Genomic DNA, 70605 nt, shown 5'->3' with positions numbered 1-70605 from the left:
GGTTTGGGCCATAAAAAGGCAGTTCTGACCTCTAGAATCAAAGCTGTGGACTCTAAAAATGAAGCTTTGAGCCCCAAAAGCGGGGTTGGACCCTATAAATGAGGGTTTGGAAACTCAGTATATGGCTTGGACCCTAAAAACAACTGGCTGGATCCTAAAACTGAGCCTTTGGAGCCTGAAAATCAGTCTTCAGAAACTAAAAATGCAGCTTTGGACTCTAAAAATGAGACTTCGTAAACTGAAATGGAGCCTTTGGACCTTAAAAATGAGGGTTTGGACCATAAAAAGGCAATTCTGAAGTCTAGAATCCAAGCTGTGGACCCTGAAAATGAAGCTTGGAGCCCCAAAAGAGGGGATTACACCCTAAAAATGAGGGTTTGGACCATAAAAAGGCAATTCTGAAGTCTAGAATCCAAGCTGTGGACCCTGAAAATGAAGCTTGGAGCCCCAAAAGAGGGGTTTGGACGCTAAAAATGAGGGTTTGGGCCATAAAAAGGCAATTCTGAACTCTAGAATCCAAGCTGTGGACCCTAAAAATGAAGCTTTGAGCCGCAAAAGATGGGTTTGGACCCTAAAAATGAGGGTTTCGGTCATAAAAAGGCATTTCTGAACTCCAGACTCAAAGCTGTGGACCCTAGAAGTGGAGCTTTGAGCCCCAAAAGAGGGGTTTACACCACAAATATGACGGTTTTGGCCGTAAAAAGGCAGATTTGAACTCTAAAATCAAAGGTGTGTACCCTAAAAATAAAGCTTTGAGCCCCGAAAGAAGGGTTTACACCCTCAAAATGAGGGTTTGGGCCATAAAAAGGCAGTTCTGAACTCTAGACTCAAAGCTATGGACCCTAAAAATGAAGCTTGGAGCCCCAAAAGAGGGGTTTACACCGTAAAAATGAGGGTTTAGAAACTCAGTATATGGCTTGGACCCTAAAAACGACTGGCTGGATCCTAAAACTGAGCCTTTGGAGCCTGAAAATCAGACTTCAGAAACTAAAAATGCAGCTTAGGACTCTAAACTGAGACTTTGTAAACTGAAATGGAGCCTTTGGACCATAAAAATGAGTGTTTGGGCCATAAAAAGGCAATTCTGAAGTCTAGAATCAAAGCTGTGGACCCTGAAAATGAAGCTTGGAGCCCCAAAAGAGGGGATTACACCCTAAAAATGAGGGTTTGGGCCATAAAAAGGCAATTCTGAACTCTAGAATCCAAGCTGTGGACCCTAAAAATGCAGCTTGGAGCCCTAAAAGAGGGGTTTACACCATAAAAATGAGGGTTTGGGCCATAAAAAGGCAGTTCTGAAGTCTAGAATCAAAGCTGTGGACCCTAAAAATGAAGCTTGGAGCCCTAAAAGAGGGGTTTACACTATAAAAATGAGGGTTTGGGCCATAAAAAGGCAATTCTGAACTCTAGAATCAAAGCTGTGGACCCTAAAAATGAGGGTTTGGAAACTCAGTATATCGCTTGGACCCTAAAAACGACTGGCTGGATCCTAAAACTGAGCCTTTGGAGCCTGAAAATCAGACTTCAGAAACTAAAAATGCAGCTTTGGACTCTAAACTGAGACTTTGTAAACTGAAATGGAGCCTTTGGACCTTAAAAATGAGGGTTTGGACCATAAAAAGGCAATTCTGAAGTCTAGAATCAAAGCTGTGGACCCTAAAAATGAAGCTTTGAGCCCCAAAAGAGGGGTTTGGACCCTAAAAATGAGGGTTTGGAAACTCAGTATATGGCTTGGACCCTAAAAACAACTGGCTGGATCCTAAAACTGAGCCTTTGGAGCCTGAAAATCAGACTTCAGAAACTAAAAATGCAGCTTTGGACTCTAAAAATGAGACTTTGTAAACTGAAATGGAGCCTTTGGACCTTAAAAATGAGGGTTTGGACCATAAAAAGGCAATTCTGAAGTCTAGAATCCAAGCTGTGGACCCTGAAAATGAAGCTTGGAGCCCCAAAAGAGGGGATTACACCCTAAAAATGAGGGTTTGGGCCATAAAAAGGCAATTCTGAACTCTAGAATCAAAGCTGTGGACCATAAAAATGAAGCTTTGAGCCCCAAAAGATGGGTTTGGACCCTAAAAATGAGGGTTTCGGTCATAAAAAGGCAATTCTGAACTCCAGACTCAAAGCTGTGGACCCTAGAAGTGGAGCTTTGAGCCCCAAAAGAGGGGTTTACACCACAAATATGACGGTTTTGGCCGTAAAAAGGCAGATTTGAACTCTAAAATCAAAGGTGTGTACCTTAAAAATGAAGCTTTGAGCCCCGAAAGAAGGGTTTACACCCTCAAAATGAGGGTTTGGGCCATAAAAAGGCAGTTCTGAACTCTAGACTCAAAGCTGTGGACCCTAAAAATGAAGCTTGGAGCCCCAAAAGAGGGGTTTACACCGTAAAAATGAGGGTTTAGAAACTCAGTATATGGCTTGGACCCTAAAAACGACTGGCTGGATCCTAAAACTGAGCCTTTGGAGCCTGAAAATCAGACTTCAGAAACTAAAAATGCAGCTTAGGACTCTAAACTGAGACTTTGTAAACTGAAATGGAGCCTTTGGACCATAAAAATGAGTGTTTGGGCCATAAAAAGGCAATTCTGAAGTCTAGAATCCAAGCTGTGGACCCTGAAAATGAAGCTTGGAGCCCCAAAAGAGGGGATTACACCCTAAAAATGAGGGTTTGGACCATAAAAAGGCAATTCTGAAGTCTAGAATCCAAGCTGTGGACCCTGAAAATGAAGCTTGGAGCCCCAAAAGAGGGGTTTGGACGCTAAAAATGAGGGTTTGGGCCATAAAAAGGCAATTCTGAACTCTAGAATCAAAGCTGTGGACCATAAAAATGAAGCTTTGAGCCCCAAAAGATGTGTTTGGACCCTAAAAATGAGGGTTTCGGTCATAAAAAGGCATTTCTGAACTCCAGACTCAAAGCTGTGGACCCTAGAAGTGGAGCTTTGAGCCCCAAAAGAGGGGTTTACACCACAAATATGACGGTTTTGGCCGTAAAAAGGCAGATTTGAACTCTAAAATCAAAGGTGTGTACCCTAAAAATAAAGCTTTGAGCCCCGAAAGAAGGGTTTACACCCTCAAAATGAGGGTTTGGGCCATAAAAAGGCAGTTCTGAACTCTAGACTCAAAGCTATGGACCCTAAAAATGAAGCTTGGAGCCCCAAAAGAGGGGTTTACACCGTAAAAATGAGGGTTTAGAAACTCAGTATATGGCTTGGACCCTAAAAACGACTGGCTGGATCCTAAAACTGAGCCTTTGGAGCCTGAAAATCAGACTTCAGAAACTAAAAATGCAGCTTAGGACTCTAAACTGAGACTTTGTAAACTGAAATGGAGCCTTTGGACCATAAAAATGAGTGTTTGGGCCATAAAAAGGCAATTCTGAAGTCTAGAATCAAAGCTGTGGACCCTGAAAATGAAGCTTGGAGCCCCAAAAGAGGGGATTACACCCTAAAAATGAGGGTTTGGGCCATAAAAAGGCAATTCTGAACTCTAGAATCCAAGCTGTGGACCCTAAAAATGCAGCTTGGAGCCCTAAAAGAGGGGTTTACACCATAAAAATGAGGGTTTGGGCCATAAAAAGGCAGTTCTGAAGTCTAGAATCAAAGCTGTGGACCCTAAAAATGAAGCTTGGAGCCCTAAAAGAGGGGTTTACACTATAAAAATGAGGGTTTGGGCCATAAAAAGGCAATTCTGAACTCTAGAATCAAAGCTGTGGACCCTAAAAATGAGGGTTTGGAAACTCAGTATATCGCTTGGACCCTAAAAACGACTGGCTGGATCCTAAAACTGAGCCTTTGGAGCCTGAAAATCAGACTTCAGAAACTAAAAATGCAGCTTTGGACTCTAAACTGAGACTTTGTAAACTGAAATGGAGCCTTTGGACCTTAAAAATGAGGGTTTGGACCATAAAAAGGCAATTCTGAAGTCTAGAATCAAAGCTGTGGACCCTAAAAATGAAGCTTTGAGCCCCAAAAGAGGGGTTTGGACCCTAAAAATGAGGGTTTGGAAACTCAGTATATGGCTTGGACCCTAAAAACAACTGGCTGGATCCTAAAACTGAGCCTTTGGAGCCTGAAAATCAGACTTCAGAAACTAAAAATGCAGCTTTGGACTCTAAAAATGAGACTTTGTAAACTGAAATGGAGCCTTTGGACCTTAAAAATGAGGGTTTGGACCATAAAAAGGCAATTCTGAAGTCTAGAATCCAAGCTGTGGACCCTGAAAATGAAGCTTGGAGCCCCAAAAGAGGGGATTACACCCTAAAAATGAGGGTTTGGGCCATAAAAAGGCAATTCTGAACTCTAGAATCAAAGCTGTGGACCATAAAAATGAAGCTTTGAGCCCCAAAAGATGGGTTTGGACCCTAAAAATGAGGGTTTCGGTCATAAAAAGGCAATTCTGAACTCCAGACTCAAAGCTGTGGACCCTAGAAGTGGAGCTTTGAGCCCCAAAAGAGGGGTTTACACCACAAATATGACGGTTTTGGCCGTAAAAAGGCAGATTTGAACTCTAAAATCAAAGGTGTGTACCTTAAAAATGAAGCTTTGAGCCCCGAAAGAAGGGTTTACACCCTCAAAATGAGGGTTTGGGCCATAAAAAGGCAGTTCTGAACTCTAGACTCAAAGCTGTGGACCCTAAAAATGAAGCTTGGAGCCCCAAAAGAGGGGTTTACACCGTAAAAATGAGGGTTTAGAAACTCAGTATATGGCTTGGACCCTAAAAACGACTGGCTGGATCCTAAAACTGAGCCTTTGGAGCCTGAAAATCAGACTTCAGAAACTAAAAATGCAGCTTAGGACTCTAAACTGAGACTTTGTAAACTGAAATGGAGCCTTTGGACCATAAAAATGAGTGTTTGGGCCATAAAAAGGCAATTCTGAAGTCTAGAATCAAAGCTGTGGACCCTGAAAATGAAGCTTGGAGCCCCAAAAGAGGGGATTACACCCTAAAAATGAGGGTTTGGGCCATAAAAAGGCAATTCTGAACTCTAGAATCAAAGCTGTAGACCCTAAAAATGAAGCTTTGAGCCGCAAAAGAGGGGTTGACACCACAAAAATGAGGGTTTGGGCCATAAAAAGGCAATTCTGAACTCTAGAATCCAAGTTGTGGACCCTAAAAATGCAGCTTGGAGCCCTAAAAGAGGGGTTTACACCATAAAAATGAGGGTTTGGGCCATAAAATGCAATTCTGAACTCTAGAATCCACGCTGTGGACCCTAAAAATGAGGGTTTGGAAACACAGTATATGGCTTGGACCCTAAAAACGACTGGCTGGATCCTAAAGCTGAGCCTTTGGAGCCTGAAAATCAGACTTCAGAAACTAAAAATGCAGCTTTGGACTCTAAAAATGAGATTTGTAAACTGAAATGGAGCCTTTGGACCCTAAAAATGAGGGTTTGGGCCATAAAAAGGCAATTCTGAAATCTAGACTCAGAGCTGTGGACCCTAAAAATGAAGCTTGGAGCCCCAAAAGAGGGGTTTGGACCCCAAAAATGAGTGTTTGGAAACTCAATATATGGCTTGGACCCTAAAAACGACTAGCTTTATCCTAAAACTGAGCCTTTGGAGCCTGAAAATCAGACTTCAGAAACTAAAAATGCAGCTTTGGACTCTAAAAATGAGACTTTGTAAACTGAAATGGAGCCTTTGGACCTTAAAAATGAGGGTTTGGACCATAAAAAGGCAATTCTGAAGTCTAGAATCAAAGCTGTGGACCCTAAAAATGAAGCTTTGAGCCCCAAAAGAGGGGTTTGGACCCTAAAAATGAGGGTTTGGAAACTCAGTATATGGCTTGGACCCTAAAAACAACTGGCTGGATCCTAAAACTGAGCCTTTGGAGCCTGAAAATCAGACTTCAGAAACTAAAAATGCAGCTTTGGACTCTAAAAATGAGACTTTGTAAACTGAAATGGAGCCTTTGGACCTTAAAAATGAGGGTTTGGACCATAAAAAGGCAATTCTGAAGTCTAGAATCCAAGCTGTGGACCCTGAAAATGAAGCTTGGAGCCCCAAAAGAGGGGATTACACCCTAAAAATGAGGGTTTGGACCATAAAAAGGCAATTCTGAAGTCTAGAATCCAAGCTGTGGACCCTGAAAATGAAGCTTGGAGCCCCAAAAGAGGGGTTTGGACGCTAAAAATGAGGGTTTGGGCCATAAAAAGGCAATTCTGAACTCTAGAATCAAAGCTGTGGACCATAAAAATGAAGCTTTGAGCCCCAAAAGATGGGTTTGGACCCTAAAAATGAGGGTTTCGGTCATAAAAAGGCAATTCTGAACTCCAGACTCAAAGCTGTGGACCCTAGAAGTGGAGCTTTGAGCCCCAAAAGAGGGGTTTACACCACAAATATGACGGTTTTGGCCGTAAAAAGGCAGATTTGAACTCTAAAATCAAAGGTGTGTACCTTAAAAATGAAGCTTTGAGCCCCGAAAGAAGGGTTTACACCCTCAAAATGAGGGTTTGGGCCATAAAAAGGCAGTTCTGAACTCTAGACTCAAAGCTGTGGACCCTAAAAATGAAGCTTGGAGCCCCAAAAGAGGGGTTTACACCGTAAAAATGAGGGTTTAGAAACTCAGTATATGGCTTGGACCCTAAAAACGACTGGCTGGATCCTAAAACTGAGCCTTTGGAGCCTGAAAATCAGACTTCAGAAACTAAAAATGCAGCTTAGGACTCTAAACTGAGACTTTGTAAACTGAAATGGAGCCTTTGGACCATAAAAATGAGGGTTTGGGCCATAAAAAGGCAATTCTGAAGTCTAGAATCAAAGCTGTGGACCCTGAAAATGAAGCTTGGAGCCCCAAAAGAGGGGATTACACCCTAAAAATGAGGGTTTGGGCCATAAAAAGGCAATTCTGAACTCTAGAATCAAAGCTGTGGACCCTAAAAATGAAGCTTTGAGCCGCAAAAGAGGGGTTTACACCCTAAAAATGAGGGTTTGGGCCATAAAAAGGCAATTCTGAACTCTAGAATCCAAGTTGTGGACCCTAAAAATGCAGCTTGGAGCCCTAAAAGAGGGGTTTACACCATAAAAATGAGGGTTTGGGCCATAAAATGCAATTCTGAACTCTAGAATCCACGCTGTGGACCCTAAAAATGAGGGTTTGGAAACACAGTATATGGCTTGGACCCTAAAAACGACTGGCTGGATCCTAAAGCTGAGCCTTTGGAGCCTGAAAATCAGACTTCAGAAACTAAAAATGCAGCTTTGGACTCTAAAAATGAGATTTGTAAACTGAAATGGAGCCTTTGGACCCTAAAAATGAGGGTTTGGGCCATAAAAAGGCAATTCTGAAATCTAGACTCAGAGCTGTGGACCCTAAAAATGAAGCTTGGAGCCCCAAAAGAGGGGTTTGGACCCCAAAAATGAGTGTTTGGAAACTCAATATATGGCTTGGACCCTAAAAACGACTAGCTTTATCCTAAAACTGAGCCTTTGGAGCCTGAAAATCAGACTTCAGAAACTAAAAATGCAGCTTTGGACTCTAAAAATGAGACTTTGTAAACTGAAATGGAGCCTTTGGACCTTAAAAATGAGGGTTTGGACCATAAAAAGGCAATTCTGAAGTCTAGAATCAAAGCTGTGGACCCTAAAAATGAAGCTTTGAGCCCCAAAAGAGGGGTTTGGACCCTAAAAATGAGGGTTTGGAAACTCAGTATATGGCTTGGACCCTAAAAACAACTGGCTGGATCCTAAAACTGAGCCTTTGGAGCCTGAAAATCAGACTTCAGAAACTAAAAATGCAGCTTTGGACTCTAAAAATGAGACTTTGTAAACTGAAATGGAGCCTTTGGACCTTAAAAATGAGGGTTTGGACCATAAAAAGGCAATTCTGAAGTCTAGAATCCAAGCTGTGGACCCTGAAAATGAAGCTTGGAGCCCCAAAAGAGGGGATTACACCCTAAAAATGAGGGTTTGGACCATAAAAAGGCAATTCTGAAGTCTAGAATCCAAGCTGTGGACCCTGAAAATGAAGCTTGGAGCCCCAAAAGAGGGGTTTGGACGCTAAAAATGAGGGTTTGGGCCATAAAAAGGCAATTCTGAACTCTAGAATCAAAGCTGTGGACCATAAAAATGAAGCTTTGAGCCCCAAAAGATGGGTTTGGACCCTAAAAATGAGGGTTTCGGTCATAAAAAGGCAATTCTGAACTCCAGACTCAAAGCTGTGGACCCTAGAAGTGGAGCTTTGAGCCCCAAAAGAGGGGTTTACACCACAAATATGACGGTTTTGGCCGTAAAAAGGCAGATTTGAACTCTAAAATCAAAGGTGTGTACCCTAAAAATGAAGCTTTGAGCCCCGAAAGAAGGGTTTACACCCTCAAAATGAGGGTTTGGGCCATAAAAAGGCAGTTCTGAACTCTAGACTCAAAGCTGTGGACCCTAAAAATGAAGCTTGGAGCCCCAAAAGAGGGGTTTACACCGTAAAAATGAGGGTTTAGAAACTCAGTATATGGCTTGGACCCTAAAAACGACTGGCTGGATCCTAAAACTGGAGCCTGAAAATCAGACTTCAGAAACTAAAAATGCAGCTTAGGACTCTAAACTGAGACTTTGTAAACTGAAATGGAGCCTTTGGACCATAAAAATGAGGGTTTGGGCCATAAAAAGGCAATTCTGAAGTCTAGAATCAAAGCTGTGGACCCTGAAAATGAAGCTTGGAGCCCCAAAAGAGGGGATTACACCCTAAAAATGAGGGTTTGGGCCATAAAAAGGCAATTCTGAACTCTAGAATCAAAGCTGTGGACCCTAAAAATGAAGCTTTGAGCCGCAAAAGAGGGGTTTACACCCTAAAAATGAGGGTTTGGGCCATAAAAAGGCAATTCTGAACTCTAGAATCCAAGTTGTGGACCCTAAAAATGCAGCTTGGAGCCCTAAAAGAGGGGTTTACACCATAAAAATGAGGTTTGGGCCATAAAATGCAATTCTGAACTCTAGAATCCACGCTGTGGACCCTAAAAATGAGGGTTTGGAAACACAGTATATGGCTTGGACCCTAAAAACGACTGGCTGGATCCTAAAGCTGAGCCTTTGGAGCCTGAAAATCAGACTTCAGAAACAAAAAATTCAGCTTTGGACTCTAAAAATGAGATTTGTAAACTGAAATGGAGCCTTTGGACCCTAAAAATGAGGGTTTGGGCCATAAAAAGGCAATTCTGAAATCTAGACTCAGAGCTGTGGACCCTAAAAATGAAGCTTGGAGCCCCAAAAGAGGGGTTTGGACCCTAAAAATGAGGGTTTGGAAACTCAATATATGGCTTGGACCCTAAAAACGACTGGCTTTATCCTAAAACTGAGCCTTTGGAGCCTGAAAATCAGACTTCAGAAACTAAAAATGCAGCTTTGGACTCTAAAAATGAGACTTTGTAAACTGAAATGGAGCCTTTGGACCCTAAAAATGAGGGTTTGGAGCATAAAACGGCAATTCTGAAGTCTAGAATCCAAGCTGTGGACCCTGAAAATGAAGCTTGGAGCCCCAAAAGAGGGGTTTACACCCTAAAAATGAGGGTTTGGGCCATAAAAAGGCAATTCTGAACTCTAGAATCAAAGCTGTGGACCCTAAAAATGAAGCTTTGAGCCCCAAAAGAGGGGTTTGGACACTAAAAATGAGGGTTTGGGCCATAAAAAGGCAATTCTGAACTCTAGACTCAAAGCTGTGGACCCTAAAAATGAAGCTTTGAGCCCCAAAAGAGGGGTTTGGACCCTAAAAATGAGGGTTTGGGCCATAAAAAGGCAATTCTGAAGTCTAGAATCAAAGCTGTGGACCCTGAAAATGAAGCTTGGAGCCCCAAAAGAGGGGATTACACCCTAAAAATGAAGGTTTGGGGCCATAAATAGGCAATTCTGAACTCCAGAATCAAAGCTGTGGACCCTAAAAGTGGAGCTTTGAGCCTCAAAAGAGGGCTTTACACCACAAAAATGAGAGTTTTGGCCGTGAAAAGGCAGTTTTGAACTCTAAAATCAAAGCTGTGTACCCTAAAAAAGAAGCTTTGAGCCCCGAAAGAGGGGTTTACACCCTAAAAATGAGGGTTTGGGCCAAAAAAAGGCAGTTCTGACCTCTAGAATCAAAGCTGTGGACTCTAAAAATGAAGCTTTGAGCCCCAAAAGAGAGGTTTACACCCTAAAAATGAGGGTTTGGGCCATAAAAAGGCAATTCTGAACTCTAGAATCAAAGCTGTGGACCATAAAAATGAAGCTTTGAGCCCCAAAAGCGGGGTTGGACCCTATAAATGAGGGTTTGGAAACTCAGTATATGGCTTGGACCCTAAAAACAACTGGCTGGATCCTAAAACCGAGCTTTTGGAGCCTGAAAATCAGACTTCAGAAACTAAAAATGCAGCTTTGGACTCTGAAAATGAGATTTTGTAAACTGAAACGGAGGCTTTGGACCCTAAAAATGAGGGTTTGGGCCATAAAAAGGCAATTCTGAAATCTAGACTCAGAGCTGTGGACCCTAAAAATGAAGCTTTGAGCCCCAAAAGAGGGGTTTGGACCATCAAAATGAAGGTTTGGGCCATAAAAAGGCAGTTCTGAAGTCTAGAATCCAAGCTGTGGACCCTAAAAATGAAGCTTTGAGCCCCAAAAGAGTGGTTGGACCCCAAAAATGAGGGTTTGGGCCATAAAAAGGCAATTCTGAACTCCAGACTCAAAGCTGTGGACCCTAAAAATGAAGCTTTGAGCCCCAAAAGAGGGGTTTGGACGCTAAAAATGAGGGTTTGGGCCATAAAAAGGCAATTCTGAAGAATAGAATCAAAGCTGTGGACCCTAAAAATGAAGCTTCGAGCCCCAAAAGAGGGGTGTACACCATAAAAATGTGGGTTTGGAAACTCAGTATATGGCTTGGAGCCTAAAAACGACTGGCTGGATCCTAAAACTGAGCCTTTGGAGCCTGAAAATCAGACTTCAGAAACTAAAAATGCAGCTTTGGACTCTAAAAATGAGACTTCGTAAACTGAAATGGAGCCTTTGGACCTTAAAAATGAGGGTTTGGACCATAAAAAGGCAATTCTAAAGTCTAGAATCCAAGCTGTGGACCCTGAAAATGAAGCTTGGAGCCCCAAAAGCGGGGATTACACCCTAAAAATGAGGGTTTGGGCCATAAAAAGGCAATTCTGAACTCTAGAATCCAAGCTGTGGACCCTAAAAATGCAGCTTGGAGCCCTAAAAGAGGGGTTTACACCATAAAAATGAGGGTTTGGGCCATAAAAAGGCAGTTCTGAAGTCTAGAATCAAAGCTGTGGACCCTAAAAATGAAGCTTGGAGCCCTAAAAGAGGGGTTTACACTATAAAAATGAGGGTTTGGGCCATAAAAAGGCAATTCTGAACTCTAGAATCAAAGCTGTGGACCCTAAAAATGAGGGTTTGGAAACTCAGTATATCGCTTGGACCCTAAAAACGACTGGCTGGATCCTAAAACTGAGCCTTTGGAGCCTGAAAATCAGACTTCAGAAACTAAAAATGCAGCTTTGGACTCTAAAAATGAGACTTTGTAAACTGAAATGGAGCCTTTGGACCTTAAAAATGAGGGTTTGGACCATAAAAAGGCAATTCTGAAGTCTAGAATCAAAGCTGTGGACCCTAAAAATGAAGCTTTGAGCCCCAAAAGAGGGGTTTGGACCCTAAAAATGAGGGTTTGGAAACTCAGTATATGGCTTGGACCCTAAAAACAACTGGCTGGATCCTAAAACTGAGCCTTTGGAGCCTGAAAATCAGACTTCAGAAACTAAAAATGCAGCTTTGGACTCTAAAAATGAGACTTTGTAAACTGAAATGGAGCCTTTGGACCTTAAAAATGAGGGTTTGGACCATAAAAAGGCAATTCTGAAGTCTAGAATCCAAGCTGTGGACCCTGAAAATGAAGCTTGGAGCCCCAAAAGAGGGGATTACACCCTAAAAATGAGGGTTTGGACCATAAAAAGGCAATTCTGAAGTCTAGAATCCAAGCTGTGGACCCTGAAAATGAAGCTTGGAGCCCCAAAAGAGGGGTTTGGACGCTAAAAATGAGGGTTTGGGCCATAAAAAGGCAATTCTGAACTCTAGAATCAAAGCTGTGGACCATAAAAATGAAGCTTTGAGCCCCAAAAGATGGGTTTGGACCCTAAAAATGAGGGTTTCGGTCATAAAAAGGCAATTCTGAACTCCAGACTCAAAGCTGTGGACCCTAGAAGTGGAGCTTTGAGCCCCAAAAGAGGGGTTTACACCACAAATATGACGGTTTTGGCCGTAAAAAGGCAGATTTGAACTCTAAAATCAAAGGTGTGTACCCTAAAAATGAAGCTTTGAGCCCCGAAAGAAGGGTTTACACCCTCAAAATGAGGGTTTGGGCCATAAAAAGGCAGTTCTGAACTCTAGACTCAAAGCTGTGGACCCTAAAAATGAAGCTTGGAGCCCCAAAAGAGGGGTTTACACCGTAAAAATGAGGGTTTAGAAACTCAGTATATGGCTTGGACCCTAAAAACGACTGGCTGGATCCTAAAACTGGAGCCTGAAAATCAGACTTCAGAAACTAAAAATGCAGCTTAGGACTCTAAACTGAGACTTTGTAAACTGAAATGGAGCCTTTGGACCATAAAAATGAGTGTTTGGGCCATAAAAAGGCAATTCTGAAGTCTAGAATCAAAGCTGTGGACCCTGAAAATGAAGCTTGGAGCCCCAAAAGAGGGGATTACACCCTAAAAATGAAGGTTTGGGGCCATAAATAGGCAATTCTGAACTCCAGAATCAAAGCTGTGGACCCTAAAAGTGGAGCTTTGAGCCTCAAAAGAGGGCTTTACACCACAAAAATGAGAGTTTTGGCCGTGAAAAGGCAGTTTTGAACTCTAAAATCAAAGCTGTGTACCCTAAAAAAGAAGCTTTGAGCCCCGAAAGAGGGGTTTACACCCTAAAAATGAGGGTTTGGGCCAAAAAAAGGCAGTTCTGACCTCTAGAATCAAAGCTGTGGACTCTAAAAATGAAGCTTTGAGCCCCAAAAGAGGGGTTTACACCCTAAAAATGAGGGTTTGGGCCATAAAAAGGCAATTCTGAACTCTAGAATCAAAGCTGTGGACCATAAAAATGAAGCTTTGAGCCCCAAAAGCGGGGTTGGACCCTATAAATGAGGGTTTGGAAACTCAGTATATGGCTTGGACCCTAAAAACAACTGGCTGGATCCTAAAACCGAGCTTTTGGAGCCTGAAAATCAGACTTCAGAAACTAAAAATGCAGCTTTGGACTCTGAAAATGAGATTTTGTAAACTGAAACGGAGGCTTTGGACCCTAAAAATGAGGGTTTGGGCCATAAAAAGGCAATTCTGAACTCTAGACTCAAAGCTGTGGACCCTAAAAATGAAGCTTTGAGCCGCAAAAGAGGGGTTTAGACCCTAAAAACGAGGGTTTGGGCCATAAAAAGGCAATTCTGAAGTCTAGAATCCAACCTGTGGACCCTAAAAATGAAGCTTGGAGCCCTAAAAGAGGGGTTTACACCATAAAAATGAGGGTTTGGGCCATAAAATGCAATTCTGAACTCTAGAATCAAAGCTGTGGACCCTAAAAATGAGGGTTTGGAAGCACAGTATATGGCTTGGACCCTAAAAACGACTGGCTGGATCCTAAAACTGAGCCTTTGGAGCCTGAAAATCAGACTTCAGAAACAAAAAATTCAGCTTTGGACTCTAAAAATGAGATTTGTAAACTGAAATGGAGCCTTTGGACCCTAAAAATGAGGGTTTGGGCCATAAAAAGGCAATTCTGAAATCTAGACTCAGAGCTGTGGACCCTAAAAATGAAGCTTTGAGCCCCAAAAGAGGGGTTTGGACCATCAAAATGAAGGTTTGAGCCATAAAAAGGCAATTCTGAAGTCTAGAATCTAAGCTGTGGACCCTAAAAATGAAGCTTTGAGCCCCAAAAGAGGGGTTGGACCCCAAAAATGAGGGTTTGGAAACTCAGTATATGGCTTGGACCCTAAAAACGACTGGCTGGATCCTAAAACTGAGCCTTTGGAGCCTGAAAATCAGACTTCAGAAACTGAAAATGCAGCTTTGGACTCTAAAAATGAGACTTTGTAAACTGAAATGGAGCCTTTGGACCTTAAAAATGAGGGTTTGGACCATAAAAAGGCAATTCTGAAGTCTAGAATCAAAGCTGTGGACCCTGAAAATGAAGCTTTGAGCCCCAAAAGAGTGGTTTGGACGCTAAAAATGAGGGTTTGGGCCATAAAAGGGCAATTCTGAACTCTAGAATCAAAGCTGTGGACCCTAAAAATGAAGCTTGGAGCCCTAAAAGAGGGGTTTACACCATAAAAATTAGGGTTTGGGCCATAAAATGCAATTCTGAACTCTAGAATCAAAGCAGTGGACCCTAAAAATGAGAGTTTGGAAGCACAGTATATGGCTTGGACCCTAAAAACGACTGGCTTTATCCTAAAACTGAGCCTTTGGAGCCTGAAAATCAGACTTCAGAAACTAAAAATGCAACTTTGGACTCTAAACTGAGACATCGTAAACTGAAATGGGGCCTTAGGACCCTAAAAATGAGGGTTTGGACCATAAAAAGGCAATTCTGAAGTCTAGAATCCAAGCTGTGGACCCTGAAAATGAAGCTTTGAGCCCCAAAAGAGAGGTTGGACCCTAAAAATGAGGGTTTGGGCCATAAAAAAGGCAATTCTGAAGTCTAGAATCCAAGCTGTGGACCCTAAAAATGAAGCTTGGACTCCCAAAAGTGGGGTTTGGACCCTAAAACTGGGGGTTTGGGTCATAAAAAGGCAATTCTGAACTCCAGAATCAAAGCTGTGGACCCTAGAAGTGGAGCTTTGAGCCCCAAAAGAGGGGTTTACACCACAAAAATGATGGTTTCGACCGTAAAAAGGCAGTTTTGAACTCTAAAATCAAAGGTGTGTACCCTAAAAATGAAGCTTTGAGCCCCGAAAGAAGGGTTTACACCCTCAAAATGAGGGTTTGGGCCATAAAAAGGCAGTTCTGAAGTCTAGAATCAAAGCTGTGGACCCTAAAAATGAAGCTTGGAGCCCTAAAAGAGGGGTTTACACCATAAAAATGAGGGTTTGGGCCATAAAAAGGCAATTCTGAACTCTAGAATCAAAGCTGTGGACCCTAAAAATGAGGGTTTGGAAACTCAGTATATCGCTTGGACCCTAAAAACGACTGGCTGGATCCTAAAACTGAGCCTTTGGAGCCTGAAAATAAGACTTCAGAAACTAAAAATGCAGCTTTGGACTCTAAACTGAGACATCGTAAACTGAAATGGAGCCTTTGGACCCTAAAAATGAGGGTTTGGGCCATAAAAAGGCAGTTCTGAACTCTAGAATCAAAGCTGTGGACTCTGAAAATGAAGCTTTGAGCCCCAAAAGCGGGGTTGGACCCTATAAATGAGGGTTTGGAAACTCAGTATATGGCTTGGACCCTAAAAACAACTGGCTGGATCCTAAAACTGAGCCTTTGGAGCCTGAAAATCAGACTTCAGAAACTAAAAATGCAGCTTTGGACTCTAAAAATGAGATTTGTAAACTGAAATGGAGCCTTTGGACCCTAAAAATGAGGGTTTGGGCCATAAAAAGGCAATTCTGAAATCTAGAATCCAAGCTGTGGACCCTAAAAATGAAGCTTTGAGCCCCAAAAGAGGGGTTTGAACCCCAAAAATGAGTGTTTGGAAACTCAATATATGGCTTGGACCCTAAAAACGACTGGCTGGATCCTAAAACTGAGCCTTTGGAGCCTGAAAATCAGACTTCAGAAACTAAAAATGCAGCTTTGGACTCTAAAAATGAGACTTTGTAAACTGAAATGGAGCCTTTGGACCTTAAAAATGAGGGTTTGGAGCATAAAACGGCAATTCTGAAATCTAGAATCAAAGCTGTGGACCCTAAAAATGAAGCTTTGAGCCCCAAAAGAGGGGTTTGGACCCTAAAAATGAGGGTTTGGGCCATAAAAAGGCAGTTCTGACCTCTAGAATCAAAGCTGTGGACTCTAAAAATGAAGCTTTGAGCCCCAAAAGCGGGGTTGGACCCTATAAATGAGGGTTTGGAAACTCAGTATATGGCTTGGACCCTAAAAACAACTGGCTGGATCCTAAAACTGAGCCTTTGGAGCCTGAAAATCAGTCTTCAGAAACTAAAAATGCAGCTTTGGACTCTAAAAATGAGACTTCGTAAACTGAAATGGAGCCTTTGGACCTTAAAAATGAGGGTTTGGACCATAAAAAGGCAATTCTGAAGTCTAGAATCCAAGCTGTGGACCCTGAAAATGAAGCTTGGAGCCCCAAAAGAGGGGATTACACCCTAAAAATGAGGGTTTGGACCATAAAAAGGCAATTCTGAAGTCTAGAATCCAAGCTGTGGACCCTGAAAATGAAGCTTGGAGCCCCAAAAGAGGGGTTTGGACGCTAAAAATGAGGGTTTGGGCCATAAAAAGGCAATTCTGAACTCTAGAATCAAAGCTGTGGACCATAAAAATGAAGCTTTGAGCCCCAAAAGATGGGTTTGGACCCTAAAAATGAGGGTTTCGGTCATAAAAAGGCATTTCTGAACTCCAGACTCAAAGCTGTGGACCCTAGAAGTGGAGCTTTGAGCCCCAAAAGAGGGGTTTACACCACAAATATGACGGTTTTGGCCGTAAAAAGGCAGATTTGAACTCTAAAATCAAAGGTGTGTACCCTAAAAATAAAGCTTTGAGCCCCGAAAGAAGGGTTTACACCCTCAAAATGAGGGTTTGGGCCATAAAAAGGCAGTTCTGAACTCTAGACTCAAAGCTATGGACCCTAAAAATGAAGCTTGGAGCCCCAAAAGAGGGGTTTACACCGTAAAAATGAGGGTTTAGAAACTCAGTATATGGCTTGGACCCTAAAAACGACTGGCTGGATCCTAAAACTGAGCCTTTGGAGCCTGAAAATCAGACTTCAGAAACTAAAAATGCAGCTTAGGACTCTAAACTGAGACTTTGTAAACTGAAATGGAGCCTTTGGACCATAAAAATGAGTGTTTGGGCCATAAAAAGGCAATTCTGAAGTCTAGAATCAAAGCTGTGGACCCTGAAAATGAAGCTTGGAGCCCCAAAAGAGGGGATTACACCCTAAAAATGAGGGTTTGGGCCATAAAAAGGCAATTCTGAACTCTAGAATCCAAGCTGTGGACCCTAAAAATGCAGCTTGGAGCCCTAAAAGAGGGGTTTACACCATAAAAATGAGGGTTTGGGCCATAAAAAGGCAGTTCTGAAGTCTAGAATCAAAGCTGTGGACCCTAAAAATGAAGCTTGGAGCCCTAAAAGAGGGGTTTACACTATAAAAATGAGGGTTTGGGCCATAAAAAGGCAATTCTGAACTCTAGAATCAAAGCTGTGGACCCTAAAAATGAGGGTTTGGAAACTCAGTATATCGCTTGGACCCTAAAAACGACTGGCTGGATCCTAAAACTGAGCCTTTGGAGCCTGAAAATCAGACTTCAGAAACTAAAAATGCAGCTTTGGACTCTAAACTGAGACTTTGTAAACTGAAATGGAGCCTTTGGACCTTAAAAATGAGGGTTTGGACCATAAAAAGGCAATTCTGAAGTCTAGAATCAAAGCTGTGGACCCTAAAAATGAAGCTTTGAGCCCCAAAAGAGGGGTTTGGACCCTAAAAATGAGGGTTTGGAAACTCAGTATATGGCTTGGACCCTAAAAACAACTGGCTGGATCCTAAAACTGAGCCTTTGGAGCCTGAAAATCAGACTTCAGAAACTAAAAATGCAGCTTTGGACTCTAAAAATGAGACTTTGTAAACTGAAATGGAGCCTTTGGACCTTAAAAATGAGGGTTTGGACCATAAAAAGGCAATTCTGAAGTCTAGAATCCAAGCTGTGGACCCTGAAAATGAAGCTTGGAGCCCCAAAAGAGGGGATTACACCCTAAAAATGAGGGTTTGGGCCATAAAAAGGCAATTCTGAACTCTAGAATCAAAGCTGTGGACCATAAAAATGAAGCTTTGAGCCCCAAAAGATGGGTTTGGACCCTAAAAATGAGGGTTTCGGTCATAAAAAGGCAATTCTGAACTCCAGACTCAAAGCTGTGGACCCTAGAAGTGGAGCTTTGAGCCCCAAAAGAGGGGTTTACACCACAAATATGACGGTTTTGGCCGTAAAAAGGCAGATTTGAACTCTAAAATCAAAGGTGTGTACCTTAAAAATGAAGCTTTGAGCCCCGAAAGAAGGGTTTACACCCTCAAAATGAGGGTTTGGGCCATAAAAAGGCAGTTCTGAACTCTAGACTCAAAGCTGTGGACCCTAAAAATGAAGCTTGGAGCCCCAAAAGAGGGGTTTACACCGTAAAAATGAGGGTTTAGAAACTCAGTATATGGCTTGGACCCTAAAAACGACTGGCTGGATCCTAAAACTGAGCCTTTGGAGCCTGAAAATCAGACTTCAGAAACTAAAAATGCAGCTTAGGACTCTAAACTGAGACTTTGTAAACTGAAATGGAGCCTTTGGACCATAAAAATGAGTGTTTGGGCCATAAAAAGGCAATTCTGAAGTCTAGAATCAAAGCTGTGGACCCTGAAAATGAAGCTTGGAGCCCCAAAAGAGGGGATTACACCCTAAAAATGAGGGTTTGGGCCATAAAAAGGCAATTCTGAACTCTAGAATCAAAGCTGTAGACCCTAAAAATGAAGCTTTGAGCCGCAAAAGAGGGGTTGACACCACAAAAATGAGGGTTTGGGCCATAAAAAGGCAATTCTGAACTCTAGAATCCAAGTTGTGGACCCTAAAAATGCAGCTTGGAGCCCTAAAAGAGGGGTTTACACCATAAAAATGAGGGTTTGGGCCATAAAATGCAATTCTGAACTCTAGAATCCACGCTGTGGACCCTAAAAATGAGGGTTTGGAAACACAGTATATGGCTTGGACCCTAAAAACGACTGGCTGGATCCTAAAGCTGAGCCTTTGGAGCCTGAAAATCAGACTTCAGAAACAAAAAATTCAGCTTTGGACTCTAAAAATGAGATTTGTAAACTGAAATGGAGCCTTTGGACCCTAAAAATGAGGGTTTGGGCCATAAAAAGGCAATTCTGAAATCTAGACTCAGAGCTGTGGACCCTAAAAATGAAGCTTGGAGCCCCAAAAGAGGGGTTTGGACCCCAAAAATGAGTGTTTGGAAACTCAATATATGGCTTGGACCCTAAAAACGACTAGCTTTATCCTAAAACTGAGCCTTTGGAGCCTGAAAATCAGACTTCAGAAACTAAAAATGCAGCTTTGGACTCTAAAAATGAGACTTTGTAAACTGAAATGGAGCCTTTGGACCTTAAAAATGAGGGTTTGGACCATAAAAAGGCAATTCTGAAGTCTAGAATCAAAGCTGTGGACCCTAAAAATGAAGCTTTGAGCCCCAAAAGAGGGGTTTGGACCCTAAAAATGAGGGTTTGGAAACTCAGTATATGGCTTGGACCCTAAAAACAACTGGCTGGATCCTAAAACTGAGCCTTTGGAGCCTGAAAATCAGACTTCAGAAACTAAAAATGCAGCTTTGGACTCTAAAAATGAGACTTTGTAAACTGAAATGGAGCCTTTGGACCTTAAAAATGAGGGTTTGGACCATAAAAAGGCAATTCTGAAGTCTAGAATCCAAGCTGTGGACCCTGAAAATGAAGCTTGGAGCCCCAAAAGAGGGGATTACACCCTAAAAATGAGGGTTTGGACCATAAAAAGGCAATTCTGAAGTCTAGAATCCAAGCTGTGGACCCTGAAAATGAAGCTTGGAGCCCCAAAAGAGGGGTTTGGACGCTAAAAATGAGGGTTTGGGCCATAAAAAGGCAATTCTGAACTCTAGAATCAAAGCTGTGGACCATAAAAATGAAGCTTTGAGCCCCAAAAGATGGGTTTGGACCCTAAAAATGAGGGTTTCGGTCATAAAAAGGCAATTCTGAACTCCAGACTCAAAGCTGTGGACCCTAGAAGTGGAGCTTTGAGCCCCAAAAGAGGGGTTTACACCACAAATATGACGGTTTTGGCCGTAAAAAGGCAGATTTGAACTCTAAAATCAAAGGTGTGTACCTTAAAAATGAAGCTTTGAGCCCCGAAAGAAGGGTTTACACCCTCAAAATGAGGGTTTGGGCCATAAAAAGGCAGTTCTGAACTCTAGACTCAAAGCTGTGGACCCTAAAAATGAAGCTTGGAGCCCCAAAAGAGGGGTTTACACCGTAAAAATGAGGGTTTAGAAACTCAGTATATGGCTTGGACCCTAAAAACGACTGGCTGGATCCTAAAACTGAGCCTTTGGAGCCTGAAAATCAGACTTCAGAAACTAAAAATGCAGCTTAGGACTCTAAACTGAGACTTTGTAAACTGAAATGGAGCCTTTGGACCATAAAAATGAGTGTTTGGGCCATAAAAAGGCAATTCTGAAGTCTAGAATCAAAGCTGTGGACCCTGAAAATGAAGCTTGGAGCCCCAAAAGAGGGGATTACACCCTAAAAATGAGGGTTTGGGCCATAAAAAGGCAATTCTGAACTCTAGAATCAAAGCTGTAGACCCTAAAAATGAAGCTTTGAGCCGCAAAAGAGGGGTTGACACCACAAAAATGAGGGTTTGGGCCATAAAAAGGCAATTCTGAACTCTAGAATCCAAGTTGTGGACCCTAAAAATGCAGCTTGGAGCCCTAAAAGAGGGGTTTACACCATAAAAATGAGGGTTTGGGCCATAAAATGCAATTCTGAACTCTAGAATCCACGCTGTGGACCCTAAAAATGAGGGTTTGGAAACACAGTATATGGCTTGGACCCTAAAAACGACTGGCTGGATCCTAAAGCTGAGCCTTTGGAGCCTGAAAATCAGACTTCAGAAACAAAAAATTCAGCTTTGGACTCTAAAAATGAGATTTGTAAACTGAAATGGAGCCTTTGGACCCTAAAAATGAGGGTTTGGGCCATAAAAAGGCAATTCTGAAATCTAGACTCAGAGCTGTGGACCCTAAAAATGAAGCTTGGAGCCCCAAAAGAGGGGTTTGGACCCCAAAAATGAGTGTTTGGAAACTCAATATATGGCTTGGACCCTAAAAACGACTAGCTTTATCCTAAAACTGAGCCTTTGGAGCCTGAAAATCAGACTTCAGAAACTAAAAATGCAGCTTTGGACTCTAAAAATGAGACTTTGTAAACTGAAATGGAGCCTTTGGACCTTAAAAATGAGGGTTTGGACCATAAAAAGGCAATTCTGAAGTCTAGAATCAAAGCTGTGGACCCTAAAAATGAAGCTTTGAGCCCCAAAAGAGGGGTTTGGACCCTAAAAATGAGGGTTTGGAAACTCAGTATATGGCTTGGACCCTAAAAACAACTGGCTGGATCCTAAAACTGAGCCTTTGGAGCCTGAAAATCAGACTTCAGAAACTAAAAATGCAGCTTTGGACTCTAAAAATGAGACTTTGTAAACTGAAATGGAGCCTTTGGACCTTAAAAATGAGGGTTTGGACCATAAAAAGGCAATTCTGAAGTCTAGAATCCAAGCTGTGGACCCTGAAAATGAAGCTTGGAGCCCCAAAAGAGGGGATTACACCCTAAAAATGAGGGTTTGGACCATAAAAAGGCAATTCTGAAGTCTAGAATCCAAGCTGTGGACCCTGAAAATGAAGCTTGGAGCCCCAAAAGAGGGGTTTGGACGCTAAAAATGAGGGTTTGGGCCATAAAAAGGCAATTCTGAACTCTAGAATCAAAGCTGTGGACCATAAAAATGAAGCTTTGAGCCCCAAAAGATGGGTTTGGACCCTAAAAATGAGGGTTTCGGTCATAAAAAGGCAATTCTGAACTCCAGACTCAAAGCTGTGGACCCTAGAAGTGGAGCTTTGAGCCCCAAAAGAGGGGTTTACACCACAAATATGACGGTTTTGGCCGTAAAAAGGCAGATTTGAACTCTAAAATCAAAGGTGTGTACCCTAAAAATGAAGCTTTGAGCCCCGAAAGAAGGGTTTACACCCTCAAAATGAGGGTTTGGGCCATAAAAAGGCAGTTCTGAACTCTAGACTCAAAGCTGTGGACCCTAAAAATGAAGCTTGGAGCCCCAAAAGAGGGGTTTACACCGTAAAAATGAGGGTTTAGAAACTCAGTATATGGCTTGGACCCTAAAAACGACTGGCTGGATCCTAAAACTGGAGCCTGAAAATCAGACTTCAGAAACTAAAAATGCAGCTTAGGACTCTAAACTGAGACTTTGTAAACTGAAATGGAGCCTTTGGACCATAAAAATGAGGGTTTGGGCCATAAAAAGGCAATTCTGAAGTCTAGAATCAAAGCTGTGGACCCTGAAAATGAAGCTTGGAGCCCCAAAAGAGGGGATTACACCCTAAAAATGAGGGTTTGGGCCATAAAAAGGCAATTCTGAACTCTAGAATCAAAGCTGTAGACCCTAAAAATGAAGCTTTGAGCCGCAAAAGAGGGGTTGACACCACAAAAATGAGGGTTTGGGCCATAAAAAGGCAATTCTGAACTCTAGAATCCAAGTTGTGGACCCTAAAAATGCAGCTTGGAGCCCTAAAAGAGGGGTTTACACCATAAAAATGAGGGTTTGGGCCATAAAATGCAATTCTGAACTCTAGAATCCACGCTGTGGACCCTAAAAATGAGGGTTTGGAAACACAGTATATGGCTTGGACCCTAAAAACGACTGGCTGGATCCTAAAGCTGAGCCTTTGGAGCCTGAAAATCAGACTTCAGAAACAAAAAATTCAGCTTTGGACTCTAAAAATGAGATTTGTAAACTGAAATGGAGCCTTTGGACCCTAAAAATGAGGGTTTGGGCCATAAAAAGGCAATTCTGAAATCTAGACTCAGAGCTGTGGACCCTAAAAATGAAGCTTGGAGCCCCAAAAGAGGGGTTTGGACCCCAAAAATGAGTGTTTGGAAACTCAATATATGGCTTGGACCCTAAAAACGACTAGCTTTATCCTAAAACTGAGCCTTTGGAGCCTGAAAATCAGACTTCAGAAACTAAAAATGCAGCTTTGGACTCTAAAAATGAGACTTTGTAAACTGAAATGGAGCCTTTGGACCTTAAAAATGAGGGTTTGGACCATAAAAAGGCAATTCTGAAGTCTAGAATCAAAGCTGTGGACCCTAAAAATGAAGCTTTGAGCCCCAAAAGAGGGGTTTGGACCCTAAAAATGAGGGTTTGGAAACTCAGTATATGGCTTGGACCCTAAAAACAACTGGCTGGATCCTAAAACTGAGCCTTTGGAGCCTGAAAATCAGACTTCAGAAACTAAAAATGCAGCTTTGGACTCTAAAAATGAGACTTTGTAAACTGAAATGGAGCCTTTGGACCTTAAAAATGAGGGTTTGGACCATAAAAAGGCAATTCTGAAGTCTAGAATCCAAGCTGTGGACCCTGAAAATGAAGCTTTGAGCCCCAAAAGAGGGGTTTGGACGCTAAAAATGAGGGTTTGGGCCATAAAAAGGCAATTCTGAACTCTAGAATCAAAGCTGTGGACCATAAAAATGAAGCTTTGAGCCCCAAAAGATGGGTTTGGACCCTAAAAATGAGGGTTTCGGTCATAAAAAGGCAATTCTGAACTCCAGACTCAAAGCTGTGGACCCTAGAAGTGGAGCTTTGAGCCCCAAAAGAGGGGTTTACACCACAAATATGACGGTTTTGGCCGTAAAAAGGCAGATTTGAACTCTAAAATCAAAGGTGTGTACCCTAAAAATGAAGCTTTGAGCCCCGAAAGAAGGGTTTACACCCTCAAAATGAGGGTTTGGGCCATAAAAAGGCAGTTCTGAACTCTAGACTCAAAGCTGTGGACCCTAAAAATGAAGCTTGGAGCCCCAAAAGAGGGGTTTACACCGTAAAAATGAGGGTTTAGAAACTCAGTATATGGCTTGGACCCTAAAAACGACTGGCTGGATCCTAAAACTGGAGCCTGAAAATCAGACTTCAGAAACTAAAAATGCAGCTTAGGACTCTAAACTGAGACTTTGTAAACTGAAATGGAGCCTTTGGACCCTAAAAATGAGGGTTTGGGCCATAAAAAGGCAATTCTGAAGTCTAGAATCAAAGCTGTGGACCCTGAAAATGAAGCTTGGAGCCCCAAAAGAGGGGATTACACCCTAAAAATGAGGGTTTGGGCCATAAAAAGGCAATTCTGAACTCTAGAATCAAAGCTGTAGACCCTAAAAATGAAGCTTTGAGCCGCAAAAGAGGGGTTGACACCACAAAAATGAGGGTTTGGGCCATAAAAAGGCAATTCTGAACTCTAGAATCCAAGTTGTGGACCCTAAAAATGCAGCTTGGAGCCCTAAAAGAGGGGTTTACACCATAAAAATGAGGGTTTGGGCCATAAAATGCAATTCTGAACTCTAGAATCCACGCTGTGGACCCTAAAAATGAGGGTTTGGAAACACAGTATATGGCTTGGACCCTAAAAACGACTGGCTGGATCCTAAAGCTGAGCCTTTGGAGCCTGAAAATCAGACTTCAGAAACAAAAAATTCAGCTTTGGACTCTAAAAATGAGATTTGTAAACTGAAATGGAGCCTTTGGACCCTAAAAATGAGGGTTTGGGCCATAAAAAGGCAATTCTGAAATCTAGACTCAGAGCTGTGGACCCTAAAAATGAAGCTTGGAGCCCCAAAAGAGGGGTTTGGACCCTAAAAATGAGGGTTTGGAAACTCAATATATGGCTTGGACCCTAAAAACGACTGGCTTTATCCTAAAACTGAGCCTTTGGAGCCTGAAAATCAGACTTCAGAAACTAAAAATGCAGCTTTGGACTCTAAAAATGAGACTTTGTAAACTGAAATGGAGCCTTTGGACCATAAAAATGAGTGTTTGGGCCATAAAAAGGCAATTCTGAAGTCTAGAATCAAAGCTGTGGACCCTGAAAATGAAGCTTGGAGCCCCAAAAGAGGGGATTACACCCTAAAAATGAGGGTTTGGGCCATAAAAAGGCAATTCTGAACTCTAGAATCCAAGCTGTGGACCCTAAAAATGCAGCTTGGAGCCCTAAAAGAGGGGTTTACACCATAAAAATGAGGGTTTGGGCCATAAAAAGGCAGTTCTGAAGTCTAGAATCAAAGCTGTGGACCCTAAAAATGAAGCTTGGAGCCCTAAAAGAGGGGTTTACACTATAAAAATGAGGGTTTGGGCCATAAAAAGGCAATTCTGAAGTCTAGAATCAAAGCTGTGGACCCTGAAAATGAAGCTTGGAGCCCCAAAAGAGGGGATTACACCCTAAAAATGAAGGTTTGGGGCCATAAATAGGCAATTCTGAACTCCAGAATCAAAGCTGTGGACCCTAAAAGTGGAGCTTTGAGCCTCAAAAGAGGGCTTTACACCACAAAAATGAGAGTTTTGGCCGTGAAAAGGCAGTTTTGAACTCTAAAATCAAAGCTGTGTACCCTAAAAAAGAAGCTTTGAGCCCCGAAAGAGGGGTTTACACCCTAAAAATGAGGGTTTGGGCCAAAAAAAGGCAGTTCTGACCTCTAGAATCAAAGCTGTGGACTCTAAAAATGAAGCTTTGAGCCCCAAAAAAGAGGTTTACACCCTAAAAATGAGGGTTTGGGCCATAAAAAGGCAATTCTGAACTCTAGAATCAAAGCTGTGGACCATAAAAATGAAGCTTTGAGCCCCAAAAGCGGGGTTGGACCCTATAAATGAGGGTTTGGAAACTCAGTATATGGCTTGGACCCTAAAAACAACTGGCTGGATCCTAAAACCGAGCTTTTGGAGCCTGAAAATCAGACTTCAGAAACTAAAAATGCAGCTTTGGACTCTGAAAATGAGATTTTGTAAACTGAAACGGAGGCTTTGGACCCTAAAAATGAGGGTTTGGGCCATAAAAAGGCAATTCTGAAATCTAGACTCAGAGCTGTGGACCCTAAAAATGAAGCTTTGAGCCCCAAAAGAGGGGTTTGGACCATCAAAATGAAGGTTTGGGCCATAAAAAGGCAGTTCTGAAGTCTAGAATCCAAGCTGTGGACCCTAAAAATGAAGCTTTGAGCCCCAAAAGAGTGGTTGGACCCCAAAAATGAGGGTTTGGGCCATAAAAAGGCAATTCTGAACTCCAGACTCAAAGCTGTGGACCCTAAAAATGAAGCTTTGAGCCCCAAAAGAGGGGTTTGGACGCTAAAAATGAGGGTTTGGGCCATAAAAAGGCAATTCTGAAGAATAGAATCAAAGCTGTGGACCCTAAAAATGAAGCTTCGAGCCCCAAAAGAGGGGTGTACACCATAAAAATGTGGGTTTGGAAACTCAGTATATGGCTTGGAGCCTAAAAACGACTGGCTGGATCCTAAAACTGAGCCTTTGGAGCCTGAAAATCAGACTTCAGAAACTAAAAATGCAGCTTTGGACTCTAAAACTGAGACTTCGTAAACTGAAATGGAGCCTTTGGACCTTAAAAATGAGGGTTTGGACCATAAAAAGGCAATTCTAAAGTCTAGAATCCAAGCTGTGGACCCTGAAAATGAAGCTTGGAGCCCCAAAAGCGGGGATTACACCCTAAAAATGAGGGTTTGGGCCATAAAAAGGCAATTCTGAACTCTAGAATCCAAGCTGTGGACCCTAAAAATGAAGCTTGGAGCCCTAAAAGAGGGGTTTACACCATAAAAATGAGGGTTTGGGCCATAAAAAGGCAGTTCTGAAGTCTAGAATCAAAGCTGTGGACCCTAAAAATGAAGCTTGGAGCCCTAAAAGAGGGGTTTACACTATAAAAATGAGGGTTTGGGCCATAAAAAGGCAATTCTGAACTCTAGAATCAAAGCTGTGGACCCTAAAAATGAGGGTTTGGAAACTCAGTATATCGCTTGGACCCTAAAAACGACTGGCTGGATCCTAAAACTGAGCCTTTGGAGCCTGAAAATCAGACTTCAGAAACTAAAAATGCAGCTTTGGACTCTAAAAATGAGACTTTGTAAACTGAAATGGAGCCTTTGGACCTTAAAAATGAGGGTTTGGACCATAAAAAGGCAATTCTGAAGTCTAGAATCAAAGCTGTGGACCCTAAAAATGAAGCTTTGAGCCCCAAAAGAGGGGTTTGGACCCTAAAAATGAGGGTTTGGAAACTCAGTATATGGCTTGGACCCTAAAAACAACTGGCTGGATCCTAAAACTGAGCCTTTGGAGCCTGAAAATCAGACTTCAGAAACTAAAAATGCAGCTTTGGACTCTAAAAATGAGACTTTGTAAACTGAAATGGAGCCTTTGGACCTTAAAAATGAGGGTTTGGACCATAAAAAGGCAATTCTGAAGTCTAGAATCCAAGCTGTGGACCCTGAAAATGAAGCTTGGAGCCCCAAAAGAGGGGATTACACCCTAAAAATGAGGGTTTGGACCATAAAAAGGCAATTCTGAAGTCTAGAATCCAAGCTGTGGACCCTGAAAATGAAGCTTGGAGCCCCAAAAGAGGGGTTTGGACGCTAAAAATGAGGGTTTGGGCCATAAAAAGGCAATTCTGAACTCTAGAATCAAAGCTGTGGACCATAAAAATGAAGCTTTGAGCCCCAAAAGATGGGTTTGGACCCTAAAAATGAGGGTTTCGGTCATAAAAAGGCAATTCTGAACTCCAGACTCAAAGCTGTGGACCCTAGAAGTGGAGCTTTGAGCCCCAAAAGAGGGGTTTACACCACAAATATGACGGTTTTGGCCGTAAAAAGGCAGATTTGAACTCTAAAATCAAAGGTGTGTACCCTAAAAATGAAGCTTTGAGCCCCGAAAGAAGGGTTTACACCCTCAAAATGAGGGTTTGGGCCATAAAAAGGCAGTTCTGAACTCTAGACTCAAAGCTGTGGACCCTAAAAATGAAGCTTGGAGCCCCAAAAGAGGGGTTTACACCGTAAAAATGAGGGTTTAGAAACTCAGTATATGGCTTGGACCCTAAAAACGACTGGCTGGATCCTAAAACTGGAGCCTGAAAATCAGACTTCAGAAACTAAAAATGCAGCTTAGGACTCTAAACTGAGACTTTGTAAACTGAAATGGAGCCTTTGGACCATAAAAATGAGTGTTTGGGCCATAAAAAGGCAATTCTGAAGTCTAGAATCAAAGCTGTGGACCCTGAAAATGAAGCTTGGAGCCCCAAAAGAGGGGATTACACCCTAAAAATGAAGGTTTGGGGCCATAAATAGGCAATTCTGAACTCCAGAATCAAAGCTGTGGACCCTAAAAGTGGAGCTTTGAGCCTCAAAAGAGGGCTTTACACCACAAAAATGAGAGTTTTGGCCGTGAAAAGGCAGTTTTGAACTCTAAAATCAAAGCTGTGTACCCTAAAAAAGAAGCTTTGAGCCCCGAAAGAGGGGTTTACACCCTAAAAATGAGGGTTTGGGCCAAAAAAAGGCAGTTCTGACCTCTAGAATCAAAGCTGTGGACTCTAAAAATGAAGCTTTGAGCCCCAAAAGAGGGGTTTACACCCTAAAAATGAGGGTTTGGGCCATAAAAAGGCAATTCTGAACTCTAGAATCAAAGCTGTGGACCATAAAAATGAAGCTTTGAGCCCCAAAAGCGGGGTTGGACCCTATAAATGAGGGTTTGGAAACTCAGTATATGGCTTGGACCCTAAAAACAACTGGCTGGATCCTAAAACCGAGCTTTTGGAGCCTGAAAATCAGACTTCAGAAACTAAAAATGCAGCTTTGGACTCTGAAAATGAGATTTTGTAAACTGAAACGGAGGCTTTGGACCCTAAAAATGAGGGTTTGGGCCATAAAAAGGCAATTCTGAAATCTAGACTCAGAGCTGTGGACCCTAAAAATGAAGCTTTGAGCCCCAAAAGAGGGGTTTGGACCATCAAAATGAAGGTTTGGGCCATAAAAAGGCAGTTCTGAAGTCTAGAATCCAAGCTGTGGACCCTAAAAATGAAGCTTTGAGCCCCAAAAGAGTGGTTGGACCCCAAAAATGAGGGTTTGGGCCATAAAAAGGCAATTCTGAACTCCAGACTCAAAGCTGTGGACCCTAAAAATGAAGCTTTGAGCCCCAAAAGAGGGGTTTGGATGCTAAAAATGAGGGTTTGGGCCATAAAAAGGCAATTCTGAAGAATAGAATCAAAGCTGTGGACCCTAAAAATGAAGCTTCGAGCCCCAAAAGAGGGGTGTACACCATAAAAATGTGGGTTTGGAAACTCAGTATATGGCTTGGAGCCTAAAAACGACTGGCTGGATCCTAAAACTGAGCCTTTGGAGCCTGAAAATCAGACTTCAGAAACTAAAAATGCAGCTTTGGACTCTAAAAATGAGACTTCGTAAACTGAAATGGAGCCTTTGGACCTTAAAAATGAGGGTTTGGACCATAAAAAGGCAATTCTAAAGTCTAGAATCCAAGCTGTGGACCCTGAAAATGAAGCTTGGAGCCCCAAAAGAGGGGATTACACCCTAAAAATGAGGGTTTGGGCCATAAAAAGGCAATTCTGAACTCTAGAATCAAAGCTGTGGACCCTAAAAATGAAGCTTTGAGCCGCAAAAGAGGGGTTTAGACCCTAAAAACGAGGGTTTGGGCCATAAAAAGGCAATTCTGAAGTCTAGAATCCAACCTGTGGACCCTAAAAATGAAGCTTGGAGCCCTAAAAGAGGGGTTTACACCATAAAAATGAGGGTTTGGGCCATAAAATGCAATTCTGAACTCTAGAATCAAAGCTGTGGACCCTAAAAATGAGGGTTTGGAAGCACAGTATATGGCTTGGACCCTAAAAACGACTGGCTGGATCCTAAAACTGAGCCTTTGGAGCCTGAAAATCAGACTTCAGAAACAAAAAATTCAGCTTTGGACTCTAAAAATGAGATTTGTAAACTGAAATGGAGCCTTTGGACCCTAAAAATGAGGGTTTGGGCCATAAAAAGGCAATTCTGAAATCTAGACTCAGAGCTGTGGACCCTAAAAATGAAGCTTTGAGCCCCAAAAGAGGGGTTTGGACCATCAAAATGAAGGTTTGAGCCATAAAAAGGCAATTCTGAAGTCTAGAATCTAAGCTGTGGACCCTAAAAATGAAGCTTTGAGCCCCAAAAGAGGGGTTGGACCCCAAAAATGAGGGTTTGGAAACTCAGTATATGGCTTGGACCCTAAAAACGACTGGCTGGATCCTAAAACTGAGCCTTTGGAGCCTGAAAATCAGACTTCAGAAACTGAAAATGCAGCTTTGGACTCTAAAAATGAGACTTTGTAAACTGAAATGGAGCCTTTGGACCTTAAAAATGAGGGTTTGGACCATAAAAAGGCAATTCTGAAGTCTAGAATCAAAGCTGTGGACCCTGAAAATGAAGCTTTGAGCCCCAAAAGAGTGGTTTGGACGCTAAAAATGAGGGTTTGGGCCATAAAAGGGCAATTCTGAACTCTAGAATCAAAGCTGTGGACCCTAAAAATGAAGCTTGGAGCCCTAAAAAAGGTGTTTACACCATAAAAATTAGGGTTTGGGCCATAAAATGCAATTCTGAACTCTAGAATCAAAGCAGTGGACCCTAAAAATGAGAGTTTGGAAGCACAGTATATGGCTTGGACCCTAAAAACGACTGGCTTTATCCTAAAACTGAGCCTTTGGAGCCTGAAAATCAGACTTCAGAAACTAAAAATGCAACTTTGGACTCTAAACTGAGACATCGTAAACTGAAATGGGGCCTTAGGACCCTAAAAATGAGGGTTTGGACCATAAAAAGGCAATTCTGAAGTCTAGAATCCAAGCTGTGGACCCTGAAAATGAAGCTTTGAGCCCCAAAAGAGAGGTTGGACCCTAAAAATGAGGGTTTGGGCCATAAAAAAGGCAATTCTGAAGTCTAGAATCCAAGCTGTGGACCCTAAAAATGAAGCTTGGACTCCCAAAAGTGGGGTTTGGACCCTAAAACTGGGGGTTTGGGTCATAAAAAGGCAATTCTGAACTCCAGAATCAAAGCTGTGGACCCTAGAAGTGGAGCTTTGAGCCCCAAAAGAGGGGTTTACACCACAAAAATGATGGTTTCGTCCGTAAAAAGGCAGTTTTGAACTCTAAAATCAAAGGTGTGTACCCTAAAAATGAAGCTTTGAGCCCCGAAAGAAGGGTTTACACCCTCAAAATGAGGGTTTGGGCCATAAAAAGGCAGTTCTGAAGTCTAGAATCAAAGCTGTGGACCCTAAAAATGAAGCTTGGAGCCCTAAAAGAGGGGTTTACACCATAAAAATGAGGGTTTGGGCCATAAAAAGGCAATTCTGAACTCTAGAATCAAAGCTGTGGACCCTAAAAATGAGGGTTTGGAAACTCAGTATATCGCTTGGACCCTAAAAACGACTGGCTGGATCCTAAAACTGAGCCTTTGGAGCCTGAAAATAAGACTTCAGAAACTAAAAATGCAGCTTTGGACTCTAAACTGAGACATCGTAAACTGAAATGGAGCCTTTGGACCCTAAAAATGAGGGTTTGGGCCATAAAAAGGCAGTTCTGAACTCTAGAATCAAAGCTGTGGACTCTGAAAATGAAGCTTTGAGCCCCAAAAGCGGGGTTGGACCCTATAAATGAGGGTTTGGAAACTCAGTATATGGCTTGGACCCTAAAAACAACTGGCTGGATCCTAAAACTGAGCCTTTGGAGCCTGAAAATCAGACTTCAGAAACTAAAAATGCAGCTTTGGACTCTAAAAATGAGATTTGTAAACTGAAATGGAGCCTTTGGACCCTAAAAATGAGGGTTTGGGCCATAAAAAGGCAATTCTGAAATCTAGAATCCAAGCTGTGGACCCTAAAAATGAAGCTTTGAGCCCCAAAAGAGGGGTTTGAACCCCAAAAATGAGTGTTTGGAAACTCAATATATGGCTTGGACCCTAAAAACGACTGGCTGGATCCTAAAACTGAGCCTTTGGAGCCTGAAAATCAGACTTCAGAAACTAAAAATGCAGCTTTGGACTCTAAAAATGAGACTTTGTAAACTGAAATGGAGCCTTTGGACCTTAAAAATGAGGGTTTGGAGCATAAAACGGCAATTCTGAAATCTAGAATCAAAGCTGTGGACCCTAAAAATGAAGCTTTGAGCCCCAAACGAGGGGTTTGGACGCTAAAAATGAGGGTTTGGGCCATAAAAAGGCAATTCTGAAGTCTAGAATCCAAGCTGTGGACCCTAAAAATGAAGCTTGGAGCACCAAAAGAGGGGTTTGGACCATCAAAATGAGGGTTTGGGCCATAAAAAGGCAATTCTGAAGTCTAGAATCAAAGCTGTGGACCCTGAAAATGAAGCTTGGAGCCCCAAAAGAGGGGATTACACCCTAAAAATGAAGGTTTGGGGCCATAAATAGGCAATTCTGAACTCCAGAATCAAAGCTGTGGACCCTAAAAGTGGAGCTTTGAGCCTCAAAAGAGGGCTTTACACCACAAAAATGAGAGTTTTGGCCGTGAAAAGGCAGTTTTGAACTCTAAAATCAAAGCTGTGTACCCTAAAAAAGAAGCTTTGAGCCCCGAAAGAGGGGTTTACACCCTAAAAATGAGGGTTTGGGCCAAAAAAAGGCAGTTCTGACCTCTAGAATCAAAGCTGTGGACTCTAAAAATGAAGCTTTGAGCCCCAAAAGAGGGGTTTACACCCTAAAAATGAGGGTTTGGGCCATAAAAAGGCAATTCTGAACTCTAGAATCAAAGCTGTGGACCATAAAAATGAAGCTTTGAGCCCCAAAAGAGGGGTTTACACCATAAAAATGAGGGTTTGGAAACTCAGTATATGGCTTGGACCCTAAAAACAACTGGCTGGATCCTAAAACTGAGCCTTTGGAGCCTGAAAATCAGACATTAGAAACTAAAAATGCAGCTTTGGACTCTGAAAATGAGATTTTGTAAACTGAAACGGAGGCTTTGGACCCTAAAAATGAGGGTTTGGGCCATAAAAAGGCAATTCTGAAATCTAGACTCAGAGCTGTGGACCCTAAAAATGAAGCTTTGAGCCCCAAAAGAGGGGTTTGGACCATCAAAATGAAGGTTTGGGCCATAAAAAGGCAGTTCTGAAGTCTAGAATCCAAGCTGTGGACCCTAAAAATGAAGCTTTGAGCCCCAAAAGAGGGGTTGGACCCCAAAAATGAGGGTTTGGGCCATAAAAAGGCAATTCTGAACTCCAGACTCAAAGCTGTGGACCCTAAAAATGAAGCTTTGAGCCCCAAAAGAGGGGTTTGGACGCTAAAAATGAGGGTTTGGGCCATAAAAAGGCAATTCTGAAGAATAGAATCAAAGCTGTGGACCCTAAAAATGAAGCTTCGAGCCCCAAAAGAGGTGTGTACACCATAAAAATGTGGGTTTGGAAACTCAGTATATGGCTTGGAGCCTAAAAACGACTGGCTGGATCCTAAAACTGAGCCTTTGGAGCCTGAAAATCAGACTTCAGAAACTAAAAATGCAGCTTTGGACTCTAAAAATGAGACTTCGTAAACTGAAATGGAGCCTTTGGACCTTAAAAATGAGGGTTTGGGCCATAAAAAAGGCAATTCTGAAGTCTAGAATCCAAGCTGTGGACCCTGAAAATGAAGCTTGGAGCCCCAAAAGAGGGGATTACACCCTAAAAATGAGGGTTTGGGCCATAAAAAGGCAATTCTGAACTCTAGAATCCAAGCTGTGGACCCTAAAAATGAAGCTTTGAGCCCCAAAAGAGGGGTTTAGACCCTAAAAACGAGAGTTTGGGCCATAAAAAGGCAATTCTGAAGTCTAGAATCCAAGCTGTGGACCCTAAAAATGAAGCTTGGAGCCCTAAAAGAGCGGTTTACACCATAAAAATGAGGGTTTGGGCCATAAAATGCAATTCTGAACTCTAGAATCCAAGCTGTGGACCCTAAAAATGAGGGTTTGGAAACACAGTATATGGCTTGGACCCTAAAAACGACTGGCTGGATCCTAAAGCTGAGCCTTTGGAGTCTGAAAATCAGACTTCAGAAACTAAAAATTCAGGTTTGGACTCTAAAAATGAGATTGGTAAACTGAAATGGAGCCTTTGGACCCTAAAAATGAGGGTTTGGGCCATAAAAAGGCAATTCTGAAATCTAGACTCAGAGCTGTGGACCCTAAAAATGAAGCTTTGAGCCCCAAAAGAGGGGTTTGGACCCCAAAAATGAGTGTTTGGAAACTCAATATATGGCTTGGACCCTAAAAACGACTGGCTTTATCCTAAAACTGAGCCTTTGGAGCCTGAAAATCAGACTTCAGAAACTAAAAATGCAGCTTTGGACTATAAAAATGAGACTTTGTAAACTGAAATGGAGCCTTTGGACCTTAAAAATGAGGGTTTGGAGCATAAAACGGCAATTCTGAAGTCTAGAATCCAAGCTGTGGACCCTGAAAGTGGAGCTTTGAGCCTCAAAAGAGGGGTTTACACCCTAAAAATGAGGGTTTGGGCCATAAAAAGGCAATTCTGAACTCTAGAATCAAAGCTGTGGACCCTAAAAATGAAGCTTGGAGCCCTAAAAGAGGGGTTTACACCATAAAAATGAGGGTTTGGGCCATAAAATGCAATTCTGAACTCTAGAATCAAAGCTGTGGACCCTAAAAATGTGGGTTTGGAAGCACAGTATATGGCTTGGACCCTAAAAACGACTGGCTGGATCCTAAAACTGAGCCTTTGGAGCCTGAAAATCAGACTTCAGAAACAAAAAATTCAGCTTTGGACTCTAAAAATGAGATTTGTAAAGTGAAATGGAGCCTTTGGACCCTAAAAATGAGGGTTTGGGCCATAAAAAGGCAATTCTGAAATCTAGACTCAGAGCTGTGGACCCTAAAAATGAAGCTTTGAGCCCCAAAAGAGGGGTTTGGACCATCAAAATGAAGGTTTGAGCCATAAAAAGGCAATTCTGAAGTCTAGAATCTAAGCTGTGGACCCTAAAAATGAAGCTTTGAGCCCCAAAAGAGGGGTTGGACCCCAAAAATGAGGGTTCGGAAACTCAGTATATGGCTTGGACCCTAAAAACGACTGGCTGGATCCTAAAACTGAGCCTTTGGAGCCTGAAAATCAGACTTCAGAAACTGAAAATGCAGCTTTGGACTCTAAAAATGAGACTTTGTAAACTGAAATGGAGCCTTTGGACCTTAAAAATGAGGGTTTGGACCATAAAAAGGCAATTCTGAAGTCTAGAATCAAAGCTGTGGACCCTAAAAATGAAGCTTTGAGCCCCAAAAGAGTGGTTTGGACGCTAAAAATGAGGGTTTGGGCCATAAAAGGGCAATTCTGAACTCTAGAATCAAAGCTGTGGACCCTAAAAATGAAGCTTGGAGCCCTAAAAGAGGTGTTTACACCATAAAAATTAGGGTTTGGGCCATAAAATGCAATTCTGAACTCTAGAATCAAAGCAGTGGACCCTAAAAATGAGAGTTTGGAAGCACAGTATATGGCTTGGACCCTAAAAACGACTGGCTTTATCCTAAAACTGAGCCTTTGGAGCCTGAAAATCAGACTTCAGAAACTAAAAATGCAACTTTGGACTCTAAACTGAGACATCGTAAACTGAAATGGGGCCTTAGGACCCTAAAAATGAGGGTTTGGACCATAAAAAGGCAATTCTGAAGTCTAGAATCCAAGCTGTGGACCCTGAAAATGAAGCTTTGAGCCCCAAAAGAGAGGTTGGACCCTAAAAATGAGGGTTTGGGCCATAAAAAAGGCAATTCTGAAGTCTAGAATCCAAGCTGTGGACCCTAAAATTGAAGCTTGGACTCCCAAAAGTGGGGTTTGGACCCTAAAACTGGGGGTTTGGGCCATAAAAAGGCAATTCTGAACTCCAGAATCAAAGCTGTGGACCCTAGAAGTGGAGCTTTGAGCCCCAAAAGAGGGGTTTACACCACAAAAATGATAGTTTCGACCGTAAAAAGGCAGTTTTGAACTCTAAAATCAAAGGTGTGTACCCTAAAAATGAAGCTTTGAGCCCCGAAAGAAGGGTTTACACCCTCAAAATGAGGGTTTGGGCCATAAAAAGGCAGTTCTGAACTCTAGACTCAAAGCTGTGGACTCTAAAAATGAAGCTTGGAGCCCTAAAAGAGGGGTTTACACCATAAAAATGAGGGTTTGGGCCATAAAAAGGCAATTCTGAACTCTAGAATCAAAGCTGTGGACCCTAAAAATGAGGGTTTGGAAACTCAGTATATCGCTTGGACCCTAAAAACGACTGGCTGGATCCTAAAACTGAGCCTTTGGAGCCTGAAAATAAGACTTCAGAAACTAAAAATGCAGCTTTGGACTCTAAAAATGAGATTTGTAAACTGAAATGGAGCCTTTGGACCCTAAAAATGAGGGTTTGGGCCATAAAAAGGCAATTCTGAAATCTAGAATCCAAGCTGTGGACCCTAAAAATGAAGCTTTGAGCCCCAAAAGAGGGGTTTGGACCCCAAAAATGAGTGTTTGGAAACTCAATATATGGCTTGGACCCTAAAAACGACTGGCTTTATCCTAAAACTGAGCCTTTGGAGCCTGAAAATCAGACTTCAGAAACTAAAAATGCAGCTTTGGACTCTAAAAATGAGATTTGTAAACTGAAATGGAGCCTTTGGACCTTAAAAATGAGGGTTTGGAGCATAAAACGGCAATTCTGAAGTCTAGAATCCAAGCTGTGGACCCTGAAAATGAAGCTTGGAGCCCCAAAAGAGGGGTTTACACCCTAAAAATGAGGGTTTGGGCCATAAAAAGGCAATTCTGAACTCTAGAATCAAAGCTGTGGACCCTAAAAATGAAGCTTTGAGCCCCAAACGAGGGGTTTGGACGCTAAAAATGAGGGTTTGGGCCATAAAAAGGCAATTCTGAAGTCTAGAATCCAAGCTGTGGACCCTAAAAATGAAGCTTGGAGCACCAAAAGAGGGGTTTGGACCATCAAAATGAGGGTTTGGGCCATAAAAAGGCAATTCTGAAGTCTAGAATCAAAGCTGTGGACCCTGAAAATGAAGCTTGGAGCCCCAAAAGAGGGGATTACACCCTAAAAATGAAGGTTTGGGGCCATAAATAGGCAATTCTGAACTCCAGAATCAAAGCTGTGGACCCTAAAAGTGGAGCTTTGAGCCTCAAAAGAGGGCTTTACACCACAAAAATGAGAGTTTTGGCCGTGAAAAGGCAGTTTTGAACTCTAAAATCAAAGCTGTGTACCCTAAAAAAGAAGCTTTGAGCCCCGAAAGAGGGGTTTACACCCTAAAAATGAGGGTTTGGGCCAAAAAAAGGCAGTTCTGACCTCTAGAATCAAAGCTGTGGACTCTAAAAATGAAGCTTTGAGCCCCAAAAGAGGGGTTTACACCCTAAAAATGAGGGTTTGGGCCATAAAAAGGCAATTCTGAACTCTAGAATCAAAGCTGTGGACCCTAAAAATGAAGCTTTGAGCCCCAAAAGAGGGGTTTACACCATAAAAATGAGGGTTTGGAAACTCAGTATATGGCTTGGACCCTAAAAACAACTGGCTGGATCCTAAAACTGAGCCTTTGGAGCCTGAAAATCAGACATTAGAAACTAAAAATGCAGCTTTGGACTCTGAAAATGAGATTTTGTAAACTGAAACGGAGGCTTTGGACCCTAAAAATGAGGGTTTGGGCCATAAAAAGGCAATTCTGAAATCTAGACTCAGAGCTGTGGACCCTAAAAATGAAGCTTTGAGCCCCAAAAGAGGGGTTTGGACCATCAAAATGAAGGTTTGGGCCATAAAAAGGCAGTTCTGAAGTCTAGAATCCAAGCTGTGGACCCTAAAAATGAAGCTTTGAGCCCCAAAAGAGGGTTTGGACCCCAAAAATGAGGGTTTGGGCCATAAAAAGGCAATTCTGAACTCCAGACTCAAAGCTGTGGACCCTAAAAATGAAGCTTTGAGCCCCAAAAGAGGGGTTTGGACGCTAAAAATGAGGGTTTGGGCCATAAAAAGGCAATTCTGAAGAATAGAATCAAAGCTGTGGACCCTAAAAATGAAGCTTCGAGCCCCAAAAGAGGGGTGTACACCATAAAAATGTGGGTTTGGAAACTCAGTATATGGCTTGGAGCCTAAAAACGACTGGCTGGATCCTAAAACTGAGCCTTTGGAGCCTGAAAATCAGACTTCAGAAACTAAAAATTCAGCTTTGGACTCTAAAAATGAGATCTTGTAAACTGATACGGAGGCTTTGGACCCTAAAAATGAGGGTTTGGGCCATAAAAAGGCAATTCTGAACTCCAGACTCAAAGCTGTGGACCGTAAAAGTGGAGCTTTGAGCCCCAAAAGAGGGCTTTACACCACAAAAATGAGGGTTTTGGCCGTAAAAATCAATTCTGAAGTCTAGAATCAAAGCTGTGGACCCTAAAAATGAAGCTTTGAGCCCCAAAAGAGGGGTTCACACCATAAAAATGAGGGTTTGGAAACTCAGTATATGGCTTGGACCCTAAAAACGACTGGCTGGATCCTAAAACCGAGCTTTTGGAGCCTGAAAATCAGACTTCAGAAACTAAAAATGCAGCTTTGGACTCTGAAAATGAGATTTTGTAAACTGAAACGGAGGCTTTGGACCCTAAAAATGAGGGTTTGGGCCATAAAAAGGCAATTCTGAAGTCTAGAATCAAAGCTGTGGACCCTAAAAATGAAGCTTTGAGCCCCAAAAGAGGGGTTTGGACCCTAAAAATGAAGGTTTGGGGCCATAAAAAGGCAATTCTGAACTCTAGAATCAAAGCTGTGGACTCTAAAAATGAAGCTTTGAGCCCCAGCCCTCCTGGCCACCAGCAAGCCCTGGTTCACTGTAGGGCCAGCACACCGTGCCCAGGAGCCCTCCTCACCCTGGGGGCCCTCTCTTCTCATCCTCCCCGTGCAGTGACTGCAGCCCCTGCTGCCAGCTTTCCCGCGCGTACTGCCGCCAGCACTGCCGGGCGTCTCTTGCCACAGCTGCGGCGCTGCCCAGCTAAGCAGCACCACCAGGGCATTCGGTGTGACATGCCTTCGCTCCCTTCCTTCCTCCCATAGAGCCTGCCATACCTGAAGGACGCCCAGGCCACCCTGCGAGAGGCGGCCGTGAGGTTCATTGGTGAGCCACAGCCCCCGGGGTCCCTCTTTTGGCAGCCTGGCCCCACTCCCTGCCGCTGCGCTGGCAGCAAGGAGCAGCCCTGTGGCTGCCAGAGCCCCGGCCTCCCCGTGCAGGGCCTTGGCCTCCCCCTCCCAGCCCTGGCTGCCCACGCAGGTGGGCTTGGTGGCCGCCTTGCTCAGTCCCACCCCCTCGGCCACTGGTCTTCCCTGGGGTCAGCCCTGACCAGGGGCAGGAGGGCGTGCAGCCCAGCCGGCAGGGCCGGGGGCTGTGCTGCTGGGAGCATGCTGGGGGGCAGGGGTCTGACGACGCTCTGTGCCTAGGGCTTGCCGTGCGGCCCCTGAGGGACCAAAGCAGGGAGAAGCTGTCTGAGATCTGCAGCGGTGAGTAGGGGCTGGTGGGGCAGGGGACAGAGCCTGGGCAGGGTGCTGCCATGCCGTGCCCTGCTCCAGGGAAACGCTTCGGGGGCAGGGAGGCAGAGGGCAAAGGGGAAATGGCAGCCCCCGAAGGAATCAGCATTGCCCGGAGAGCTGCCTGACGCCCACGCTTTCCAGCAGCCCAGAGGTATCTGCCTGGTTTAGTCAAGATGTCATTTCAGTTCCCACCACATCCTTCTCTTCAAAACGCTGTGTTTCTACAGACTATTTCATTGATCGTTGTTTGCCCTAAAATCTGATTGTTTCCCTGAGGCAGAAAAATAATAACGGGACTTGTGGGAACCACTGAGAGCTCTTTGCAGAAGATCAAGACTTACACAGGGATAAATACGCATTTCCAAAGACCAGAGGTCCTGTTTCCCGGCGAGGCTAGCAATAGGAAGAAGTTTGACCACAGCTCGGAAGAGCAAAAGTCGTGACCGTAGGGATGTTTCTGGTTCTTCTTTTCCACCCTGCCGCTCTGTTGGCAGTTTCAAGGGTGACATTTCCTCGTTGCCACGCTTGAGCTAACCGTGACTCCCTGGTGAAGGATGCCTTTTAGGCGGGAGGTTTTCCGCTAAGCCTGGGAGCGGAGAAGAGGAAAGGGACGCACAGCGCGTTCTTCCCTCCCACAGCTCTGCTTCGACACTGGGGCGGCGATTCTCCAGGCCTGCCGATATAACTGCCTGGAACAGGCCTGGCCCTTGCTTAGGAAGGGAGCTGCTGTGCTGGAGTCTCCGTGGGGCAGAAGCTCCTCGGGCTGGCCTGGATCCCCGCCGCGGTGCTCGCGGGCGGGCGCTCGCTGGCGCCCCAGGCCCTCCCCTGCAGCGCGCAGGCAGGGGAGGCAGCCGGCCGTGCGGGTACGGCAGGCACGGAGGGAGCGAGGGCGCCGACGGGCAGTTTTACAGCGGGCTCGTCCGAGCGCCTCGGCAGCTCTTTCCCGCCGTTTTCCCCTCGGCGCCGTCCCATCCCCCGAGGCTTTCCACAGCGCCGTCTCAGGAAGCGAGACCCTCTGCTCCGGCCGCGGGGCTGCCGGGCCTCGTCTCGCACGCTGCCCTCCCCCCTCGCTCGCAGCTGCCGCTCAGCGCTCTCAGCCTTTCCTGAAGACGCTTCCCCAGCGGCGCTGCGGGGCTCAGCCGCGGCAGCGGCGGGTCCCCCACCGCGCAGCCGGGGCCGGCTGGAACCGGCTGGAACTGGCCGTGTCCGGCCCGGGGCGGCCCAGGCGTCTCCTCCCAGAGGCCGCCCCTGCAGCGCCCGGCGCAGCAGGCGAGGGAGAGCCCGCACGGACCCAGCGCTGGGCACCGGCTGGGGAGGGTGGAGGCGAGGAGGCAGGGACGGCACCGCCAGGCGCTCAGGGCGCGGGCGCTGGTGCCGGCGGGACCGCACACCGCAGCCGCCTTCCTCCCGCATACTGACTTGCGGAAACCGGACTCCGCAATCTATGAGACTGTAAAGTAGGTATGTTTATTCAGCGCTGGGCGGCACGGGGGGTAGTCCCACCAACATCGTGCGCGCCTCAACGCAGCACTCACCATAAATATATACAGTCAGATATTACATATTCATAGAGTTTTGTAATACGCCTATACATACGCATGACCTGTCCCCGCTGTGTATTAAAATGAGTTCCAAGAAGTCATTTCCATAGACCCCTCCCCTCTGCGCTTGCGCATTGCCTCCTAGTGGTGGTCGTCGGGGGTCGTGGGGATGAAGGCTGGTAGTTCCTCTTCGTCACCGCTAGTGACCTTTTGTTCTTGCGCAGGCTCAGTTGTCGTCTTACTTTTGTCCATCCCGCAGGGTCAGTTTTAGCTGGCTTCTTGAGACAAGTTTTTAGTCTTTATCGGGAGCTGTCCTTGTGAGGCGCCTCAGTTAATTTACACCATAGCTAAGCCGGCTTTATCAGGCTGAGCCGGCCTTGTGAGGAACAAAGTATCAAGCCCCTACCTACTGATTCAATCTTCTACCTCCTATTAATCATTCAACTACTAAAATTCCTTAATCCCTTGTCTCAATACTTCCTTGAGACCCTTCACTCCATGAAAGCCACCTGAGGGGCCGTCAGGTCATTCAGAGAGATGCCGCCGCACTGCGTTAAGAGCCTTCTAAAGGGCTTACTGTTCATCTTGCAAAAACAGGTTTGTTTTCAAAGCTCCTAAGTAATATGCCACCGAATACGCGGCGCCGCAGATTCCTTCAGCAAAATACAGCCCAAGAAGCAGGAAAAGGAGGGTAAAAGCTTATCCGGCTTCCAATCGTTTTCTGCTAGAGAGGGGCACTGAAGCGAAAGCAAACACCGGCAGGCCCTCGTCTCTCTTCTCTTCTCATTGCCAGCCTTTCTGCCCCGCTCTCCGTTGCTCTGCCCAGGGCCCACCACTGGCGGAGATCTTCATCTCCTGGGAGGGCGGGGGAAAGCGCACAGCCTCAGGGTGCAGTGCCGGCAGCTCTGGGGAAAAACAAAGCACGGCCAAGCCCGTGAGCAGGGAGGAAGACAAGCCACTGACGGAGCTGCCGGGCCTGTGCAGCCTCCCTTCGGCCTGCTTCCATCTCCCCAAAAGTGCCTGCGGTGCTTTGCAGGCGAAGGAGGGGCTGCGGGCCGTGGCCAGGCACAGGGCTTCCTCTCCTGGGTCTGTCTGCCAGGGGAGGCCTCGGTGCCGGGGACAGCGCTTGGGCGAGGTGCTGCAAAGCCCGCGGAGCGTCCGTCGAGGCTGTGTGCCTGGGGGTGACGGTGGAGGCAGAGGACGGGCAGGCCCTTCGCCAGCCACCAACCGGCCGAGGGAGCAGCCAGCCCCAACAGATCGACCCCTCGGGATGCTGGCCGGGCGTCAAGGGCACCAGTGCGGGCGGGAGCTGCCGGGGACCAGTGCCTGGGAGAAGAGGGGCTGGCTCCCCCACGGGACTGCTTCCCCAAGGCGGCCGCGCGTCTCGGCAGCAGGCTTTCAGCCTACGGGCCGGGCTCCCGACAGGCCCTGCTGGGCTGCCGGCTCCCTGCCCCTCCCACCAACGAGCCTGCCCAGGGAAAGGGAAGAGCGGATGAGTGAAGCGGCTCCTCGGCTGGGGCCCCTGGGGCTTCCCCCAGGCCCTTCTTGCTTGCCCCGCTTGGCCTCTTCCTCCTGGCAAGAGGAGGCCCCTCGGCCGGGGCAGGGTCCCCGGGTCGCTGGCGTTGCCTGCCAGGGCTGGGGAAGGGGCCCTGCCAGTTGCTACCTGCTGGGACTTGGTCTCCTCCGGATAAGGTACCTTGCTCTGCATACTGCAATGCAAAATGTGTCAATGCCACGGAAAGGGTTTGCCTCTTACTTTGCAAGTAAAGGGGAGCGGGGAGCTTGGCACAACCGCCAGTCTGAGAGACACAGCCACTTTCATCTGCTCTGAACACCGGAGGAGTCTTAGCCCATCAGTACAAACAGGATGAATCCAGACCTTCCCTTTACAGCCTCAGTGTGCTTTGAAGTTGTTTTGAACACAGAGAGATGTAAAACGACAAAATATTCTCATGCCTTACTCCTTCTCAGGAACTGATCCCTTTGGCATTTTCAATATCCACAGGGCAATACAAACCAAAAATCAGTGGGACCACTTTTTTCCTCCCGAATATTCTTGTCTGACCAACAAACCCCTTGTTTGGAGAGGCTGGATCCCTCCTCCGCCCTCTCTGGGGTACCCCTGGGCTGACACTGGGGAGTGCTCCAGGTCCGCCTGACTACAGAAGCCACTCAAACACAGGCGGTACAGTCAGGACAACAGGTTTATTACCCTGCTGCAGGCTGCACTGGGCAGGTACGGGGCTGCTGGACTGGGACCCCCAGGAGTCCCGGCCTCATTCTTAGCTGCACCTTCTATTCCCTCTTTCCCCCCGTTTCCTGACGCTCTGCTTTCATAACTTTTGTCTGCTACTTTTCCCCCTTACTGTCTTACTAGTTCAACCCCACGCCAACTAGATTACTCCTTTCGTGCTCTGCCAACTCCAAGTTTCTCACTTTGTTAGAAGGTTAGTTCAACCCCAAGCCAGTGAGAGCTTCTGTAAGCAGTGAGACAGCAGACGCCACAAAAAAAGTCTATCCCCTCTGCTGCCCACCCTAGAAATCCCTAGAAATCTCTAACGGCCCACAAGAGCAGCCTCGCTGCTGTTCGGATCAGTCAGCCAGGTGAACACGGGGCTCTAGGACACACCGAAGGGCAACGGGGAGGCCCCCAGGGGACATGAGGGCAAAGGGGTGCCCGGAGGCACCCCGAGAGCACCCAGGTGCCCAGGATTGAGCCGGCCCCGTGCCCCCCCAGGCGACGCCCTGCCCCTCCCTGCCTGGGCGGCGGGTCACAGGGGGGCCCTTTGTGACCTGAGCACTGCATGTGCTCAGCGTGGTTGCAGCCCACAGCCCGCAGTGTCCGGCAGGACGGCGACGGGACAGGGCAGGAGCATGGAGCCGGCGAGGAGCCCCCGTGCACAGCCCACGTCTTTTCCCACCGCCCGTCGGCAGCCCCGTGGCACCAAGGCATTTTGCCGAAGCTTCCCCCTTCCCCACCCCTATCCCTTTCCTCCGTCACGCAGGATGGCGGAGAGACCCCCCAGCCGCCCCAGGGTGGCCTGGGAGCAGGGCGGGGCTCCCCAGGAGAGCAGTTCTCCACCGGAGCCCTACGAGGTGTGCATGCTCCAGCCACTGCAGATTGGTGAGTGAGGGGTGCTGTTGGTCTGGGCAGGGCTGGGGCCGGCGACCGCACCCTGCTCCGTGCCAGGATCACGTTTCCCCGGCATGCTGGCAGTGGGGGTCCCATGGGTGGTGGGCATGATGGTGCCTGAATGCTGGGGCTGCTCAGGGCTGGGAGCTGGCCCCAGCACGGCCTCTCCCAAGGAGGGAGAGAGCAGAGGGGACCAGCTCCTGCTCCAGGGCACAGGCAGCGAGAGGCAGCGGGGTTGGCAGGAGGCAGCGATGCTGTGGGACGGGGACACCTTTCCTGCCCATCTGCAAGCGAGTTCCTCAGCCCGGGGCACCGGGGGCTTTCCCTGCCGCGCCACGCTCCCCCGCATCCAGCGCTGACACGCGTGGGAAGCATGTGCCAGGGGAGTGGGCATGGGGCTGGACAGAGGGCAGATCTCCTTCCTCTGCTCTCCTGCCCCCGGACCCTCCCTACCGCCCTCCCTGCCCTCCTCCTTTATTAGATGCCAGCTGGTTACCTGTGTACGACCTGGCTAAGGACAGCGTGGACTTCATCCTGGCCTTTGTCAGCAGCCCAGAAAAGGTAACCACGGCCATTGCAAATGCGGCTGTGCCAGCCTCTGCTGACAGGGGCTCTGCTGCCTGCTGCCTGCTGCCGGAGGTGCGCTGGCTGGGCAGAGCTGCTTCTCCCAGGTCTCCCACGCGGCACTGCACCCCCAGGGCTCCGGTCCCGCTGGCCATGCATCCCCCCTCTCACGCTCCCTGTTTGTCTCTCTGTTCCCCCGGCTGCCAGGACGAGGGCCAGAAGACAAAGTTTATTCAGGGGATCCACAGACTGTGCACAACCGCCAGGTCCCATGGCTTGTCACAGGGCCTGGATCTCTTCTGCCACAGCTACAACCTGGTGGAGAATATCAAGGTGAGGGGACACCCGGCGCCTCCGGGGAAGGGGGCAAGGCCTCCCGGCACCGGCACCCTGTGAGGACAGCGCTTGGGCACGTCACGGGGCTGGTGGCACTGGGTGCTGGCAGCTGCCAGGTCCCATTCCAGCTGTGCTCTGCAGGTGCTGCTGGAAGAGGAGCCCAGGGACCAAATCGACACGACTCTGCGACTTGAAACCATGCTTGTCATCAATGAAATGAGGTACCTGCCCATCTCTCCTGGGGACCCCTGCCTCAGAGGTCCACGTCTACCTGCACTAGGCCTCGAGGCACGGCTCCCAGCACCGGTGTCCAACTGGCCCCTCTCTCTCTTTGCAGCTCAGTGGACACAGTGCTGGAGGGCAAAGAGAAAAGCCTCCTAGAAGCCTGCTTCTCGAGTGTCTTCTTGCTTCCTCCAGACAATGAACACTGGAACACGTGCAAGGGCAGCCTCTGCTTTCGGGTAAGTGCTGGGTGAGCTACAGCAGCCCCCAGTCCCTCTGGGCCGCTCCCTGGCCACCCCGTGCTGTGGTATGACCAGAGATCCAAGGCAGGGCAGGGTCTCGGCTTTGCTTTCCCACCCTCATCCCTTCGTCCCCTTCCCCTGGGCCTGGCCACATCCAGTGCCGCAGGCTGCTCTGCACACAGCAGATTGCCTGCCCTTGGGTCTCTCCCAGGCACCGCCAGGCAGCGCGGGAGTCCTCCCTTGCCTCTGGGAGTTCACATCAGTCCCCCGGGGGTGAGAGGGAGAGCAGGAAACGCTGCCACAACTCTTGTCGCCCTTGCAGACCCTGGCAGCCATGGACACCATGCTAGAGACGTTGGTGCTCAGCTTTCCTGCCTCCAGACTCAGCGAGGAGCTGCAGAATATCTTCCAGGTCGGGCATGTGCAAAGAGTGGGCTTCACAGGGGCGGTTCCTCACCCTGGGGGCAAGGGGGTGCCCACTCTTGAGTGGATGGTCCCAACCCCAGTGCCGTGCTGAGACAGCATACTGCAGGGGGGGTGCCCACCTCCCTCGGGTAACCAGGGGCTGCCCACCAGGCTCTTCCGGAGCACAGCGCCTGCAGAGGGTGGCATCTGCCTTCCTGCCTGGCCGCGAGGTTGGCCCGGGGGATTTGCCCCAAGCCTGCGAGCCCCGCTAGGGCAGGAACCCCACCACAGCCTTTGCTCGAGATCAGAGGAAGCCTTAATGGGCTGTGCGAGGCCAGCCCAGGAGTTCAGCAGTGCTGCTTCTGCTGGAGCAGCTGTCTGCTCCCAGGGCACACCAGCAGCTTCTCTCTTCCCAGATGCTGCTGAACTTCACCAACTCTGAAGGCAAACAAGTGCAGGAGAGAGCCGTGGAGAGGATCAGGGTGCTGAGCCGTCTCCTGGCCAAAAACCCCACACTGGAGGTAAGGAGCCAGGCACCCTCCAGCCAGGCCGTCTGCCCCTCCCTGCACACCAGAGCAGCCTGCAGCTCTCCCCACGGGCGGCTGCTGCCCAGCGAGCTGCTTTGGGGGAGCCGCAGCCGGCACGGCCCTGCAAAGCCCTGACTCACCAGGGATCCAGCCCTGGACACGCTCTTGGGTTCAGGGCTTTGGCACCAGCTGCCTGCCCTCAACCCTTCTGCTGTTCTGCCTCCCTCGCCCAGGCCTGGCACCGCTGTGGAAGAGACATCTATGGCCCTGTCTGCTATAGAGACATCCAGATCCCAATCCTGGGACAGCTGCTGGGACATCTCTTCCTTTGCCGATTTTCCACACAAAGAACAAGATTTGTAGCGTTGGATGCTCTTTATTGCCTCTATGGATTCATCAATAAACAAGAAAGTAAGAGAAGTTGTGGTGGGCTTCATCCCTCCGCACACAGACATCTCCTGATAGGTCTGCTTCTCTTCCTGGCCTCCTCTGCCCCTCACAGCTGCTTGCCGTAGCATCCCAGCTGTCATTCTGCTGCAGAAGCTGAGTGCTCTCCTGAAGTCCACCGTCTGTTCTCTGCTGCTCTCCTTCCTCCCTCCTTTCGGGATCTTGAACCCCACGGTTTTGTGGACCCCACAGCCAAAGCTACCACTGATTACCATGTCCCAAAGCCATGTCTTCCCTGTTAGTGAAGAGCAGATCCATCTGTGCATCACCCCGGCTGGTCCCTCCACTGCTTGTAGCAAGAAGCTCTTCCTGACGCCCTCCAGAAATCTCCTTGACCGCTTGGGTCCTGCCATTTTGCAAGCAGATCTCGGGGCGGTTTGGTGAGCTTGCTGGCAAAGCTGCTGTGTCTTACTGACCCTTCTGTGTTTCCCCCGCTCTTTAGGCAGATCAGTGCTACGGGACAAAGCACAACCTGCGAGCAACTCCTTGCTGTGGTTGCGCTCCCGCAGAGACCTTACCATGGTAATGAGCTTCCCCCCGCCCCCGCCGCCTTGCTGGGACTCTTGTCCGTGGCTTCAGCAGGGGACTTGTGTGAGCAAAGGCATCCAGAATCGGTGGGGCCGGTGGGGCCTCACTGTCCCTGGAGAGAGGGTTCCTGCTGTCCCCGAGCAGGGACGATGCAAGGGCTGCACTCCAGCGTCCCAGCAGCAGCTCCAGCCCTCCTGGCCACCAGCAAGCCCTGGTTCACTGTAGGGCCAGCACACCGTGCCCAGGAGCCCTCCTCACCCTGGGGGCCCTCTCTTCTCATCCTCCCCGTGCAGTGACTGCAGCCCCTGCTGCCAGCTTTCCCGCGCGTACTGCCGCCAGCACTGCCGGGCATCTCTTGCCACAGCTGCGGCGCTGCCCAGCTAAGCAGCACCACCAGGGCACTCGGTGTGACATGCCTTCGCTCCCTTCCTTCCTCCCACAGAGGAATGTAAAATCCTTCACACCTGCTGAGAGGGCAGACCTCGTCCTTGTGGCCATGGAGGCGATGAGAGACTCCAGCATCTTTGACAAGGAGGCGGCAAGAAACGTGCTGGATATGGCCATGAGAGACCCTGACTTCTGGCTGGTGGATGTAAGTGGCCCGTGGCTGGATTGCCCTGCCCTTCAGCCCTGTCAGGCCTTGTTCCTGCCTCCATCCTCCCTCCCAAACCCAGGTGTCTCGAGCACCTGAAGCCGCCCTAAGGCAGCAGAGAGGGACGGGAAGGGCAGCTGAGGAAATGGCTGCACCCCAGTGGCAGCACCATCCTCACCTGTGTCCCCTCCAGGTGCCAATGATCATGAGGGGCATCCATGAAAAACTGGAATGCATCAAAATGGATTCAGTCCGGCAGAGCATGGAGTCACTACTTCTCCTGCTGACCGACCGGCACCCCATGCAGGTGGCCACGAGCCTGTGGCAGTTCTTTCCACCAGGAGACAGGTACTGCCCCCAAGCCACGAGGCCTTGTTCCCCGTGGGGAGAGGGGCCCAGAGACTCTCCAGCTGCCCGCCCAAGGAGCACTGCAGGACACCCGCGAGGAGCAGGGCCCGCCATCCCTCCACGCTTTCCAGCCCTGCTGGGCCGGCCTGGCCTGCAGCAGCCAAAGCTGACCAAGCCAGCCCGGAGCCCCCCCCACGCTCCTCCCAGCCCCTCGGGGAACACCACCTCAGCCCCCTCCTGCTGCCCAGGGCATCCCAACCGAGGGGCAGGGTCTGCACCCCGCTGGGCTGTCCCAGGCCACGCTGCTGGGGTGAGGCAGCCCTGCTCTGACAGAGCGCTCTGGCTTGCAGCGCTGGCATGGCCGTGTGGGAGGTGATGCTTTCCATCCCCCAGACTTTGGAGAAGATCTTAAGGAAGTTCCTCGGCTTGCTCCAGCACCGGTGGTTGTGCAGGCTTCTCAGCTCCTTCACAGAAGGCACCTGCGGGCTTCACTTGGCTGTGAGTTACCAGAAAAGGCCTTGATCGCCTTCAGCGAGCCCTGCAGGCTCTGCCAGTATCTCGCTCCTGTGTTTGTTTCAGCTGATGGCCCCCAGGGAGTTTGAGTCAGAGGATGTCGGTGACGAGTCCCACGTCCAGAGCTATCAGAGGCATCCAAGCCTGGTGATGGTCCAGTTTCTCGGAGGCCTCGTCACGCTGTCAGAGAGACCCGACATGGTGAGCAGGGCGTCGTCAAGGGGAGCCATGTTGGCAGCTGGGGGCTGGGGCAGTGGGTAAGGCGGTGGCTTGGCCTTGGCTGGGAGTCAGGCGGTGGGGTGACGGCTCCAAATGCCCTCCCTGCCATGGCGGGGCCTGGTGGCTGCCTGGGGAGCTTTCCGGGCACGGGGGGTTACCAAGCCATCTGCCCCTTCGGGCCTGTGGGAAAAGGGGGTGGCTGAGCAGGGGACAGGGAGGCTTTGCTTCCCTGCCCTCCCCGCCCTACTCCTGCTCTCCCGCGTCCCCATCAGCGTGCCCATGGCCTCCACCTGCCAGGAGGCTGCCGCAGAGACTCCTGTGCCACCACCTGCCAGGAAGCCGGATGGGAGGCTGGTGCCCAGTGACCAGAGCATTTTTGCCAGGGTGGTCTTTGACCGTTTCACAAGAAGGAAACCGTCTTTCATACAGGCAAGAAAAATGCAGGTCCTCCTGCCACGCATCATGGAGGTGTTCCAGGAGGGCGACACAGATATCAAGATGAAGGCCCTGCTGGTCTTCAGAAATGTGATGGGTCACCTGAAGAGGAAGGAGGCCAGCCTCATCGCTGTGCAGCTGGCGGAGGAGCTCCTGCCCCTCTTTGACGATGTAAGGCTGATGGGGGAGACTGAGCCCCGCAGAGGGGCACTGGGCAATGGCAGCTGCCCTTCAGCCCAGCCCTGAGGGCAGCACTCGGAGCAGGGTCTGCTCCCGCGGGCTCTCGGGGGATGGCTTCTGGGCTTTGCAGCCCAGCACAGCTTCTCCTTGCTGCAGAATCTGACCCCGGAGCCTCTCCCCTCACGTCAGCCACGGTAACGGCCCTGCTCAGGGCAGGGAGCCGCTGGTGCTGAAGTCCATCCTTCCTCCTTCCTACCAGGAGTCCAGCCCACTGCGAGAGCTCTCCATCTGCCTCTTCAGAGACCTGGTGGAGTCTGTGGTAGGGAGCGGCAAGAAGAGGATGAAGAACTACGCGCAGAGCGTACTGGTCCGGCTCTTCTTTCGCATGAGCGACCAGACCGACAGCATTGCCAAGGTACAGATTTCAAAGCTGACCACTGACAGAGAGAAGGGCGTGCTGACACCACATGGGTGGCCTGGGCATCAGGGGCAAGGGCTGCTGGCAGCTGGCAGCCCTCCTCCAGTGCAGCCCGCAGGAAGGGTCCCTGCAGACCCAGCGTGAGCAGGGGCGGAGAAGATGGCACGGACATTTCCAACACCCGCCCTGCCTGGCCCAGCAGGGCCAGCAGCAGCCCGTGCCCACCGAGGCCTGAACACGCGTGTCCCTACAGGCTTCTCAGCTGTCCCTGCAGGTGTGGAAGACCAGGGCTTTGAGCCTCAAGTCCTGTCCCCCAGGGCTGTGCCCAAGAGACCCCCAGATGTTTGGGCCAGGGCATGTCCCAGTTTCCTAAGGCCACGATCGCCCCAGGAACAGAGCCCAGAGGAGGGGGACGCCAGGTCTCCTTCCCCAGGCTGTGGTGCCATCTCCCAGCTTCTGCTGCTCCGCAGGCCTCCGGGGAAGCCCTCCTTGCTGTAGCAGAGCTCCTCAAGTGGAGACAGCTCAAACACCTGCTGCAGACACAGCAGACATGGAGGATTGGAGAGTGCTTGGTGAGGACAAGCCCCAGGGCCTGGGGACTGAGGCCCACCTGGGCCTTGCAGTGGGATGGAGGGGTCTCAGCACCCGTGGGACCCCTCTGCCTGTGGCTCTCTCTCAAACTCACTCCCACAGGGCTCCTGGCCGGGAGACGGGAACAGCCTGGGGGGGAAGGGGAAAGGGGGTGCTGGGAGGAGGGACTGGTCCGGCCAACTGGGCAGGGACTGTGACATGCCCATACCCTCGTGCTCTCTCCAGCTGGCGCAGGACAGGAGCAGGGCTGAAGAATACTGTCATCAGAGCCTGCCATACCTGAAGGACGCTCAGGCCACCCTGCGAGAGGCGGCCGTGAGGTTCATTGGTGAGCCACAGCCCCCGGGGTCCCTCTTTTGGCAGCCTGGCCCCACTCCGTGCCGCTGCGCTGGCAGCAAGGAGCAGCCCTGTGGCTGCCAGAGCCCCGGCCCCCCCGTGCAGGGCCTTGGCCTCCCCCTCCCAGCCCTGGCTGCCCACGCAGGTGGGCTTGGTGGCCGCCTTGCTCAGTCCCACCCCCTCGGCCACTGGTCTTCCCTGGGGTCAGCCCTGACCAGGGGCAGGAGGGCGTGCAGCCCAGCCGGCAGGGCCGGGGGCTGTGCTGCTGGGAGCATGCTGGGGGGCAGGGGTCTGACGACGCTCTGTGCCTAGGGCTTGCCGCGCGGCCCCTGAGGGACCAAAGCAGGGAGAAGCTGTCTGAGATCTGCAGCGGTGAGTAGGGGCTGGTGGGGCAGGGGACAGAGCCTGGGCAGGTAGCTGCCATGCCGTGCCCTGCTCCAGGGAAACGCTTCGGGGGCGTTTGGGCCATTCCTGCGCAGACACGGCGGTTCATCTGGGCTCTGTTTCTTCCTGTCGCAGCCCTTCAGACCTTGGAGAAAGACAGCGACCCCTCCATCCGTTCCCTGATAGCTCAGACTGTCCTCCTGCTGGGCTCTCCGAGGGAGCAGCCAAGATCAGGACGCACCCTGCGAGCACTGTGCTGCTGGTGCTGCTAAGGCAGGCGGAGGTGCAGCTTTCCTCAGGAAAATGGCTGTAGTTTAATAAAGCTGCAGCAAGAAGCCCAAACCCATGGTGTCCTTCAGGTGTGGAGCGCCCTGAGCGTGCTGAGCAGACAGCGTCATTCCTGGCCTCTCCCGCTGCCTGCAGGACAGCTGCCCCCTCAGCACGCCCTGGCCCCAGCCTTGTTTTACAAGTTCACCCCTCGGTGAGGCTTTCCCCAGAAGCAGCCACGTTTGTTCACCCCCTGGGGAAGCCTTTTCTTTAGGGAGGCAGAGGGCAAAGGGGAAATGGCAGCCCCCGAAGGAATCAGCGTTGCCCGGAGAGCTGCCTGACGCCCACGCTTCCTGGCAGCTCATGGCAGCACAGCACCCACTGACCCAGGGTGTCCCTGTACCAAAGCCCCAGCTGCTCGGGGGAGGGCAGGGGAGGGGAGGTGCTTATCCCAACCTGCCCCTCCAGAGACATACCAGGGCAAGAAAAGGTGCCCACTCTCTGCCAAGCTTACGAGTTGTCGTTCATCCTGGTATTCAGAGGTGGCCGCCTTTGCCACACTCTGGGCTTGCACGTCCTTGATGTGAGCCAGGGGAGGAGTTTCCCTGCGGAGAGAAAGGAGCTGTGCCCCCGCGGCCTGCCCCATCTCCTCTGGGGTGCTGCGACCGGGCTCCCAGCCCTGTGGGCAGCCGGGAAGCTCTGGCCGTGCCCAGTGCCATCAGCCAGGCAGTGGGGCCACGTGCGCCAGACGCTCCGTGGCCACCTCCGGAAGCCTCAGCAGCAGAGAGCTCTTCACCGCCCTGGCCAGCAGTTCCCTCCTCTGGCACCAAGCCCAGGCCGTCCCCTTGGGTCCTTGGGAAACCTCTGCTCCGCCGGCACGAGGTGGCCGGTGCTTCAGCAGGGAGAGAAGGAGATGACGGGCTGGAGCCCCAGGGACGCCCCGTCACTCCGCTCTCTCCAGCAGCAGCAGCGCCATCAAACCTCGTCTGTGCTGGAGTCCAGCCCTCCTGTCACACCTGCATTTTCAAGAACAGCAATGCCTGTGACCCAGCAGCTTTGTCTCCAGCACCGTCTTGAGTTTCCATCAGGCACCCAGAGGCTGTCAGAGCAGGAGGGAATTATTGCGTGGTCCAGAGCCCCCGAATCACGGGCTCGTTACCACACAGTTAAAGGCTTTGGGAAAAACCTACAAAGCCCAAATGTTTCTGTTTATACCCAGTTCCAGAACGTGGAGGAAGAGGACCTCTTCCTTTCAGACATACCTTGCTATTTTAGTCAAGGTGTAGTTTTAGCTCCCACCGCATACTTCTCCTAAAAATGGTGTGTTTCTACAGCCTACTTCTTCTACCAGTGTTTGCCCTAAAAAAGGAACAAAAAGACCAACTAGCAACAAGCACAAACAAAAGCTTAAGAACCCTGTTATGCCCAAAACAACACAGGTTTTGCAGTATGGACAAAGCCTTCCAGATTGAAATGAAGGAATCTTATAAAACAGACAACTCAGCAGTAAAACATAACGCTAAAGGAGCGTGATATCCAGCAAGCACACATGCTGCAGAGAAGCGGTAGAAAGTGCTGTAAGACAAAAACATTTACCTTCGCTAGTGTGGTTTTGTCGTGCTCTCCCAGTGACGAGATTTCACTGGAGAAAATGAGCCAATGTTTCAACTGACATGAATAGAACAGAACAGAACAGAACAGAACAGAATATTTCGGTTGGAAGGGACACAACAACGATCATCCAGTTCAACTGCCTGGCCGTTTCAGGGCTGACCAAAAGGTAAAGCGTGTTATTAAGGGCATTGTCCAAATGCGTCCTAAACACCGACAGGAATGGGCATCGACCACCTCTCCAGTAAGCCTGTTCCAGGATTTGACAGCCCTCTCTGTAAAGAAATGCTTCCTAATGTCAACGCTAACTCTATTTTATGAGTCCTTTCAGAGCACCACCGGCACCCAGCTCCCTGGCCCAGCTGGGGTACTCGAGCCCATTTGGCTGAAAGGCTCCTCTGCCTTATTGTCCCTTCCCACAGCTTCGCGTCCCTTCTGGGTGGCCGTAATGCAGTTTTCCCAATGGGATGGTCTGGAATCACAGGTCTGCCTCCCCTTTTTTGCTCATCACTCGCACTGCTAAATGCCTTGCCGGACTGACAGCTCTTGTCCCAGGGGGAAACACGGAACTCAAGGCACTGCCCAGCCTGAGGGCTTGGCAAACCTGACCATCACGGGGTCTGCAGCTCCGGTCCGTGGCTCCAGAAGCACCTGGAAGGGCAGCCCAGCATTGGCGCCCGAAACGCAGCAGCTATCGGCAAGGCGCTAATGGCAATTTCTGCACTCGAGGGAATGACACGTGAGCCAGGGTAGCGGCTTTCCTAGATTTCTTCTTCTGAGGTGTTGGTGATGCTGGGCCAGTGCTTGAGCCTGGCAAAGAGGATGGACCTGTGGGCGAAACGCTCTGTGCAACTACAAACTATGGTCTGAAGTCCTCAGCAAAGACCTGGCTGTCCACCCTGACTCTTCGCTGTCAGGTTTGTCAGGCTGTGGAGCTCCACAGCAGCCGCCAGTGCCCGGTGGGCACAGAAGAGGACTCTTCAGCCAGGGGAGCAGTCGCTGGCACTCGGCAGCTTGGTGCCGGCACAGAAAGGCTGCTGAGCTGTCAGGGTGGCAGCCACCACGGGGAGCCCTAAGGGAAGGGGCTTCTCCACTTAGCGCAGGTGAGTAATTTTCATGGATGTGAGTAAAATAAATGTTTCCCATTAACATTACAACAAGAGATGGATACATAGTCCTGTTCTGCAGCTGTGTTTTGGGGGTGGTTTGTTTTTGTAAATACTTTCCCAAAGATTTTCTCAGGTGGCTATTAGATTGCAAAGAAATGCTTACAATCATCATCAGTAGTAGTATTATGCCAGTGTCATCACCACCACAATTACCAGTCAAAACCTCAACAGCTCCGTTGTAGAAGGTCCCAGAGAAACTGCCAGAAAGAGCATTTCCAGCTGATGAGCATTTCCAGTCCTGAGAAATAGACCATAGAACTGTTCCTTGAAGAGATACTGCAGCTACTCCACATTAGGTGCTACTGTTTGTATAAAAAGTCAATGTTACAACACTCAAGGCAAGCTCTTAGAGAAGGGGTGGGCGATTTCACTTCACAATATCTTGAAGCAAGTTGATTTGACCCACCCACACCTTCTCACCCACCCACGGACAAGAACCACACCACGAGCATGCACGTGGTCTGCTCAGCACCACTTGGGTGCAACACGGAGATGTTTAGCAATTCTACAGCCTATGGTTTGTTTTCGCAATTTCCTAGCGTTACAGGCTTTTTTGCTGGTGGGATAGCAGGAAAAGCGGTGACATATGGGGTGCTGGAGCCTTGTTGCCACCCTGTTCTTGTCATCTCCTGCCGATGGATCATCTGTAATTAGCAGCGGGCAGGACAATTATTCTTGGTGGAAGCAACACATTCCTCAATTTTACTGAAGACCGGCTAAGCCTACAAAATTAAGGCCGATGAAACTGGAAGAAATGTAACGGGTCTAATTCCGACCCAGAGCAGACCAATAATGCCCAGGTCTCTTCAACAGAAATAGTTGGCTTTATAACAGCTGTTACTGGGAATCGGCTTCACCAGTCCCCCTTCACAGGAGGTGGCTGCAGAGCAAGGGATGATGTGCCCAGAGCAGCAGTGGAGGGTCCTGGCTGGTCGGAGCCCACGGCCGATTTCCAAAGCCGGGCTCATTGCCGTACCCCTTGAAAAGAATTCTTCCAATTCATTTTCTAACAGTGCGTAGTATTCAAGACATCACCAGGAAGATGAAGTCTCCCACAGTTTAAGTGTATCTTTTATTGCCACGGATGGAGAGTCCATAGCCTCCGTGGGGAGGGAAGTGAAGAGGAAATTCAAACTGCACCCGCTCAGCCATGGCCACTCGTGACCAGGGAATGATCTGGCACGGAGGGCAAGAGGACCCAACTGCAGAAGGGCTTCAGGGATGCCAGGGACAGAGGGACTCCATGTCAGGGAGCGAAGTTTCCCTTGGTGATGAGATGAGAAAGGCCACGGCGTTGTCTTGGAGCAATGGTGCAGGGCAGATGCCTTGGGCAGCAGAGCTGGCGCTGGGGGGGGGAACCCAAGGCTGGGCTGAGGCACCCCATGATGATGCTCACAGCACCCCCATGATGATGCTCACAGGATTGGTGCAGGTCAACCAAAAAGGCATATAAGGTACATAAGGAATATATAACGCATTGGCTTGTGATGCACCTCTGCAGACTACTGCTTACGGCGGTAGGACCCTGCCCGATGCGTCGCTCAATTAAATCGTTTTCTATTTAGCACAAATGTGTGTTTAATTTGCTTCAATAGGTAGAAAGACCAGCCAAGGACCCAGGGTGCTCTGGAGGGCAGCAGCATCCCCTATGAGCAGTACCCCCAGTGACCCACCCAGTCCCAGAAAACAAGACTATTGAAAAGATACATGCACTGGGAGTTAATGGGGAGGATCCTGATACTGATTATGACAACGAACCTTTCGCCCCTGCCCCAGCAACACCGTTACATGAGCCTAATCTGGATGAGATACCCTGTTATTAAAACAACCCCCAGCTTCTGCCAGAGCAGCAGGAGATGCCCCCCGCCCCGCCACCTCGGGTTACAACCACCATTGTGTCATATAGAATATAATGGAATGGAATGGAATGGAATGGAATATTTCAATTCTCTTCAATAATAGATGCTGTTAGACAACTGGAAGAACCGCAGGAATACAACCTTCCTCCTCCTTGGGCTGGCTGGGTGGATGCTGAGCGTGGCCTTAATGCGACATGGGGGAACCCACGACTGGAAGACCACGATGGCTCGAGGGCTGCAGAAGTGGATGGCCTTTATGGGAACCCCTGGGATGGTGGTCCATCGGAAGGAAGCGTGGGTAAGGATGGTCCCTGTCCTGGTTCCGGCTGGGACAGAGTTAACTTTCTTCCCAGTAGCTTGGGGGGTATGCTGGCTTTTGGGATTGGTGCGAGAGGAGCCTTGATGGCCCATTAATGCTTTGGCTGTTGCTGGGTGATGTTTGCACCGGGGCGGGGGGGAGCACAGCCGGGGTGGTGGACCCAGCTGGCCAATGGGGTATTCTGTACCATGTGACATCATGCTCAGTATAAAACCGGGGGGGGGGGGGGGGGAGGGGCGGTCTCATCCCCCCGTTCATGACACGCGGTCGGCAGTGGTGAGCAGTTGGCTTTGTGCATTGCCTGCTTTGTGTATTCTGTTATTGTTGTTGTTCTCATTGTTATTCTTACTGTTCTACTTTGTTCTATTTCAATTATTAAACTGTTTTTATCTCAACCCGGGAGTTTTCCTACTTGTGCCCTCCCGATTCTCTCCCCCATCCCACCGGTGCGGGGGAGTGAGCGAGCGGCTGCGTGGGGTTTATTTGCTGGCTGGGGTTAAACCACGACGGTCCTTTTTGGCGCCCAACGTGGGGCAGTGAAGGGTTGAGATAACGACAGATTATTTAGAGCATATTAAGGAATTTATATCTGGTAACATATTAATTTGTTCTGCACCATGCTCCTGTTTTTACTGTACCTGTTAAAGATTGGAGTTGGGTTTTGTAGTCTGCTGTGCTCTGCCGTGATTAATGATGTTTTGCCTGGGAGATTTGTTACTAAAACGCTGGCATTGGGGGTTATTTGGTATTTGGGATTCGTAATGAAGCCGTTTCTGCATTTCGGGTACCACCTCATGGAGACCATTAGCAATTATACCTTTTCCTCCGAGAGATTTTTTATGGAGGAAATAGAGAATGGCACCCTCGCTACCTTCCTCTATGATGTCATCTCCTTTGTTAAAATAACTTGCCAGTACCTTGAACATCCCTGGGTAGTTAAGATACATCTATTGGTGCTCCTTGCGAATATTGTTGTGGTTTTATCCAAGGTTAGTAAGCAATTTAAGAACATCATCCAGAGATCTGCCCCAAGGCTGGATAGTTATGAGTGGCAGGGCGAGTGGGATAGCATGGGCAAATGCCTAGGGCGATGGGCACCCCCAGTGCTCTGGAACTTCACCCCTGAACAAGTGCAGAACCCTGAAAAATTAGTAGAATATTTGGAAGAAGTATGCTGTCACCCTGGCCATTCTAGGGAGACGCAAATCACTGCAATGTGCTGGGGCCTGGCCCACGCCTCCCGAGCCCTGTTTAACACCACTCAGAACCCCCAAGGGGAAGGAAACGTCTCTGCAGCTGATGACAAAGCAACAGGCCCTGTGGCTACCCCACCCCCCATGGCAAGCACAGCGGCTCCCTCGCCCCCCAGGGCAGGCACGGCAGCTACTCCGCCCCCTGCGACAGAGAACCAACCTGTGCCGGTATCAGTCGCCCCTATACAAAAAAGAAAATGCACAAGAAAATCAGCTCGTCTAGTAAGGGATGAAGATGAACCAGGGCCATCACGAGAACAGGAGGAGGAGGAGGCAGAACCCGTAAATGAGATGGTGACCACCCGATCCCTATCTCTGGGTGAGCTGCGAGATATGCGAAAAGACTTCAGCCGTCGTCCAGGCGAGCACACTGTCACCTGGCTGCTCCGATGCTGGGATAACGGGGCCAGTAGCCTGGAATTAGAGGGTAGGGAAGCCAAGCAGCTGGGATCCCTTTCTAGGGAAGGGGGCATTGACAAAGCGATTGGACAAGGGGCACAAGTCCTCAGCCTCTGGAGGCGACTGCTGTCAGGTGTGAAGGAAAGGTATCCCTTCAAGGAAGATGTTATATGCCACCCAGGCAAGTGGACCACCATGGAGAGAGGTATCCAGTACCTGAGAGAACTAGGCGTGCTGGAGGTAGTTTATAGTGACCTGGACGACGTCCGAACACCCAAAGATCCAGATGAAGTCCAGTGCACGCGACCGATGTGGCAGAAATTAGTACGGAGCGCACCAGCGTCGTATGCCAATTCGTTGGCAGTACTGTGCTGGAAAGAGGAAGAAGCACCAACGGTGGATGTTGTGGTTAGCAATCTCCGGGAATACGAAGAAAGTGTCTCCTCCTCCCTTGTCTCAGCTGTGGAGAAACTGTCCTGGAAGGTCCAGCAACTCGAAGAAGATAGGTCCTATTCTCCACCTGTATGGACCAGTACCTCAGCCATTAAGAGTCAGCGTTCTTCTGCTCAAGAGAGAGGATATCGAAAGTACACACCACGGGGCACCCTGTGGTTTTACCTGCGTGACCACGGAGAGGACATGAGGCAGTGGGATGGAAAACCTACCTTGACCCTAGAGGCACGTGTACGTGAGTTGCAAGGAAAAACAATCACACAAGGGGGTTCTCCCAGGAAAAATGCTGCTCCAGTTTTCAGGAAAAACCTGTCTCACGACGGTCCAGTTTCCAGTGAACAGTTCCCCAGACAGAGTAGAAGGGCTGGTCTTACTTTGAATTGTAATGAAGGAATTCTTGACTCACGTTTGCAAGAAGTGAGAAGCGGATACTATGACCAGGACTAGAGGGGCCCTGCCTCCGGCCAGGTGGAGGAAAGGGGCAAGTGGGTTTACTGGACTGTGTGGATTCGATGGCCTGGCACATCAGAGCCACAGGAGTATAAGGCTCTCGTAGACACCGGTGCACAGTGTACCCTGATGCCATCAGGCTATAAAGGGGCAGAACCCATCTGTATTTCTGGAGTGACAGGGGGATCCCAAGAGTTAACTGTGTTGGAGGCCGAAGTGAGCCTGACCGGGAATGAGTGGCAGAAGCACCCCGTTGTGACTGGCCCAGAGGCTCCGTGCATCCTTGGCATAGACTATCTCAGGAGAGGGTATTTCAAGGACCCAAAAGGTCCACCAAAGGTGGGCTTTTGGTATAGCTGCCCTGGAGACGGAGGAAATTAAACAGCTGTCCACCTTGCCTCGTCTCTCGGAGGACCCTTCTGTTGTGGGGTTGTTGAGGGTTGAAGAACAACAGGTACCAATCGCTACCACAACAGTGCACCGGCGGCAATACCGCACCAACCGAGACTCCCTGATCCCCATCCATGAGCTGATTCGTTGACTGGAGAGCCAAGGAGTGATCAGCAAGACTCGCTCACCCTTCAACAGTCCCATATGGCCAGTGCGAAAGTCTAATGGAGAGTGGAGACTAACAGTAGACTACCGTGGCCTGAACGAAGTCACGCCGCCACTGAGTGCTGCCGTGCCGGACATGCTAGAACTTCAATACGAACTGGAGTCAAAGGCAGCCAAGTGGTACGCCACCATTGACATCGCTAATGCGTTCTTCTCCATCCCTTTGGCAGCAGAGTGCAGGCCACAGTTTGCTTTCACTTGGAGGGGCGTCCAGTACACCTGGAACCGACTGCCCCAGGGGTGGAAACACAGCCCTACCATTTGCCATGGACTAATCCACACCGCACTGGAACAGGGTGAGGCTCCAGAACACCTGCAATACATTGACGACATCATCGTGTGGGGCAACACAGCAGAAGAAGTTTTTGAGAAAGGGGAGAGAATAATTCAAATCCTTCTGAAGGCCGGTTTTGCCATAAAACAAAGTAAGGTCAAGGGACCTGCACAGGAGATCCAGTTTTTAGGAATAAAATGGCAAGATGGACGTCGTCAGATCCCAATGGATGTGATCAACAAAATAACAGCCATGTCCCCACCGACTAGCAAAAGGGAAACACAAGCTTTCTTAGGCGTTGTGGGCTTTTGGAGAATGCATATTCCAGATTACAGCCTGATTGTAAGCCCTCTCTATCAAGTGACTCGGAAGAAGAACGATTTCAAATGGGGCCCTGAGCAACAACAAGCCTTTGAACAAATTAAACGGGAGATAGTTCATGCAGTAGCCCTTGGGCCAGTCCGGGCAGGACAAGATGTGAAGAATGTGCTCTACACCGCAGCCGGGGAGAATGGCCCTACCTGGAGCCTCTGGCAGAAAGCGCCAGGGGAGACTCGAGGTCGACCCTTAGGGTTCTGGAGTCGGGGATACAGAGGATCCGAGGCCCGCTACACTCCAACTGAGAAGGAGATATTGGCAGCATATGAAGGGGTTCGAGCTGCTTCGGAAGTGGTTGGTACTGAAGCACAGCTCCTCCTGGCACCCCGACTGCCGGTGCTGGGCTGGATGTTCAAAGGGAGCGTCCCCTCTACACATCATGCAACCGATGCTACGTGGAGTAAGTGGGTCGCGCTGATCACACAACGGGCCCGAATAGGAAACCCCAGTCGCCCAGGAATCTTGGAGGTGATCACGAACTGGCCAGAAGGCAAAGATTTTGGAATATCCCCAGAGGAGGAGGTGACACGTGCTGAAGAAGCCCCACTGTATAATAAACTACCAGAAAACGAGAAGCAATATGCCCTGTTCACTGATGGGTCCTGTCGCCTTGTGGGAAAGCATCGGAGGTGGAAAGCTGCTGTATGGAGTCCTATACGCCAAGTTGCAGAAACTGCTGAAGGAGAAGGTGAATTGAGCCAGTTTGCAGAGGTAAAAGCCATCCAGCTGGCCTTGGACATTGCTGAACGAGAAAAATGGCCAGTACTTTATCTCTCTACTGACTCATGGATGGTGGCAAATGCCCTGTGGGGGTGGTTGCAGCAATGGAAGCAGAACAACTGGCAGCGCAGAGGTAAACCCATCTGGGCTGCTGCGTTGTGGCAAGATATTGCTGCCCGAGTAGAGAACCTGACTGTAAAAGTACGTCATGTAGATGCTCACGTGCCCAAGAGTCGGGCCACTGAAGAACATCAAAACAACCAGCAGGTGGACCAGGCTGCTAAGATTGAACTGGCCCAGGTGGATCTGGACTGGCAACATAAGGGTGAATTATTTATAGCTCGGTGGGCCCATGATGCCTCAGGCCATCAAGGAAGAGATGCAACATACAGATGGGCTCGTGATCGAGGGGTGGACTTAACCATGGACGCTATTGCACAGGTTATCCATGAATGTGAAACGTGCGCTGCAATCAAACAAGCCAAGAGAGTAAAGCCTCTTTGGTATGGGGGACGATGGTTGAAATACAAGTATGGGGAGGCCTGGCAGATTGATTATATCACACTCCCACAAACCCGCCACGGCAAGCGCTATGTGCTCACCATGGTGGAAGCAACCACCGGCTGGCTGGAGACATACCCTGTGCCCCATGCCACTGCCCGGAACACCATCCTTGAAAAGCCTTGAAAGCAAGTCCTATGGCGACATGGCACCCCAGAAAGAATTGAGTCAGACAACGGGACTCACTTCCGAAACACCCTCATAGACACCTGGGCCAAAGAGCACGGCATTGAGTGGGTCTATCACATCCCCTACCACGCACCAGCCTCCGGGAAAATCGAACGATACAACGGGCTGCTAAAGACAACACTGAGGGCAATGGGTGGTGGGACATTCAAGCATTGGGACACACATTTAGCAAAAGCCACCTGGTTAGTCAACACTAGGGGGTCTGTTAATCGAGCTGGCCCTGCCCAATCAAGACTCTTACGTACTGTAGATGGAGATAAAGTCCCTGTCGTGCACATAAGAAATATGCTGGGGAAGACAGTCTGGGTTACTCCTGCCTCTGGCAAGGGAAAACCCATCCGTGGGATTGCTTTTGCTCAAGGACCTGGGTGCACTTGGTGGGTGATGCGAAAGGATGGGCAAGTCCGGTGTGTACCTCAAGGGGATTTGATTTTGGGTGAAAATAGCCAATGAACTGAATTTTATGATGTCAATTGTTATATGATATTGTATATCATTATTTCTATGGTTGCTATCAATGGTATAGCAGTGAAAATCACCCAGATTAATGAAGAATGAGCTGACTCCGATGAAACCGAGCAAAGTGCAACGATGATAGAACTGGATGAGCGCAGCAGTACCGAAATGAGAACTGGCTGCAGGATGCAACAGCCCAACACCACACACCATCCTTCTGGCCCTGAAAGACTGTTATGACAGATGGACCCCAAAGTTGTGGACTAAAAGAACTCAATGGACATTTGTATATATTTATGTATATATATGTATGTATATGTATTATATATATATATGTATGTATATGTATTATATATGTATATATATATAAAAGATAGTGGTGATTAATTGAAATGTATCGAAAAATGTGAGACCTAAGCATAACGTAAATGGTATGGAATAAGGGGTGGATACTGTCCTGGTTTCGGCTGGGATAGGGTTAAATTTCTTCCTAGTGCTGTGTTTTGGATTTAGTACGAGAAGAATGTTGATAACACACCGATGTTTTCAGTTGTTGCTAAGTGCCCTCCTCGTCCAAGGACAGCTCCCGTGCCTACTGACTGAGCTAGGTACACAAGATGGGAGGGAACATAATCAGGACAGCCAGCCCAGCTGGCCAATGGGGTATTCCATACCATGTGACGTCATGCTCAGTATATGAACGGTAGGCGTGATCCAGGAAGGGCCGATCGCTACTTGGTTATCGGTCAGCGCGGGTGGTGAGCAATTGCATTGTGCATCACTCATTTTGTATATTCTATCATTATTTATTATCATTATTTTCCCTTTTCTGTTCTATTAAACTGTCTTTATCTCAACCCACGAGTTTTTCTCACTCTTACCCTTCCGATTCTCTCCCCGTCCCGCTGGGGGGGCGGGGGGAGTGAGCGAGCGGCTGCGTGGTATTTGGCTGCCTGACAGGTTAAACCACGACAAGGGGGGAAAAAAAACAACAAAGAAAAGCAGAACCAAGAAAAGTACGTGATGCAAAAAACCTAAACCACTCACCACCGACCAACTGATGCCCAGCCAGCTGTGGCGGTGCATTTCCCCCACCTCTCCTGGGCCGCTCTGTGATCTCAGGAACTCCCGTTAGGCCTTGGCCTTTGGGTAATGAGTTGGGCGGTGAAGCGTCCCTTGACCGTACCTGGAACTCTTGCATGGCTGAGGTGGGGAACAGCACTGACCGCACCAGGAACTCCTGCTGCCTGGCCAAGGTGGGGAACGAGAGCGGGGATAATTCATCATCCCCGGACATCCTTATCTGAATCGTAGCTCGAGTGGAACGGTACCATTGGTACTGGAATCTTGAGAATTCTGGTAACCACCACCTTGGATTGTGGCCAGGATGGAAGTTTACGGATGACTAAAGCCAATCATCTTGCGAACCTATAAACAGCAGTCCTAAGTGAGACCCTTCGAGCTCTCCTGGACCGCAGCGGGCTGTGACCAGCATCTCCCTCTGAGTGGGAGCCTTTCAGAGCTCGCGAACTCTTGAGTTTGCGATATTTGGAGGACCGTCGCCAAAAGCTGACGACGGGACCTGGGCTGAAACACTCCTCGAGGCTCAACCCCTCGCCTGTTGAGAAATGCCGAGACATTCGACATGAATATTTCACTGGACTCGAGGGGAATTTTTAACAGGTATACCTTTTGTACATTGATATATATTTGTGTCTCTGTGTGTGTGTGTGAATTGATTTAGGTAACCAATAGTAAGTATAATCTGTAATTAAGTCACTGTTGTGATTGTAGTAAATTCTATTAACTCGCTTTGTAAATGTTAAATTAGTCAATGATTAAGTGTTGCTAAAATCTTGTGATCCACCTTAAAACTGTGAATGAGCCTTAGACTGCTGCTAGACACATCTAATCCCTTAGACATAATCCGTTGACCAAGTCTGGGACCAGGAGTGGATCCAGCCGTACCTAAGCTCCACCAGGAGTTTAGAAAGCAAGGGGTTGTTCTCTGAACCTCGTGACTCAACGGGAGGGTCTCCCGTACTCTTTTATGTCTTCGGTCTCTCTATAAATCATTCTAGCTCGATTCTAACTCAGCTTTTCCTTTGTATGTTTCATCCACGCAGTAAGTGATAAAGTGAACCTTGCCATCGACCTCTGTTAAGTCACACTAATAATAAATTCCTATTAAAACCACTTTTTGCTAATACCTTTGATGGTGATTCTTTAAGCGGCCCCTAAACCACTCATTCGCGACACTGGTGAAGCCATTACTCACAGGAGTCGTTCCACGTCGTGGCCGTCACTCCTCTTGGGAACAGACGGGAAAGCTCTGGAGGACAAAGGCTGTCAGGACGCGCTCTAGAAACAGAAGACCAGTGCAAGAAGATCCCATCACCTAATCCCAGAAAAGTAATTGTCGCTTGTATTTTGTGTTCTGTTGTGTCTTGTATTGTAATTTATTGTGCATTGTGTCTCTATTGTCTGTATGGTATGCAGTGTACTGTATTTTGTACTGTATGGTATGTATTGTATTTTCTATTGCATTGTATTGCATTGTATTGTGGTTTATGTATTGTATGTATTATGTACTGTATGTACTGTCATATATTTTGTATTGTAATGTATTTTGTATTGCATTTTACGTACTGTAACGTGTGGTATGTATTCTATTTATTTTGTATTGTATAGTATGTATTGTATTGTATGTATCGTATGTGTTTTGTTCTATTGTATGGTATGGTATTTATTGTATTGTATGAATTCTCTTGTATTTTGGTTTGTATGGTATTTCGTTTTTTTACTATAGAGTATGTAGTGTATTGCATGGTAGGTATTGTATGGTAGGTATTGTATGGTAGGTATTGTGGGTATGGTGGGTATGGTAGGGTATAGTATTGTATTGTATGTATTGTTCTGTAGGTAGTGCATTGTATGTATTGTATCGTACTGTATTTTTTCTTGTACTGTAGTTTCTTTTGTATTGTGTATTGTATTTTGTATTGTATTGTGTATTGTCTGTATGGTATGGTATGGAATGGTATTTATTTTATTGTGTGTATCGTATTGTATGTATCCTATCCTATTTTATTGTATCGTATCCTATTGTATCCTATTGTATCCTATTTATTTTGTACTGTAGGTATGCTACTGTATTTTGTATTGTATTGTAGGTCTTGTATTTTGCATTGTGTATTGTATTTTGTATTGCATTGTGTATTGTATGTCTTGTATGGCATGGTATTTCTTGTATTGGATGTATGGTATTGTACGGGATTGTATTTATCATATATGTATCTTATGTATCGTACTGTATGTATCACACTGTATTTTGGATTTTGTACTGTATTTTGTATTATATTGTACTTTGTATTGTACTGTAGGTATTGTATTGTTTGCATTTTATTGTATTTATTGCATTTTTTGGAGTGTTCTGTATTTGGTATTTTATATTGGTTTTTTTTCCATTGTACTGTGTATTGTATGTAGTTTATTTTATGTATGGGTTTTACGTATTGTTTAGTATGGTATTTATTGTATTGTATGTATCGTGATGTATCATATTGTACGGTTTGTAATGTATTTGGTATTGTAATGGTTTTTGTATTGTATTTTATGGTCCGTACTGTATGCTTTCCTAGTATTGTGTGGTATGTATCCTATTGTATATATTCTATTTTGTCTTGTGTTTTCTTGTATGTATTGTATGTGTTGTGTTTTATTGTATGGTATGGTATTTATTGTATGTATTGTAACGTATGTGTTGAATTGTATAGGAATGTATTTGTTATATTTTATGCATTGTATGTATTGTATTTCATGTATGGTAAGTATTGTAGGGTAAGGTATGTTTTGTATGGTATTGTATGTATGGCATTGTGTCATTGTATGGTATGTATTGTATTGTATGTATTGTACGTATAGTTTTGCTTTAATGTGTGTAGTGTATGGTATGGTATTTATTGTATTTTATGTATTTATGTATTATCTTGTATTATATTTTGTCGTATTGTATTGTGTTGTATTCTATGTGTTGTATTATACGTGTTGTACTTTGTATTGTGTTGTATGGTATGTGTTGTACGGTATGTGTTGTATTGGAGCTATGGTAGGGTGTGGTATTGTATGGTATTGCATGGTATATTGTATGGCATGGCATGGCATGGCATGGCATGGTATGGTATGGTATGGTATGGTATGGTATGGTATTGCATGGTATTGTTTGTTAGGTATTCTCTGTGTTCTATTGTCTGTGTGGAATTGTAACGGTATTTATTGTATTTATTGTATGTATTGTGGTTTTATAAATGTAATGTATTTATTCTGATCTCCTTCTATGACCAGGTGACCCGCCTAGTGGATGAGGGAAAGGCAGTGGATGTGGTCTACTTGGACTTCAGTAAGGCCTTTGACACTGTCTCCCACAGCATTCTCCTAGAGAAGCTGGCGGCTCACGGCCTAGACAGGTACACTCTTCGCTGGGTAAAAAACTGGCTGGACGGCCGAGCCCAGAGAGTTGTGGTGAACGGAGTTAAATCCAGTTGGCGGCCGGTCACGAGCGGTGTTCCCCAGGGCTCAGTTTTGGGGCCGGTCCTGTTCAATATCTTCATCAATGATCTGGACGAGGGGATCGAGTGCTCCCTCAGTAAGTTTGCAGACGACACCAAGTTGGGCGGGAGTGTTGATCTGCTGGAGGGTAGGAAGGCTCTGCAGAGGGACCTGGACAGGCTGGATCGATGGGCCGAGGCCAACTGTATGAGATTCAACAAGGCCAAGTGCCGGGTCCTGCACTTCGGCCACAACAACCCCATGCAACGCTACAGGCTTGGGGAAGAGTGGCTGGAAAGCTGCCCAGAGGAAAAGGACCTGGGGGTACTGGTTGACAGCCGGCTGAACATGAGCCGGCAGTGTGCTCAGGTGGCCAAGAAGGCCAACGGCATCCTGGCCTGTATCAGAAATAGTGTGGCCAGCAGGAATAGGGAGGTGATCGTGCCCCTGTACTCGGCACTGGTGAGGCCGCACCTCGAATACTGTGTTCAGTTTTGGGCCCCTCACTACAAGAAGGACATGGAGGTGCTGGAGCGCGTCCAGAGGAGGGCAACGAAGCTGGTGAAGGGCCTGGAGCACAAGTCTGATGAGGAGCGGCTGAGGGACCTGGGGGTGTTTAGCCTGGAGAAGAGGAGGCTGAGGGGAGACCTCATCGCACTCTACAACTACCTGAAAGGAGGGTGTAGCGAGGTGGGTGTTGGTCTCTTCTCCCAAGTAACTAGCGATAGGACAAGAGGAAATGGCCTCAAGTTGTGCCAAGGGAGGTTTAGATTGAACATTAGGAAAAATTTTTTTACTGAAAGAGTGGTCAGGCCTTGGAACAGGCTGCCCAGGGAAGTGGTGGAGTCACCATCCCTGGAGGTATTTAAAAGACGTGTAGATGAGGCCCTTAGGGACATGGTGTAGTGGGCATGGTGGTGTTGGGTTGACGGTTGGACACGATGATCTTAGAGGTCTTTTCCAACCTGTATGATTCTATGATTCTATGATTCTATGATTCTATTCTGTTGTACTACGGTTTCTTTTGTATTGTGGATTGTTTGTATTTTATTGTACGGTCTGGTATTTATTTTATGTATCGTATCGTAGTATATGTATTGTATTGTATGTATTATATTTTCTATTCTAATGTAGTATTGTATTGTAGGTATTGTATTATATTTTATGTCTTGTATTATATTTTATTATCTGTATATTAATGTAGTTGGTGTTGTAATGTATTGTGTATTGCATGTATTTTATGGAATGTATTTTATTGTATGTATTTTATTGTCAGTATTGTAATGTATTTTGCAAGGTACTGTATTTTGTATTGTATTGTGTGTATCATATTGTATTTTTCTTTTGTATTTTGCACTGTATTGCATTTTGTATTGTATGGTATGATATGTATGGTGTGGTATGTATTGCATTATTTTTTTTATTGTATTTGTTATTCCGTTGTCTGCTATTTATTGTCCTTTTATATCGTGTTGTAGGTGATGGTACTTACGAAATTGTATGTATTGTATTGTATGTATCGCATTGTATTGTATTTTGTATTTTGACTTGTATTTTGTATTTTGTATTGTTTGCATTGTATTTTATGTATTTATTGGATGGATTGTATTTTACATTGTATTTTGCATTCAATTTTGTATGATACGTATTGTATTGGATGGATTGTATTATACTTGTTTTGTAGCTTGTTTTGTATCGTACTGTAGTTGGTATTGTATTGTGTATTGTATGTATTGTCTGGTGCGTTATTTATCGTCTTGTATGTATCGTATTGTATATATCGCATTGTTTGTATTGTATATATTGTATTCTTTCTATTGTATTGTTTTTTGTATTGTATTTTGAATTGTATTTGGGATTTTGTATTGCATTTTGTATTGTATTTTATGTATTGTATTTTCTATTGCATTCTCTGCTTTGCATTGCATGTATTGTATTTTGTATTGTGTTTCATATGCAGTCTTTTATGTCCTGTATTTTATGTATTGTATGGTATGGTATTTATAGTATTGTATGCATTCCAATGTAGTTTGTATTGTATTGTATAGATTGTGTTTATTTTATTGTATGTATTGTATGGTTTGTAATGTATTTTGTATTGTAATGTATTTTATATTGTAGTTTATGTATTGTTTGTATTGTATGGTTTTGTATGTATGATGTGGTATGTATTGTACTTTATGTATTGTGTCTTGCATTGTTTTGTATGTATTGTGTGCGTTGTGTTTTACTGTGTTGTATGGTATTTTTTGTATTGTATATATTGTATATATTGTATGCCTTGTATTTTATGTATGGTATGTATTGTATGGAAAGGTATGTATGCGTTGTATGGTATTGCATGTATCATACTGTATCGTATCTAACGTATCGTATCGTATTGCATCGTATGTATCATATTGTATTGTATGTATTGTATTGTATATATTGTATGTATTGAATTGTATGGTGTTTCCAATGGATGTCTTGAATTTCTTGCATGCAGTGTATGGTATGTGATTTATTGTATTTTATGAATTGTATTGTGCTGTCTTGTGTTGTATTTTAGGTGCTGTATTGTACGTGTAGTATTCTGTATAATATGGTATGGTATGCGTTGTATGATATGTGTTGTGTGGCACGTATTGGATTGGATTTTGGTTTGTATTGGATTTTGGTTTGTACTTGTCGTGGTTTAAGCTGGCAGGCAGCCAAATACCGCGCAGCCGCTCGCTCACTCCCCCCCCGCAGTGGGACGGGAGAGAATCGGAAGGGCAAGAGTGAGAAAAACTCGTGGGTTGAGGTAAAGACAGTTTAATGGAACAGAAAAGGGAAAATAAGAATGATAATGATAGAATATACAAAATGAGCGATGCACAATGCAATTGCTCACCACCCGCGCTGACCGACAGCCAAGTAGCGATCGCTACTTCCTGGATCACGCCTACCGTTCCTATACTGAGCATGACGTCATGGAATGGTATGGAATACCTCGCTGGCCAGCTGGCCAGCTGTCCTGATGATGCTCCCTCCCATCCTCTGCGTGGTGGTAGGAGAGCTGTCCTGGGCAGGGTACTTAGCAACAACTGAACTCATCAGTGTTCTCAACATCCTTCTCATACTAAATCCAAACCACAGCACTAGGAAGAAATTTAACTCTATCCCAGCTGAAGCCAGGACAGTCTGTATTTTGTTTTGTACTGTGTTGTATACAGTGTATGTAGTGTATTGTATGGTATTTATTGTATGGCATGTATTATAGGGTATGTACTGCATTGCAGGTATGGTAGCTATGGTGGGGTATGGTATTAAATAGTATTGTATTGTATGGTATTGTACTGTACAGTATTGTAATGTACGGCATGGTATTGTATGGTATTGCATGGCATGCTGTTGTACTGTACGGCATGTATTGTATTGCAAGGTATTTACTGGATTGTATGTATGATATTGTATGGTACGGTATTTAGTGTATTGTATGTTTTGTGTTGTATGTATTGTATTTTGGTTTGGTTTGTATTTGTGCTGGTTTGGCCTGGATAGAGTTAATTTTCTCCACAGTAGCCTGTACGGGGCTGTGTTTTGGAGCTGTGCTGGAAACGGTGTGGATAACACAGCGCTGTTTCGTCCCTGCTGAGCAGGGCTTACACACGGCCACGGCCTCTTCTGCTCCTCCCCCCGCCCCACCAGCGAGCAGGCTGGGGGTGCCCCAGGAGCTGGGAGGGGACACAGCCGGGACAGCTGACCCCAGCTGGCCACAGGGATGTTCCGCACCACATGACGTCACGCTCAGCATATAAGGCTGGGGGAAGAAGGAGGGGGGGACGTTCGGAGTGATGGCGTTTGTCTTCCCAAGTCACCGTTAGGCGTGACGGAGCCCTGCT

General features: G+C 47.3%; 1 protein-coding gene across 1 annotated transcript; it reads left to right on the top strand.

Annotated features, from left to right (window-relative positions):
* Positions 1-48390: 48390 nt before the first annotated feature.
* LOC142076949 (maestro heat-like repeat-containing protein family member 7) lies at positions 48391-51514 on the top strand. Its single transcript, XM_075139170.1, has 6 exons — positions 48391-48859; positions 49307-49907; positions 50381-50482; positions 50727-50829; positions 51150-51209; positions 51357-51514. The coding sequence occupies exons 2-6, from the start codon at positions 49833-49835 to the stop codon at positions 51491-51493; spliced, it is 477 nt and encodes a 158-aa protein (XP_074995271.1). The 5' UTR covers positions 48391-48859; positions 49307-49832; the 3' UTR covers positions 51494-51514.
* Positions 51515-70605: the final 19091 nt, after the last annotated feature.

This window comes from Calonectris borealis, unplaced genomic scaffold, assembly GCF_964195595.1.
Source record: "Calonectris borealis unplaced genomic scaffold, bCalBor7.hap1.2 HAP1_SCAFFOLD_124, whole genome shotgun sequence".
NCBI classification, from domain to species: domain Eukaryota; kingdom Metazoa; phylum Chordata; class Aves; order Procellariiformes; family Procellariidae; genus Calonectris; species Calonectris borealis.
The sequence above is the reverse complement of the archived record's forward strand: the minus strand, read 5'-3'. Positions and strand labels throughout refer to the sequence as shown.

Excerpts from the sequence above, each read along its gene's own strand:
- LOC142076949 (XM_075139170.1), top strand. The coding sequence starts at position 49,833 with ATGAAGAACTACGCGCAGAGCGTACTGGTCCGGCTCTTCTTTCGCATG. Across the intron at positions 50,483-50,726 it reads GGAGGATTGGAGAGTGCTTG|CTGGCGCAGGACAGGAGCAG; the intron begins GTGAGGACAAGC and ends TGCTCTCTCCAG. Across the intron at positions 50,830-51,149 it reads GGCGGCCGTGAGGTTCATTG|GGCTTGCCGCGCGGCCCCTG; the intron begins GTGAGCCACAGC and ends CTCTGTGCCTAG.